Consider the following 72,089-nt stretch of genomic DNA (forward strand, 5'->3'; position numbering starts at 1 on the left):
AATCAGGGTTGGTTTAGCAGCTGGGGTGAAAGAGGAGTGATTACGATAGAGGAAACCAAGTCTAGATTAAACCTTAGCCTGCAGCTTGGATACGTGCTGAGAGAAGGACAGTGTACCATCTACCCATACTCCCAAGTACTTGTATGAGTCGACTACCTCAAGCTCTAAACCCTCAGAGGTAGTAATCACACGGGTGGAGCATTCTTCTTCTGAACCACATGATCTTGGAGGTGTTCAGAAAAAGGTTAAGGGCAGAGAAAGCTTGTTGGACACTAAGAAAACTTTGTTGTTGAGCATTTAACACAAAATCTGGGGAGGGGCCAGATGAGTATAAGATTATATAATCTGTATATAAATGGATGAGAGAGCTTCCTACTGCCTGAGCTATGTTGTTGATGTAAATTGAGAAGAGTGTGGGGCCTAGGAACAAGCTTTGGAGTACTCCCTTGGTGACAGGCAGTGGCTGAGACAGATTATCTGACTTTATACACTGCACTCTTTGAGAGAGGTAGTTAGCAAACCATCCCAAAGACCGCTCAGAGACACCAATACTCCTTAGCCGACCCACAAGAATGGAATGGTCTACTATATCAAAAGCTTTGACCAAGTCAATAAAAATAGCAGCACAACATTGCTTAGAATCAAGGGCAATGGTGACATAATTTAGGACATTTAAGGTTACAGTGACACATCCATAACCTGCGCGGAAACCAGATTGCATACCAGAGAGAACACTATAAACATCAAGGAAGCCAGTCATTTGATAATTGACAGGTTTTTCCAACACTTTTGATAAACAGGGCAAGAAATTGACATATAACAGTTAGGATCAGCTTGATTTCCCCCTTTAAATAAAGGAACCACCGTGGCTGCCTTCCAAGCAATTGAAGAGGCTGAAAGCACAGCTCTGGCGGCAGCAGTCCAGAGTGAAGAACAAACCGTCAGATGACTGACTCTGCAAGTGAAAGTACCAGAAAGATTTATTGAGAATTGTTAGAGACTCTAAGGACGCGTTAAAACAGTTGACAGTACATTTCTAATGTAGTATTTTCTAGTGGTCTTACTAAGCATATAGTTAATAACATTTTGCTGACACGGTTTAAATGCTGTTTTGTAATTTTGTTGTTACACTGAGTACACAAAAAAATTGTTTCTTTTGAAAAGTAACATAATTATATTTAAAGAAAGGGAGAATGTAATGATATAAGCAAATAGTGTTTGCTAGATTGATTACCATGCCTGGGCAGGATAACACAGAGAGATACTCTGTGGCAGTTGAACGTGACAGAGAGTTGTATGAATACGTGCCTTCTGACAAGCTGTAAAAACTATATTCTTTCAGTAAACATTCATTCTCTTTCATTACGGCGTATTCAATGAACCCTAACAACACAACAGTCCCTACCGCTGGCGTACTAGGCCGATTTTCTACAAGATGAGCAATCTCTTCGTCAAAGGCACAGCCAGCCAAGACCAATGGGATGAGTCCTGCATCGTTGCAGATCTCAACCTCCTAGCCTCCAAAGGCACCATTCCAAGGCTGTGGGCATGCCATGAGCCTTGGGGTGATGGGGGAGAGAGTCTTGTGGTTCAACTTGTCTATCCTCTCAGACAAGGAAAAGGCAGGTTTGCCACCATGCAACAGAAGTGTGAATTACGCAAGAGGGAAGGTGAAGCCTGTTGCAACCCGGTCTCACCCTCTATGAGCCAAGACTTTGTGACAGGGAGAAGGCAACTCGCTGGCACCAGGATTTTCCATAACGTAAAATCCCCAGCGAAGCAGCAGGCTGCGAACCCACAGTTGTGCTCTCCAAACAGGCCCACAGTGTTGGAAGTGGCCCACTTGATTCCCCGGGGGGGAAGAATGAGCGTCCGACCTAGGGGTACACCCCCAGAGGTAGAGAGGGTGCAGTACAGACCCCACTCACGCCCTTCAAAATCGGGGAGAGGCACATCTGTAGTCCTAAAACCCTAACGCTCATGCAACGACTCATCTCTATGCATCCACTCAACCCCCAAGTGCCCCCTGTGCCGCAGCTCTGGCACTCGCTCTCTGCGTCTACATAGACTGTCAAGATTATTCTGTAGAGCAGGGCACTCTGCTTTCATTACGCCTGACTCATGTCCCAGGCGTATTGAATGTGGGAGCGGATGTGTTGTCCAGCGGGAATCGCCTTTAATGGGATTGGAGACTCTGGGAGAGATACGGTCTAGCCACCATTCGTGCCTACAGTTTGCCCCGGGGTTATTAAAGGTAACATTGTTACCCAACTCCGCGTTTATGACTAAGGTCAACAGTGATTACATTTGTCTCGTGTTAAAGCTTATGGCATTCCACCCGCCACCGTTCACTTGTATAGAAGAAGAGCGCCTCCACCGTTAATATCCAGTTCGCGTTTTGCGCATCTACTTGGATAGAACGAGAGCATGGTGTAAGAGTGACCAACGCTTCGTGTCTCGAGCACCCCACTGCAAGGGTAGGCTCCTCTCTCGTCAACAGCGATCCAATTGGATAGTAGAGGCTATTATATTGGCTTAAAATAGCAAGTGTTTACAGCCCCCGGAGGGCCTGAGGGGTCATTCCACTTGGGCACTGTTCAAAGGCATCTCTTTACAAGAGATTTGCAAGTTGGCATGTTGGGCCACCGCTCATACTTTTATGAGATTTTACCGACTAGATGTCACTGCATCTTCATTGGCGCATACTGTCCTGAGTGTCAAAGCCTCTGTGGGGTGATGCTGTTGGAACTACCCTGGCATTTCTGTGTTACAGGAGGTGGCCATATCCCATAAGGTACACATCAGAATGAGTTGTAGAAATAGAACTTTGGCTTACTTGCATAACTCCGGTTCTATGAGAATACAAGTGAGATATATCACTGTTTTTCCCTGCTCGCAAGAGCACAAGGAAGAGAGGCATGCTCAAGAATGACCAGTTAGCGGGCGAGTGGCTCCCTTTAGGAGAGGGGCTCACCTCATTCGCCACTCGACCTGTCTGACACTGTGATTGGATACATCGAGCTTGTGACCCGCCCTCAGGCATATCCTATAAGTGACACATCTCGCTCGTATTCTCATAGAACCGGGGTTACGCAAATAATCCAAAGTTCTTCTCTTCCTCCTGGAGAATGACCGACTTTTAAGACTGTGATAGACCATCGGGAGGGACTCCACCTCCTCTCCTCTCCCTCCCTCCCTCCCTCCCTCCCTCCCTCCCTCCCTCCCTCCCTCCCAGTCTTTATTGTCATCACTCTTTCTCGCTAGGGACATGTGCTGCATGGTTGGCATCCTCAAAGACTCTCTTAACTCTGCCGGTCTGGTCGTGGTTTCACAACATTCTGTGATGATAGATGAGCAATATTTAAATTTCTTTCTGCATCATAGATGATGTGGGATTTGGTTTGGTTTTTAAATGTTGAAAGTCGTAATGCCTTGACTCCACTCAAAGCAGGTTATGTTGTAAAGTGAAGTGTCCTTCTGAGCCTCCTGATGTTTGACAGCTCTGTGTCATATAGAAAAGTTGACTTTTCCTTATTTCTGTATGCTCTGAAGTTGAAACAGCTGGGATTCTTCATCTTGTATAAAATCAATATCAAGATAATATCTTCATGTTTGTCTGAGGAGGAGGCTGTTCATGTTTGCCACAGCCAAACCACCCTGCTTCCCTCTGCTAGCTTTCGCCTGACGGTAAGCAGGGTGGGACCAGGTTTTTTTTCGGGATGGGAGACCAAATGATGCAGGAAGTAGTGTCAGAGAGCCATAGTAAATACTCCTTGCTCTGGGGTATTGGGGCACCCCAATCTCCAAGGACAGTGATTAGGGAACACTAGTCTTCAAAGGTTCTTGTTCTTTGGATGGTGAATTTTGTAAATTTGTTCTTAAGGCCAGGCACCACAGGCTTAAATTACATTTTTGCATCTACCTACAGTATTCATTTTGAGATTTGTTGGTATTTCAGTCCATTAACATTAGTATTTTCAAAAGGTAAACTTGATGAAAATGTATATTGCCTTTAGTTTATCATACTACCGTCATCAACATTGTAATGAATTTTAACCACTTTAAAATGGGCATACATCAATAATTTCAAAACTCACTACATTAAATTCCACATAATTGAAAAGCCCATTTCATAGTGAGTGTTACAAACTGGACTATATTTAGTAACTTACTTTGAAGAGAAGGTTTGAAGGTGATCAAGTCCAAATAGGCGTTTGGTGTTTGGTAGTCTAAATTCAGTGTACTTGTCTTTAACTGACATTTCCCGAAAGGCAGACACTTCCCACACGCCAACAAATTTTTCTCAGCCTCAGAAGCATCTGCATTCAGCAAATTGTGTGTGGTTTACTTAGATATATTCTCCAGACTTGCCCAGAGGGAATTGTTGATATGTTATAAATGTTTTATTCTAGAATTTTTTGTTGTTGAATAATATGTAAAAAATGCATTTTATGTTCATGTCTTTAGTATTTTACAGGTAGAAATATGAAAAAAGCCATTTATCCACAATCTTCTCTGGACAAGTCCGGTCCTGGAGTGTGAAAACAAAATATTTAGGCTGACTTCATCCAGTGTCCAGAAAAATGGATGCGTGATATGCAAATATAGATAGCACCTCATTTGCATATTTCTATAAAATGTTTCTGGAAATTTCTAATACAAAATAGACGTATATTTGTGTTTACATTCAACTGGTAAAAGTTGATTGTAATATGATTAAGGGGGAAAAAATACCAAATAAAATAATGTTTAATGACAGATAATCCTGTAATCTCAAACCTGGCATTTATACATTTGATGTCTGCTATTCTGGGAGTCCTGGGTTTCTCAGTAAAGGCCCAAGGCAACCGTTTTTATCTCAATATCAAATCATTTCTAGGTAACAATTAAGTACCTTTCTGTGATTGTTTTCACTTAAAATGGTCAAAAGGAAACAAAAATAGCTCCTTCGCAAAGAGGATTTTCTCAAGCAAGAATTGTATTAGTACCGTCTGTGAGTGGTCTGAGTGGGGAAGGGAAAACTGAGAACTTGCTGTTATTGGCAGAGAGGTTTTGTCACGTTGGTATGAAGAGATTCAGGAGACAGATGCAGGAATGCGTAATAGTTTTTTTTATTTCTCCCAAATTACGGCATGCCGTGTAAAGGCACGGGGACAAAGACCAAACAAACACTTTACAAAAACACAGGGTTGAACCCAGACAAAAGAGCGAGGAGTACCTCAAATAAATAACACACGCGCACAATGATTAACACAAGAGAAGCATAATCATCTGTGCAATCCACAATGGCACGAAAGCCAAAACACACAGCACAGGTACTCACACGCACCAATGGACATAGTAACAATAATGGACAGCCCAATGGAAACCAAAGGACACACTTATACAAGTACTAATCAGTGGGAATAGGGGACAGGTGTGCGTAATGAAAGTCCCGGAGGGATCCGTGACAGGTTTGGCCTTCTCTTTCTTATTGGCCTATTAACTAATTTACCGCCTGATGTCACCAGGCAGGCCAAAACTCCCTCCCACCAAAACACAGCTGACATTTCAGGCGGTCTTTTCAAACAGCTCTTACACTAAAAGGGCATTATCATCATTTTCACAATTTCACAGTATTATTCCAACCTGTGGAAATATATATAAAACACAGTAAAATCACATTTTTGACTGCACTGGGCCTTTAAGGCTGTCAAATACTGCCTTGTGTTGTTATACTTGTGCAAATTGCCTGCAATGTAAATATCTGTAACAGAATACAATTAATATCAGCACACTGTCACACTGTATGTACAGTACTGTGGAAATAAGAACAGTGGGGATAGTGGGAAATTCCCATGCACGGCTCCATGATTGTCTGTCCCTGTGGAGGTCTGGAGGACAGGGACAGGGACAGGGACAGGGGTTCTCTTCTCAAGTGTTTTCATCAGCAGTAATGATGTGTTTATGAGGCTCATAATGTGGTCAGTGCTAATCTGCTATGACAGGCCCTCACATGACCTGCCCTATGTGTCAGGAGTGTCAGGCCCGGGGCCATCCCAGTCTCTGGTGTCACCTTGTATTAGCATCACACCACAGCACTGCATACACTACACACAATACATAGAGCCCCTGTCTTAGCAATAGGGACGTGTTGTGCTGTATGTCCGCACTGCTGTGTTTGTTTATACTGGCAAAGGTCCATCTCCACCAGAGGCAGAGAAACCTTTAGTATGTAGATCTGAACCCCAAACATATACATTACACCGGAATTGAGTGCTCGTTCAATAGTCATATCTCGACACCATTGTCAAAGTCAGAGTTTAACTGATTCATACCTTTTCATTATTTGATGCTTTGCGATCCATTTAATTCTATTTAGTTGTAATATTCATTGTTTTTTTGTTTCAGAATCTTCAAGTGCAATGAGCCATAACTCATAAATAATGCTGATAATGAGTATATTATGGCTGTTCCCTCTAAGGCCGCACCTCCTCCAGGACTGCTGCGCAGAACAAATGCCAGGCCATGCAGAGACAAGAGATTAAACTTCACCGAGTTCGCTCTATTAGTTTGCACTATATAGATCCACGTTTTTTTCCGTGATCGAATCAACATTATATCAGCCCCTTTTCAATGCAACAAACCAAAACAAATCCAACTTTGCAAGATTGAGTCTGTGATTTTGTTGTAGGCAGAGCCAGAGCGCAATGGAGTAGAATTCTATCAGTGGGGTAGCCCACCAGCGGTCTTTCAATCACCCATGAGTAAATGACTTTTCAGATCAGTTCAGATCAGAGCACATAGCCTGCGTGTCTGCACATTTATTGATATTCTTTGCTAGTTAGCGAGTTATTAGCCCAGTTATAGATAAGTATAGGTCAGTAATGGGAAGTTACTGCTTCCTACAAGAGCACAAAACATGTAGGCTACATTTCAAGCTGTCTTTGAAAAGCCAGTCAGGTAAAAAGCTGATGTCTAAATTAAATGGGAGTGTTGTATTTTGAAACAGGCTTGAATATGCAAATAAGCCAATAGCCAGAGGGGTAGCCTACATTGTCTAATTCACTATATGGTAATAATAACACATTTTATTTTGTAAAGTAGTTTCTTGCATCATACAACACAATACAATGCAATTTACAGTCACCTTTTTTACCTATGGTGTTACAGACCAAGTAAAAAATCCTAAATTAATGTCAAGCCCTTTTTAAAAGTCTCATGCAATGTAGGCCTGCATTGAACACCACATATAGGCTACTGTAGGCTATATCATAGAAATCAAAAGCTATTTCCAAGTTAAAATGTTATGGGATTTTCTCCATTGGTTTTGTTGGTAGACCTACATTATGCTCAAATAGCCACAATAGCCTATTGGCTACTGTCTAAAACTGTAAGGGTACCGGAAGTTGCAAAAAATTCTCACAATGTTCAAGTTTCCACTCACAAGACCTAAAATTTGCTCAGTGCCCCTAAATATTTGAGGGAACATTGATGGTAACTAGAACCTAATGGGGCTCTCGAGAGGGACACTGATTGTTCTAGAGACTAGAAGGAGCTCAAGTGGTAATAGTTTGTAGAGGCTAGGTGCAGGTTTGAATGGATATTGCCATGAGCAGATGTCTTTGTGGGGAACCAAGGACAGGAATCTGAATTGATGAGCTGTGACCTTGCGAGGTAAAGGGCTATTTGCATGATAGTGAATGTCCTGGCAGAAAAAAGGACGCGTGTAATGAAGGTTACATATTTTCTGAAAGAGTGGATCTCTCTCTTACGTCAAACACTCTCTCTTACGTGGGACTTTCAAACAAAAGTATTGTAAAGCTTTATGACACCAAGGGAAAAGCATTAAAAACACAATGAATGTTGTGTAGGTGTGATGGATAGTATGTGGACTGAGTGGGAAGATCCTGAAGATGACAATTTTGAGGAAAGTGTATTTGTATTTGTTATATGCGCCGAATACAACAGGTGTAGACCTTACCGTGAAATGCTTACTTACAAGCCCTTAATTAACCAACAATGCCGTTTTGAGAATAATTTGAGTTAAGAAAAATATTTACTAAATAAACTAAAGTAAAAAATAAAAGAGCAACAATAAAATTACAATAACGAGGCTATATACATGGAGTATTGGTACTGAGTCAATGTGTGGCGGTACAGGTTAGTCGAGGTATTATGTACATGTAAGTAGGGGTAAAGTGACTATGCATAGATAATAAACAGCGAGTAGCAGCAGCGTAAACTAAGGGTGGGCTCAATGCAAATAGTCCGGGTAGCCATTTGATTAGCTGTTCAGCAGTCTTATGGCTTGGGGATAGAAGCTTTTAAGAAGCCTTTTGGACCTAGACTTGGCGCTGTGGTACTACTTGCCGTGCGGCAGCAGATAGAAGAGCCTATGACTAGGGTGGCTGGAGTCTTTGGCAATTTTTAGGGCCTTCCTCTGACACCGCCTGGTATAGAGGTCCTGGATGGCTGGAAGCTTGGCCACAGTGATGTACTGGGCCGTACGCACTACCCTCTGTAGCACCTTACGGGTGGAGGCCGTGCAGTTGCCATACCAGGCGGTGATGTAAGCAGTCAAGATGCTCTCGATGGTGCAGCTGTAGAACTTTTTGAGGATCTGAGGCCCCATGCAAAACTTTTCAGCCTCCTGAGGGGGGATAGGCGTTGTCGTGCCCTCTTCACACCAAGGAACTTGAAGCGCTCAACCTGTTCCACTATAGCCCCGTCAATGAGAATGGAGGCGTGCTCGGCCCTCCTTTTCCTGTCATACACGATCAGCTCTTTTGTCTTGAACATGTTGAGGGAGAGGTTGTTGTCCTGGAACCACACTGCCAGGTCTCTGACCTTTTCCCTATAGGCCGTCTCATCATTGTCGGTGATCAGACCTACCATCGTTGTGTCATTGGCAAACTTAATGATGGTGTTGGAGTCATGCTTGGCCATTCTTGGCCATGCAGTCATGCGTGAACACGGAGTACAAGAGGGGACTAAGCATGCACCCGTATTGAGGATCAGCATGGCAGATGTGTTGTTGCCTACCCTTAGTCCAGGAAGTCCAGGATCCAGTTGCAGACGGAGGTGTTTAGTCCCAGGGTCCTTAGCTTAGTGATGAGCTTTGAGGGTACTATGGTGTTGAACGCTGAGCTGTAGTCAGTGAACAGCATTCTCAAGTAGGTGTTCCTTTTGTCCAGGTGTGGGAAAGGGCAGAATTGAGTGCAATAGAGATTGCGTCATCTGTGAATCTGTTGGGGCGGTATGCAAATTGGAGTGGGTCTAGGGTTTCTGGGATTATGTTGTAGATGTGAGCCATGACCAGCCTTTCATTATATAGTACCCGCAAAACACCAGTCTCAACGTCAACAGTGAAGAGGTGACTCCGGAATGCTGGCCTTCTAGGCAGAGTTGCAAAGAAAAAGCCATGTCTCAGACTGGCCAATAAAAATAAAAGATTAAGATGGGCAAAAGAACACAGACACTGGACAGAGGAGCTCTGCCTGGAAGGCCAGCATCCCAGAGTCACCTCTTCACTGTTGACGTTGAGACTGGTGTTTTGCGGGTACTATTTAATGAAGCTGCCAGTTGAGGACTTGTGAGGCGTCTGTTTCTCAAGCTAGACACTCTAATGTACTTGTCCTCTTGCTCAGTTGTGCACCGGGGCCTCACACCTCTCTTTCTATTCTGGTTTGCGCTGTTCTGTGAAGGGAGTGGTACACAGCGTTGTACATGATCTTCAGTTTCTTGGTAATTTCTCACATGGAATAGCCTTCATTTCTCAGAACAAGAATAGCATGATGAGTTTCAGAAGAAAGGTCTTTCTTTTTGGCCATTTTGAGCCTGTAATCGAACCCACAAATGCTGATGCTCCAGATACTCAACTAGTCTAAAGAAGGCCAGTTTTTTTGCTTCGTTAATCTGAACAACAGTTTTCAGCTGTGCTAACATAATTGCAAAAGGGTTTTCTAATGAAGCCTTTTAAAATGATAAACTTGGATTAGCTAACACAATGTGCCATTTGAACAGAGGAGTGATGGTTGCTGATAATGGGCCTCTGTACGCCTATGTAGGTATTCCATAAAGAATCTGCCATTTCCAGCTACAATAGTCATTTACAACATTAACAATGTCTACACTGTATTGCTGATGAATTTTATGTTATTTTATTGGACAGCATTTTCTATTTTCTTTCAAAAACAAGGACATTTTTAACTGACCCCTAACTTTTGAACGGTAGTGTACTGTAGGTATTACAGACTCGGCTAGGGACAGGTTGAAAAATGTCAATGAAGACACTTGGCAGTTGGTCAGCGCATGCTTGAAGTAGACGTCCTGGAAATCCGTCTGGCCCTGCGTCCTTGTGAATGTTGACCTGTTTTAAGGTCTTACTCATATCAGCTGATGCTCTCATGCATGCTTCAGTGTTGCTTGCCTCGAAGCACGCATAGAAGTCGTTTAGCTCATCTGGTAGGCTTGTGTCACTGGGCAGCTCTCGGCTGTGGTTCCCTTTGTAGTCCATAATAGTTTGCAAGTCCTGCCACATCCGACGAGCGTCGGAGCTGGTGTAGTAGGATTCAGTCTTAGTCCTGTATTTACTATTTGCCTGTTTGATGGTTCATCTGAGGGCATTGCGGGATTTCTTATAAGCATCCGGGTTAGAGTCTCGCTTCTTGAAAGCGGCAGCTCTACCCTTTAGCTCAGTGCAAATGTTGCCTCTAATCCACGGTTTCTGGTTGGGGTATGTACGTGCTGTCCCCGTGTGGACAACATCATCGATGCACTTATTGATGAAGCCTGTGACTGATGTGGTATATTCCACTATGCCATCGGATAAGACCCGGAACATATTCCAGTCTGTGCTAGCAAAACAGTCCTGTAGTTTAGTATCCGCGTCATCTGACCACTTCCGTATTGACTGAGTCACTGGTACTTCCTGCTTTGGTTTTTGCTTGTAAGCGGGAATCAGGAGGATATAATTATGGGCAGATTTGCCAAATGGAGAGCGAGAGAGAGCTTTGTATGTGTCTCTGTGTGTGGAGTAAAGGTGGTCTAGAGTTTTCCTCTGGTTGCACATGTAACATACTGGTAGAAAGTAGGTAAAACAGATTTAAATTTCCCTGCATTAAAGTCCCCGGCCACTAGGGGTGCCACCTCTGGATGAGCATTGTCTTGTTTGCTTATGGCTTTTTACAGCTCGTTGAGTGTGAATTGAACTGAACACATCCAAGGCTAAAGTTCTGGTTCTCCCTGTATAGCATACCTATACACTGAGTGTACAAAACATTAAGAACCCCTTCCAAATATTGAGTTGCACCCCCCCCTTTGCCCTCAGAACAGCCTAAATTTGTTGGGGCATGGACTCTACAAGGTGTCGTCAGTGTTCCACAGGGATGCTGGCCCATGTTGCCTCCAATGCTTCCCACAGTTGTGTCAAGTTGTCTGGATGTCCTTTGGGTGGTGGACCATTCTTGATACACACGGGAAACTGTTGAGCGTGAAAAAAACAGCGGTGTCGCAGTTCTTGACACAAACCGGTGCACCTACTACCATACCCGTTCAAAGGCACTTAAATATTTTGTCTTGCCCATTCACCCTCTGAATGGTACTCATCTCAACTGTCTCAAGACTTAAACATCCTTTTTTAATCTGTCTCCTCCCCTTCCTCTGTACTGATTGAAGTGGATTTAACAAGTGACATAAATAACGGATCATAGCTTTCACCTGGATTCACCAGCTTTCACCTGGAGGTTTTCTTAATGTTTTGTAGACTCAGTGTAATGTTTTTTTATTTTTTTTGGGGGGGGGGGGTTGAATGCACTCTAGGGGGTCAGGGGGGGTTGAATGCAGTGAACTTTACCAGGGCAAATTCTGCCATAGTTCAAAACCAATTTAAAAAAATGATGTGCAGCTGTTGCTGCGACCTTCAAGTTAGTACATTCTATCCTTGCTGTAGCTATGACATAGACAACCAAGGCAACTCTGCATATTTTGGGTCTTTGGGATACAATACAATTACTAATATGAATAGAGGGGAAGGTACTATTCACAGTACTATTGACGAAAACTATTGCTATTAAATTTCTACATTTCTTACATGTTTTATTGTTATCAAATAAATAAAAACATATTGAAGATCAGAATGTTTGGTACAGTTTGAGAGAAATTGGAATTACACCCTGTTTTAGAGAAAAGGGATTTATACCCTATAATAATGAATGTGGATTTTTTTGGTCATAGCCTTGTCTCGTTCTTGTGCAGGGTTCTCTTTCCACGTATCATTGGATGGGGACAAATATACACACGCCACACCACCACAGGTGTTATAACACTATGGGATTAGGCATGGCCAGCAATTAAAAGGCAACTCATTTTGCTGGCTCCCCATGAGATTTCACCCCTGATCTGAACTCCCTCTTGGGTCTCCCACTCTCCTTTCACCCTCAGGCATCCCTAATCCCTTCAGATGGATCATCCCAGCCGGTGGGATCACGGCAACACCAGGATTAACTCCAATCTCGCACAAGGGGGGCCATGTCATTGAGATAAAAAGCATCAGATGAAGAGGGGAAGAGATTAGTTGAAATCCTGCAGTGCCTTATGAGGGAGGGAAGATGCCCAGTGGGGATGCCAGGGGATTTGAACAGCAGCAACATGATGTTACCCTGGGCTTTGATCTAGTTAGGAGATGTCCAGAGCCAAAAGAGCCTGATGTTCACAATAACCCGCAATCTCATGGCATGTGCTCCTTACACAATTTAGCAACCTGGTTTCAGAGCATTTCGTATTATTCTGTGCGTAAATCCGAGACACTCCATTTAAGATGATATGTCACGTTTGGTATGGTTACATAAGACAGATGGTTACTTAAGGCAAAAACGAAAGTAGTGTGGTTGTTCAGGGTGGATGGGTGGGCGTATAACGAGTCTAGCAACCCAAAAATTGGAAGTTCAAATCTCACAACAGACAACTTTAACATTTTATTATACAAAATGGGTGGACATCCACAAGTTATTAACTACCATACCAAACGTAACATATCATTCCAAATGGAGTGTCTCGGATATACATACAGAATAATACAAAATGCCCTGAGACCAAGTTGAATTTACGCATGCAGAGAAAATGAGATTGGGGATTGCCTTGGAGGGACAGACTCAGAATAGATTTATGTGGATGAGCCAGCAACCCCATCCCCTCCCTCACCAGGAATAACAGAAGTCAAAGATGTCTTAATTCATGTATAGCAGGGATCATTAACTAGCTTCAGCCGAGGGCCTATTTTTTCTTGAGCGGATGGTCGGGCGACCGGAACATAATTAGAAATCATTTGTAGACTGCAAATTGACCACAAGCAGATATAATATTTGACTAAAACATAATAATTTCAAACCTTGTTTATAGATATCATGTCTCTCTATTATACGTGGGAATAGTTGGCAACACATTTCCAAAATTAAAAATCATTTGGAGCTGATTTTCTAGTGTTTCTACAGTCTTTTATGTCCAACAATAAAAAAATAACCTAAAAGTTGGGGAACCCTGATTTATATTTATTTTTTATTTCACCTTTATTTAACCAGGTAGGCTAGTTGAGAACAAGTTCTCATTTACAACTGCGACCTGGCCAGGATAAAGCAAAGCAGTGCAACACAAACAACAACACAGAGTTACACATGGAATAAACAAACATACAGTCAATATAGTAGAAAAAGTATATATACAGTGTGTGCAAATGAGGTAGGATAACGGAGGTAAGGCAATAAATAGGCCATAGTGGCGAAATAATTACAATATGGCAATTTAACACTGAAGTGATAGATGTGCAGAATATGAGTGTACAAGTAAAGATACTGGGATGCAAAGGAGCAAAAATAAATAAAATAGACAACAGTATGGGGATGAGGTAGTTGGATGGGCTATTTACAGATAGGCTATGTACAGGTGCAGTGATCTGTGAGCTGCTCTGACAGCTGGTGCTTAAAGCTAGTGAGGGAGATATGAGTCTCCAGCTTCAGTGATTTTTGCAGTTAGTTCCAGTTATTAGCAGCAGAGAACTAGAAGGAAAGGCAGCCGAAGGAGGAATTGGCTTTGGGGGTGACCAGGGAAATATACATGCTGGAGCGCGTGCTATGGGTGGCTGCTGCTATGGTGACCAGTGAGCTGAGACAAGGCGGGGCTTTACCAAGCAAATACATATAGATGACCTGGAGCCAGTGGGTTTGGCGACAAATATGAAGCAAGGGCCAGCCAACGAGAGCATACAGGTCGCAGTGGTGGGTAGTATATGGGGCTTTGGTGACAAAACGGATGGAAATGTGGTTGACTGCATTCAATTTGTTGAGTAGAGTGTTGGAGGCTATTTTGTAAATGACATCGCTGAAGTCAAGGATTGGTAGGATCGTCAGTTTTACAAGGGTATGTTTGGCAGCATGAGTGAAGGATGCTTTGTTGCGAAATAGGAAGCTGATTCTAGATTTAATTTAGGATTGGAGATGTTTGATGTGAGTCTGGAAGGAGAGCTTACAGTCTAACCAGACACCTAGGTATTTGTAGTTGTCCACATATTCTAAGTCAGAACCGTCCAGAGTAGTGATGCTGGGCGGGCGGGCGGGCAGGTGTGGGCAGCGATCGGTTGAAGAGCATGCATTTAGTTTTACTTGCATTTAAGAGCAGTTGGAGGCCACGGAAGGAGAGTTGTATGGCATTGAAGCTCGTCTGGAGGTTAGGTAACACAGTGTCCAAAGAAGGGCCAGAAGTATACAGAATGGTGTCGTCTGCGTAGAGGTGGATCAGAGAATCACCAGCAGCAATAGCGACATCATTGATGTATACATGATGAATGGTAAGTCAATTGTTTATTCTAAACCTTGCACAGCCAGCAGCCAAAGAGGGGCCTTTATCATTCATGTAAAGTAAACCATGACTTGGCTCTAGGTCTACATCATATCAGAGACATTAGTGTCCTACTCCATGAGCCAAGCTTTTTCCTGACAGCCAGTAATTGCTCCTGACACACAGAGGAGCTTTGAACTTTCTGACTGTCAGCTTGCCAAATGCCCCCATACCAGTCCTCCCCCAAGCTCCAGGCCAAGGAACAAGAACAGGAAGAAAGACGCAAGCCTCCTATAAAATAACCCCTCGTCTGTAAGCTACCTTTACTGTGTCGGTGAACCTGCTGCAATGCTTTCTAAAGAGCCTCTGTGCCACTACCTCTGTGTTCGTCAGAATGAACCGAACGCACTGCACTCCTCTGAGTGTAACAATGTGTGGCACACCTCAGCCTGGTTTCTCACTGGGCTGCCTGTCTCTAAAATCTCAGCCAACACTAGCAAGCAGGCACAATATAAGATGGGGCTTTCTGTAATGCACTGTGGTTACTAAATCATAAGGCAACAGCAGGTTCTGCATGGAATAGAGGAACAATTGGGCTCAGAGAGTGCTTGATAAATACAATGTGTGTGGTTGTCTGGCTGTTATGTAGTATGGGTGTTAGACCAGTGATGACACATCAAATGATCAGTCCTCATTGGCAACCCTTTTCCAATTCTCAAGTGAAAATCCTTAGCTAGGACTATAGCTGTTATAGCTGTAAACTATGCAAAAAAGTATAATAAAGAGTCATTCAGTTTCACAGGCAACACTGCAAATGTTCCATTAAATGAGTATGTTACCCATCATTTTAAGTAATGGAAACCAATCATATTTGAAAGACAGTTCACTCCATACCAGGGCGTTTTGTTGTATTTGTCCTCCTAGCCTCTTTACTTCTTCCTTGTGTTTTATGTCTCCTTGTTAATCTCCTTGGATTGGTATTGCTTTGACATTTACATTTTAGTCATTTAGCAGACACTCTTATCCAGAGTGACTTACAGTAGTGAATGCATACATATCATACTTTTTTTTTTTCCCCGTACTGGTCCCCTGTGGGAATCGAACCCACTACCCTGGCGTTGCAAACACCATGCTCTACCAACTGAGCCACACGGGACTTTGAGACTTGGTCAAGAGCTCCAGACTGGTTCCTGTCACAGGCAGAAAATAAGGTGAAGTGCTTTGAAACACAAAATGATCCACTTGCAGTAATAAGGTGAAATATTTCAGGAAATATTGAACTGCACACTGAAAATACAGTGTTGCAATGTAGAAATGAACCCATTTTCACTTAAATTATACTGTAAATGGTTTCTGCATTGTGCTTAAGTGTTCTCTACTTTGGTGCTTTGAAGTGGATTGAGACACCCTCACCCTGAGACTTAAGGAAATAAAATCCATATCTCTGACATATTCTCTTTCTATGAACGTTTCTGTCCAGGTGATGCATTTATGCGAACTCATCTTCTTCTGCATTGCTTCCTTGCCAATACCTTGATATGTGCAATGATGAAGGAGTAATGATACATCAGGGAAGAGCAGCACACTGGAGGGATGCATGCCAAGTCATTTCAGCCGACCTGGCACTCAGTCAGTGTTAGAAATAAAAATACAGGTCTACCCTGCAGCTTAAACTGCTGGCTGCTCTCTCTTTCTGTGTGTGTGTGTGTCTCTCTCACCATCTCAACCCTCCCTCCTTCTTTCTCACCAGCTATTACAGGATCAGAGGGTCAGATCGCAAATGTACATGTCAGCCAATTACATATTCACCTTGGTTGGTACTCCCCACTGAAGGAGAGAATAAAATGAGTTGAACAATATAGATGATCTTGAGTGATATTCATATTCATATTCTGCTGTATTCAGAGTCACACTGCTTCAAGAGAAGTGTGTCATTTAGTCCAGGGCTATCCCACTCTCCACCTTTGGTCATCATTCTCGAGGCTGGGGCCTTAATCTTGGCTTCCTGTGAGACTCGATTAGTGGTGTGACTGGGACTCAAGTCCTTACCAACTGATGAGGGACAGTTCAACTGCAGCCGACTGGACATATCAGCTGGTTCTACTTGATGTCACTATTCTACAACACACGCAAACTAGACAATGGAACTTCTTGGATTCAAGCAGGAGGGTAATCAGCCACTATGCAACAAATGTTTGTATTATCAGCCTTTTACATTGAAATCACTTGTTGCCCAAAGTTTAAATTCCATCTCACTCCATTCTGGCATCACTACAATATGAAAAGAAAAAATGTTTTTCTGCCATTTTACTCATCTTGAACATCTGGGCTCAAACACCAAGGACTTCTGTGACTCTAGCTGCTGAAAATATAACAATGTTAAAATTGGCATGCCAATTTTCAAAAAATTATAAGGGGAAAAATATTTGATAAAATCACAAGTGCTACCGCCTTTCATATTGGAGAGGAGACCTTGAGTTTCTGTCATGACAACCCTTCCAATAGCAGATTAAATACCACAAATATCCACATATGGCCTTAAATCACGTGAGCCTAGGACGATGTACTCAATTCATTCAGTTGACATAGACATTTTTATTGGAGTGGCATTCTTTTGGCGATCCTACAGTGATTGAGTGACCATGTAATTGTATTTAAATGTATTGCATCAGAGCTAAGGAATGTGTGGCTTTTATTTTCTTACCATAATATTTTATATACACTATATATACAAAAGTATGTGGACACCCCTTCACATTAGAGGATTCGGCTATTTCAGCCATACCGTTGCTGACAGTTGTATAAAATCGAACACAGCCATGCAATCTCCATAGACAAGTATTGGCAGTAGAATGGCCTTCCTGAAGAGCTCAGTGACTTTCAACGTGGCATAGGATGCTACCTTTCCAAAAAGTCCAGTTAGTCAAATTTCTGCACTGCTAGAGCTGCCCCGGTCAACTGTAAGTGTTGTGAAGTGGAAACGTCTAGGAGCAACAACGGCTCAGCCGCGAAGTAGGCTGAGTAGGCCACAGAACGGGACCTAACCAACTGTGGTTCCTAACCAACTGTTCTATTTTGTTAGTTTTTTCGCATTGTTTGTAACTTATTTTCTTTTACTTATTTTGAACATAATGTTGTTGCTACCATCTCTTATGACCGAAAATAACTTCTTGACATCAGAACAGCGATTACTCACCTCGAAACGGGACAAAGATTTTTTCTTTAATGAGTCCGACGTGAAGGATATACTGCTTTCTTGGGAATGGGCCCAAATCCCCATCCTTTGCGTGAAGAAAAGACAGAGAAAAAGGGGGCAGAGGACGGGCTGCCTTTTGAGAATTCGTAGGCGAGTGAGTAAACTTTCACTACCATCCGTTCTATTGGCCAACGTGTAATCATTGGAAAACAAAATGGATGACATGATCAAGACTATCCTACCAACGGGACATTAAAAACTGTAATATCTTATGTTTCACCGAGTCGTGGCTGAACGACGACACAGATAATAGAGACCTGGCTGGATTTTCCATGCATCGACAGGACAGAGAAGCTACGTCTGGTAAGACGAGGGGCATTGCGCGATGTCTAATATTAAAGAAGTCTCAAGGTATTGCTCGCCTGAGGTAGAGTACCTTATGATAAGCTGTAGACCACACTATCTACCAAGAGAGTTTTCATCTATATTATTCAAAGCCATCTATTTACCACCACAAACCGATGCTGCCACTAAGACCCGACTCAACCAGCTGTATAAGGCCATAAGCAAACAAGAAAATGCTCATCCAGAAGTGGTGCTCCTAGTGGCCGGGGACTTCAAAGCAGGCAAACTTAAATCCATTTGACCTACTTTCTACCAGCATGTCACATGTGCAAACAGAGGAAAATAAACTCTAGACCACCTTTACTCCACACATAGAGACACATACAAAGCTCTCCCTCACCCTCCATTTGGCAAATCTGACCATAATTATATCCTCCTGATTCCTGCTTACAAGCAAAAACTAAAGCAGGAAGTACCAGAGACTCGCTCAATAAGGAAGTGGTCAGATGACGCGGATGCTATGCTACAGGACTGTTTTGTTAGCACAGACTGGAATATGTTCCGGGATTCACCCAATGGCATTGATGAGTATACCACTTCAGTCATCGGCTCAATCAATAAGTGCATCGACGACATCGTCCCCACAGTGACCGTACGTACAAATATCAACCAGAAGCCATGGATTAGAGGCAACATCCACATCGAGCTAAAGGCTAGAGCTGCCGCTTTCAAGGAGCGGGACACTAATCCGGACACTTATAAGAAATCCCGCTGGCAAAGCGTCAATACAGGATTAAGATTGAATCCTACTATACCGGCTCTGACACTCGTCGGATGTGGCAGTGTCTTCACTGATGTTTTCAACCTGTCCCTGACCGAGTCTGTAATACCTACATGTTTCAAGCAGACCACCATAGTCCCTGTGCCCAAGGAAGTGAAGGAAACCTGCATAAATGACTACCGCCCTGTAGCACTCACGTCAGAAGGCATGAAGTGCTTTGAAAGGCTGGTCAGGGCTCACATCAACAGAATCATCCAAGATACCCTAGACCCACTCCAATTCGCATACCGCCCCAACAGATCCACAGATGACGCAATCTCAATCGCACTCCACACTGTCCTTTCCCACCTGGACAAAAGGAACACCAATGTGAAAATGCCTTTCATTAACTACAGCTCAGCGTTCAACACCATAGTGCCCACGAAGCTCATCACTAAGCTGAGGACCCTGGAACTAAACACCTCCCTCTGCAACTGGATCCTGGACTTCCTGACGGGCCACCCCCAGGTGGCAAGGGTAGGCAACAACACGTCTGCCATGCTGATCCTCAACAATGGGGCCCCTCAGGGGTATTGTGCTTAGTTCCCTCCTGTACTCCGTGTTCACCCACAACTGCGTGGCCAAACACGACTCCAACACCATCATTAAGTTTGCTGACAACACAACAGTGGTAGACCTGATTACCAACCATGTTGAGACAGCCTATAGGGAGGAGGTCAGAGATCTGGCAATGTGGTGCCAGGACAACAACCTCTCCCTCAATGTGAAAAGAAATTGTCAAAGACTCCAGTCACCCAAGTCATAGACTGTTTTCTCTGCTACCGCAGGGCAAGCGGTACGGGAGCACCAAGTCTAGGACCAAAAGCTCCTTAACAGCTTCTACCCCTAATCCAAAAGACTGCTGAACAATTAATCAAATGGCCACCCGGACTTTTTACATTGACACAACCCCCCAGCCCATTTGTTTTTACATTGCTGCTACTAGCTGTTTATGATCTGTGCATAGTCACTACCCCTACCTATATTTACAAATTACCTCGACTAACTTGTACCCCCGCACATTGACTTGGTACTGGTACCCTCTGTATATCCTCGTTATTGTTATTTTTTACTTTAGTTTATTTGGTAAATATTTTCTTAACTCTTTCTTGAACAGCAGTGTTGGTTAAGGGCTTGAAAGTAAGCATTTCATGGTAAGGTCTACACCTGTTGTTTTCGGCGCATGTGACAAATAAAGTTTGATTTGATTTGAGTGCTGAAGTGCGTAGCATGTAGAAATTGTCTGTCCTCCGTTGCAACACTTACTACTGAGTTCCAAACTGCCTCTGGAAGCAACATCAGTAAAATAACTGTTCATCAGGAGCTTCATGAAATGGGTTTCCATGGTCAAGCAGCCACACACAAGCCTAAGATCACCATGCTCAATGCCAAGCGTCGGCTGGAGTGGTGTAAAGCTTGCCGCCATTGGACCCTGGAGCGGTGGAAAAGCGTTCTCTGTAATGATGAATCCCGCTTCACCATCTGGCAGTCCGACGGACAAATCTGGGTTTGGCGGATGGCAGGAGAATGCTACCTGCCCGAATGCATAGTACCAACTGTAAAGTTTGGTGGAGGAGTAATAATGGTCTAGGGCTGTTTTTCATGGTTCGAGCTAGGACTTTGGGCCCCTTCGTTCCAGTGAAGGCAAATCTTAACGCTACAGCATACAATGACATTCTATTTGATTCTGTGCTTCTAACTTGGTGGAAACAATTTGGGGAAGGCCCTTTCTTATTTCAGCATGACAATGCCCCCGTGCACAAAGCGAGGTCCATTCAGAAATGGTTTGTCAAGATCGGTGTGGAACTTGACTGACCTGCACATAGCCTTGACCTCAACTCCATCGAACACCTTTGGGATGAATTGGAACGCAGACTGCGAGTCAGGCCTAATCGCCCAACATCAGTGCTCAACTTCACTAATGCTCGTGGCTGAATGGAAGCAAATCCCCGCAGCAATGTTCCAACATCTAGTGGAAAGCCTTCCCAGAAGAGTTGAGGCTGTTATAGCAGTAAAGGGGGGACCAACTCATGATTTTGGAATGAGATCTTCGACAAGCAGTAGTAGTGTATATTTGATTGCTTATGACTTGTAAAGTGGAAATGTATATTTAATAGAAATATATATGAATGCTGAATCTTCTGCTCAAGGATGACAACACAACTAACTACAGGCTTGAGATCACTCAAAGGGTATGATAATGGTGGAAAGGAACAGGAAGAACTGGCATCAACATAAAGAATGCCAGAAGGATATTGTCGTGTTGAGCTTTACCTTGGGCTTCTCTTTTTTTCTTTGGAGGCGATGCTGGTGACTCATTTAAATGGAATGGCTGGCTGGGTTTATAAACCTGTCTCTGTCCTCAACACTAGACTTTGGAGGCCACCTCTCTTTTCAAGTCCATCTAACGCACACATACACACTTAGAAACGCACAGCAGACCATCTCTTTCACCCTGGAGAACACAGGAGCTGGAGAACTTTTCTGCTTCACAATGCGGTCCAGCTGCTCCCTGCTATTCTGCCTACTGCTTGTGTCCCATGGGTCCTCAGCAGTCATCACAGGGGTAAGTGGAAGCGAACAGGTTCTTGAAGCCAACTAGTTATGAATGAATGATACTATATAAACGTCATGTTTTGTTACAGTAAGCTTGATTTGGTTGAATATGAAATAATGATCATAATTCATCCAAAACGAAATGATAACAGGGGGTAAATTATTATTATTGGGTATGAAATATAATAGGTGAAAAACGAAAAAGTGCCAGAACTGTGCAGGCATATAGGATGCTAATATGAATTGAGATAAGTACAAGCAGACATGAAACAGAAACAGATTTTCCTCCCAGATTGTTACATTAAATCATCCCCTCCTTCCCTCATCTCGTTCCTTCATTTCATTCAAAGTGAGAGCAGTCACTCAAGTTGTTCATATCCCTCTGAGCAATTTCAGGATCCTTTTTTTTATAAAAAGCTTGCGATAACCTCCATATTATATAGCAGTGCCAAACATTCCCGAAATAAATCAATATCTGTACAAAGGGTTTGGCTTAGACTGAGCAGTATTTGGAATATACAAAGTCACTTTTAATGCTTCTCAGTTTTCTCTAAAGCTTTTTATTTTCATCTTTCAACTCTATACAATTGTGTGTGATCTCTCCAGGCCTGTGTGAAGGACATGCAGTGTGGAGAGGGGATGTGCTGTGCGGTCAGTCTGTGGATCAGGAGCCTGAGGATGTGTGCCCCTATAGGACAGAAAGGAGACGAGTGTCACCCCATGAGTCACAAGGTGGGCCACGTTTTGTACATCATCTCTTCTCTGTATTACCTCACAGCATATCTCACTAATCAATATCTCAGTCTCCACTTAATTTGTATTGGAACAGCAGAAAGAGTCCTGATTTCCTTACAAAATATGTACTGACTTTTGTCTCTAAGTTTTAAAACATTTTGTTGACAGTATGAATTTCTGTCTTTGTTTCCAGGTTCCCTTCATTGGCACAAGACTACATCACACATGTCCATGTGTGCCAAATTTGGCATGCATCACCACATCAGAGGGCAAATCAAAATGTCTTTCACCGTACAACTACTCAGACTATTACCTCTGAGGACAACCTCGGGAAATGCTGATAGTCATTTTCTAGGTCTGACTTAGTTTTTAAAGTACTGTTTCCATTATATTTATTAAATATAACTTATAGACATTTTCAGGTTGACTTAAATTTGAAAAGAACAATTTGCTCTTCCTTCTTATAGCGCCAATTCTTAACTGAAACATTAACAAAGTTGACTCCCTGCCACAGCTTCAGTAAAAAGCTGAGGGATGGGGCTGGAGAATTGCAACCACTCTCAAATCCATAGACTACACTATGGATGCAAGGACTGACAATCCATGATATCAAAATTGTAGTTTTACATTTACATTGTTTACAAACATTGGAGTAAAACAAACTTATATTTGGGGTTTTGATGGGTCCTACAGTTGAACTAAGCTCATGGGGCATTTATACGTATATTCTTCACGAATCAATGGGTACATATCATTCATTTATAAGTCCAAAAATGGCTGTAGCAACTAAGGATTGCCCCTTTAAGATTCTGGACTTCACAATAAACAAAATGTACCCACTGTAAATGTTGATGGTATCTAGTGCCATTCTAAATCAAACAACAACAACAACAACTGGATCTGTACATAGGTCCACGAAATATACAGGTTCACTTGCACAGCTTTGCGACTTTACAAACGTGAACGATAATTATCTGCATAATTATGTTTAAACCGATATGGAATAAAATAATTTCAGCAAACTCGTGTCAAAAAGAGCTACTCTGTTTACTCTTGTGAATGGCCACTCTAACAGTGTGTGACGTCCAAAGGACATTTTATCGCTACTGTATTGTTGTATTGTACTGTATGTGACTGGACCTTATGTGCAGTATGTTGTTGTTATTGGTGGTGGTAGGATCTGCCATTCAATCACTGGACTTGTTTTAAGGAATAAATGCAATTCAAATAAATAGGAAAAGTGTCTGATCATGTACCTCTATCAAGTGTATTTGAATGTTTCGTAATACAGATGCGTGGTCAGACTTTCTCAATGTCATGATGAATACTCTACGTTAATGTAGAGTTATTATACTTTGATATTATGCTAAATATAATCTCTAGGGAGACAGGGAGGAAATGCAATCAAGGAGTCATTTCATTGAAGGAGGATGTTCCTTTCTGTTATCTGCAACTAGGGCACGCACATCACCCTATTCCATGTTTCTGTGGCCCACAATTTTTAATCGTCAGGCTGTGTGAGCAGGAAAAACTCTGGGCCCAAACCATATTCGAAATAACTGACCCGTACTTCACTAATATTGTAGTTGAATTTAAAGAGTTTGGGCATTTAAAGGTTAAAACAGAAAGTTCTATTCCCCTCTGACATCAGCAAAGAAAGAGTTTTCTCTGTAATAATAGGGAGCAGGTCTCCAGAAGTCTGACAGCTCTGAAAATCTGTCATTGTCAGGCTACATTTTACAGTGCATTTATTCAAAGCGCAAAGCTATAATTAGATTTGTCCAATGGTTAAGGGGACCAATGTTCGTTGACTCATATTAATCTAATTATTTATTAATGGGAAACTGTGTTATTCAGCTCTAGTTACATTTCAAACTAGTTTCTCAGTATTGATATAGATTAGCTTCTTAATGGGGCAATCTCCCAATGTCCCAAATATTGGAGCTCATCCACAGTCCAGTGTGCAAAATGACGTCTTTAGACATCCATGGATGTCGGCGTCAGATGGTGCTCACTGGGAGTACACTGGCACATACAATGTGGTCACTGAGCCTTGCCATTTCAATGTAGGTATATTCAGACAAGGGCACCATAAACTCTATGCAATAACACAGATTTCATCCTAACTTACTCTAGGGATGAAAAGTAAATAACAGCAGCAGATGTGGGGTCAACAATATGGCCGTGTACAGGCTCTGCAACATTTTTCTTGAGCACAGCAAAGAGGCAGAGAGAGTACTGCTGGGGCAGAACTGTTGCATAAAAAAATGCTTGACCTGAAATGGTATTTCATGAGAGAATTCAACGGTGAGTAAGTTTCAGTATCTCAGAAGCCACAGAGATTCTGCTGATAGCCTCGTATGTACATGCTGGGAGTGGAGCGGAGCAGATGTCAGTATGAGGCAGGCATGTTGTGATGGTAATGGTTATGAATGCAGTGAGGCCAGACCAGGGAGGGAGTTTGTACTGTAGGTATACTGGGATGGCTCTGCACAGAAACAAGAGCTAAGCAGCTCCCACTCTATCCCATTTCCCCCTAGGGAGGTGAACCGGGCTACAAAGATTAAGGACTCCAATTAGCTGACAGACTTTCATTTACTTGGCTGTAACAGAGACGAGCAGTGATCAAAATAATGACTATTATACACGGTTGGCTTTTTTACATACTGCGAGGTGCATGTTCTCTCTCTAACTTTAAACATCAGCTGTCAGAGCAGCTTACCGATCACTGTACCTGTACATAGCCAATCTGTAAATAGCACACCCGACTACCTCATCCCCATATTGTTATTTATCTTTTTGCTCTTTTGCACCTTAGTATCTCTACTTGCACATCCTCATCTGCACATCTATCACTCCAGTGTTAATGCTAAATTGTAATTATTTCGCCTTTATGGCCTATTTACTGCCTTACCTCCCTAATCTTCTACATTTGCACACACTGTACATAGATTTTTTATACTGTGTTATTAACTGTACGTTTGTTTACGTGTAATTGTGTTGTTGTTCTTGGCCAGTTGTAAATGAGAACTTGTTCTCAACTGGCTTACCTGGTTAAATAATGGTGAAAAAAAAAAAAATGTTGGCTAGTTAAAGTCTTATCAGAAGAATGGAGTGTGCAATCAGAGGAAAACTGGACTCTTGCTGCACTTCCTTTTCAGAACCACAAACTTCCTACGGCCAGTTAAATACTATGGTATAGGAATAATGGTCATATTTCACATTACAGCATGGAATAAAGTAGTAATACTAAAATAACATGATTTGAGTATAATCATATTCTTGTTTCAGGGTAATACACCACATAATGTGTGCTACAGTACAGAAGGGCTACAATACACAAACAATATGGTACGCTGGAAGTAATTGGGTTTGTGGATGACGATTGGAAATGGATGTTCCCATATGGTCTTTGTATTGTAACCGAACAGATACTGTCCAATAACCATTCGCTTATTACAGAATCAAAGCAATACTAATCATTCATTTGTTGTTTATTTACTCAGAAGTCCAAACAATGCAAACACCTCTCTGCAGCACTGACACTTTTCTTCTTTTAGAGTCCCATGGTCATTGTCCATAGAAAAAAAATGTTTTTGTCTATTTTACAGGGAATGTACAAGGGATGCATTTGTATCACCAGATTATTTCAACATTCCAGGAAGAACATGTATTTGCAAATTACTGTAAAAGTGAGTTAACACTTTCTCCACACAAATAATTCTACGATTTTCTGAAAGGTACAAAGTAATTTTTTTTGTTTGTTCATAATAAAGAAACAAAATAGCTTTACAGAATATATACACATGTCATATGTCTTTCTCACAGAATTGACATAGGCCTAGGCTACACTCAAAGAATATACTAATGAGATTCATAAAATAGGCTAAATTATTAGTATTTCAAATCAAGATTGGCAACTTCATACACGTTCTGTATGTGCAAATCACAAAATGTGGCCTTCAACTTATGTGGAAAAATTAGACAAGCAGAGCAACTGAGAAATATCACCTATAGGCTTTAATAGCAACATGACAGTTCTGTTCGTTTTCCCTTGTCTAAAACAACAGTTGAACCTATCAGATGACACAGTAAGGCTCCATAGACATAGGCGTCTGTGTGCTGAGACAACACGGGAAACAAGCTCTGAGACGGATCCTCAGCTCCTTGTTGAATATGAAACAAATAATGGGATTCGCCCCCGCCTGAATGAACGTCATCCACACCGCCGCAGTCAGGTAGACCTGTGGAATGGTGCCTCCTTTGACAAAAACTCGAAGGTAACAAGCAACAATGTACGGAGCCCAGAAGAGAAGAAACGCCAGAGTTATCATGTAATACATTTTCCCTATGCGTTTCTCCATTTTAAATTCATCCAAGACAAGCAGCCGTCTGTTTCCATTATGCGAGGCTTGCCTGATGCCCACTAATGTTGGTGGGGTGGGACCACGTCCAAATCCTGCAATCCAATTGGCAGCTGCCTGCCCAGTTGCACCTGGCCCGTGGAAGGTCCAGTTTTGGCTTATAGCTGGGACCAGCTGAGCAGGTTTCATCTTGCGGTGGTCATAAACGAAACACAGCATCTTTATGTAAACAACGTGTGTTGTTCCCACGATGACAGCCAGCATCAACATGAAGCCCAGGGTATCGTTTGCTTTCACGTATCGGTGCTCGAAAATGCATTGTTCCTCCTCATGGATGAATTTGTAGGTGCCAACGTCGAATACAGGGGGGAAAGCCATAGCGACAGAGAGGGTCCAGACCATGCAAATCACAGCCACACATGTCCATAATGTCATTCGTTTGGAATAAAACCTGTGGTGTGCTATCGCCATGTATCTGGTGACACTGACGCAGAAGAGCAGAAACGCTACATGGAAACAAAAAAGAACTGACATGAAGGCAATAATCTTACAACTTATAATGCTGTACGTCCAGGTGGAACCGTTATTGATTGATATCATCACAAAGGGAAAACACACGGTGGACCGTATTATATCTGCCAAGCACAGATCAAGTAGAAAATAATACGGAGCCTTTTGAAGGGAGCTGTCTTTCAGCACCAGCAGGGACAGCGCCACATTCCCTACAAGGCTGATGCAAATGATCAGACCGAGCGAGGCTAGTTTCACCGCAGAGGCGGTGATAGCGTAATTCTGTGGTGAAGGATTGCTTTCCCCAAACTCGCTTGTGTTTGCCATCTATGCAACCAGGCTATTGTCAAAGACGCGTTGATTCTATATTCGCACATCAAGTTGTCCTGCTTCCTCACGTCGAAGTATCAATGATTGATCAAAATTGCCCTGCAAAAAAAATAACATGATGCACGTTTAAGTCAAAATACCTCAGGGTGAACAGCATCTGCGTTTTAACCTATTCAGAATATAATTCATTATTCTCCTGGGTTTAAAGCATAGCCTGATTACAAAAGCAATTGATATCCATCGAAAAATGAAGTCACCGTTTTACATTGCTTTTCTTGTAATCCTTCATCTCACAAGTGTCCGTTTCGAATATGAAATACACACATGTTCGTAGTTCCATTTTCTGCTGATAGCAGTCTTCGCACACACCATTTTAAAAGGATCCGTTTAATAGGCACACATTTCTAAAACATATCTCCATTTCCACTGATGGCGGAGGTTCTCGTTCGCCTTGCGGAAGAAATAAACATAAAACGGGGGAAAGGCCGTCATCATCACTTCAGCACGCAGTTAATAGGGCATGGTAGGCTATAGCCAAACCACAGTTCAGTCCGCTCAATCGAAGGCATGGTTTATGAATAGATCCAGAATTTAAAAAACAGTTGTCTATAAACTATACGCGTTGTTTTGTATTTGTGGAAAAGAAGTCTACTATTTACGTTGCCAAACGAGGTTGAATCGGATGAGGTGGAGAGCGACAACACTGAACAACCCCGGCTAATCTCGAGATAGATGAGATGTAATCCACGTCGTCAGATCAGAAACGGAAACGTTTGTCCTCCTGTGCGTGTACACTATTCTGCGATACATGGAATCATTCAATAATTGGATCCTGTCTCATGCATTCCTCAGGCATGGTTTTTCATGTAGCCTATAGAAAGCCTTGTCAAATGCAATCGTTTCGGTCGGGGGGCTCGGTTCCTTTTACACTGAGTCAGCTTTAAAGGCACAGTCTTATACAACCAACCTAACCTAAAATGCAATGATCATCATCTAATTTAAAAATATACTGTAAGTCATTGAGTGAATTCATAGTCGTACAGTCACACAGGACAGGTGCATTATGAAAATACTACCAAGGGTTACAGAGATATAGATCTATTGACCCATGTGTTTGAGTTACTATCTCATCCAAGTGTATGACTCCTTTGATTGCATTTACTATTTAGTAAGTTACTACAGATGATCCATGACTCTTATCCTCTGAACAGACATCAACCACTGGGCACACACTGGTTGAATCAACGTTGTTTCCACGTTGTTTCAATGAAATTACATTGAACCACAACGTGGAATAGATTATGAATCTGTGCCCAGTGGAGCAAACAGTAGGCTATTGTAGCCTACATAGAACGTTTCTATTCCTGTTTCTACTTTTTTAGTCACATATATTTCCAAATGTAGTCCAATTGTGACCTGTCAATATGCAGGGTAGGCTTACACAACTTTGGTAACATGATTAGTTGGCACTACCAAGTAGGCTAGGCCTATTAGACTACCCACAATTTTTGTAGCCTAAACATTTGAATAGCTATAAGACAGAAGCCCACACATTACTATCACCAATTGTATGCACATAATATGACACAATATGATATGTGGCAACGGTATACATTATGTCAATGGAGTTGATAACACAAATCTAACAGCTGTGATTCACCAGTGACCTCTGCAGGCAAGGCATCTTAGTGCAGGAGTCACAGAAATGCAGTACTGTATTTTAATTTTTTTCACCTTTATTTAACCAGGTAGGCCAGTTGAGAACAAGTTCGCATTTACTACTGCAACCTGGCCAAGATAAAGCAAAGCAGTGTGACAAAAACAACAACACAGAGTTACACATGGGATAAACAAACGTACGCAATAGAAAAGTCTGTGTACAGTGTGTCATGACGTTGTCCTCTTTGGGTACAGCGAGCACTATTCCCCCTCCCTCTGCACCATCCCCCTCTCTCTGTCTCTCCTACACTCAGGTTGGTGCGACCTCAGGTCGTAAATTCCTGGAGGAGAATCCTGCCTCATGGCCAGACAGTATAGAGAGAGTGAGTTTTAATAGAGAGAACAAAGGAATTTCTTCCACCTCACAGAACTGGAGGTCTGAACAATATTTATGTTCTGGAGAATGTATAAAAGATTGGTGAAGAATCCAGCTACGAACTGGTCCGTTTGGTACAATTTTGTGAAACTCATGAGAGACAATAAGGCCACATTACCATAACGCTGTTTATACAGTTATGAGGCTTACATCTAATTGTTGTATAAAATGAATGAGTAAAGATGATACTATTTGTGAAATGACGTGATGCTATGTAATGATGTTAATGTGAGAGAATTGTATTTCTGTTTAAAGTTTCTCTAAGTCATTGGCACGCCCCCAGGGGCACAGACAGGACCTGGCGTCATGAGACAGCCTTTTTCTATGTTCTGAATAAAACCCCCACCTGGGGTTTCTATCAGCAGACCGAGCTTACCTCAATTATGAGAGGGCTAAGGGTTGAGACGAGACCAGTACCTCTATCATAGAGGGAAATAAGGTTTAAGTAGATTGCTGAATCTTTTAACCATACCACGTGGTTAACCTCTCTAGGCTAGGCGGGACGAATTCGTCCCACCTACGTAACAGCCACTGCTAGCCTGTGGCGCGATTTTCAAAACCTTAAAAATCCTATTACTTCAATTTCTCAAACATATGACTATTTTACAGCCATTTAAAGACAAGACTCTCGTTAATCTAACCACACTGTCCGATTTCAAAAAGGCTTTACAACGAAAGCAAAACATTAGATTATGTCAGCAGAGTACCAAGCCAGAAATAATCAGACACCCATTTTTCAAGCCAGCATATAATGTCACCAAAACCCAGAAGACAGCTAAATGCAGCACTCACCTTTGATGATCTTCATCAGATGACAACCCTAGGACATTATGTTATACAATACATGCATGTTTTGTTCAATCAAGTTCATATTCATATCAAAAACCAGCTTTTTACATTAGCATGTGACGTTCAGAACTAGCATACCCCCCGCAAACTTCCGGGGAATTCGCTAACATTTTACTAAATTACTCACGATAAACGTTCACAAAAAGCATAACAATTATTTTAAGAATTATAGATACAGACCTCCTCTATGCACTCGATATGTCCGATTTTAAAATAGCTTTTTGGTGAAAGCACATTTTGCAATATTCTAAGTACATAGCCCAGGCATCACGGGCTCGCTATTTAGACACCCGGCAAGTTTAGCACTCACCATAATCATATTTACTATTATAAAAGTTTGATTACCTTTTGTTGTCTTCGTCAGAATACACACCCAGGACTGCTACTTCAATAACAAATGTTGGTTTGGTCCAAAATAATCCATCGTTATATCCGAATAGCGGCGTTTTGTTCGTGCGTTCCAGACACTATCCGAAATAGTAAAGAAGTGTCGCGCGCATGGCGCAATTCGTGACAATAAAATTCTAAGTATTCCATTACCGTACTTCGAAGCATGTCAACCGCTGTTTAAAATCAATTTTTACGACATTTTTCTCGTAGAAAAGCGATAATATTCCGACAGGGAATCTCCTTTTCGGCAAACAGAGGAAAAAATCCCAAAGGCGGGGGCGGTCGGGGTCACGTGCATAAGCCAGTGTCCCTTGATCGGCCACTTGAGAAAGGCGATAATGTGTTTCAGCCTGGGGCTGGAATGACGACATTCTGTTTTTTCCCGGGCTCTGAGCGCCTATGGACGACGTGGGAAGTGTCACATTAGAGCAGAGATCCTTAGTAAATGATAGAGATGGAAAAGAAGTTCAAGAAATGGTCAGACAGGCCACTTCCTGTAAAGGAATCTCTCAGGTTTTGACCTGCCATTTGAGTTCTGTTATACTCACAGACACCATTCAAACAGTTTTGGAAAATTTAGGGTGTTTTCTATCCATATGTAATAAGTATATGCATATTCTAGTTACTGGGTAGGAGTGGTAACCAGATTAAATCGGGTATGTTTTTTATCCAGCCGTGTCAATACTGCCCCCTATCCTAAACAGGTTAAACTCTTAGACTATCGATACCGACAGAATAAGAACAAGTCTTTGATATTAATTACTAGTCTGCAGCTAGGAATTCGGTATCATTGAACGCGAAGACCGACAACCGCCGAAACATCTATTCTATAACGACATGAATGAATGTCAGTCTGAACTATCCATTCTAACCACGACAGAGAGACAGAGAGAGAGAGAGAGAGAGAGAGAGAGAGAGAGAGAGAGGGCGGGAAAACTCTCCAACAGAAACTAACTTTTCAACAGAGATCCCGACGACAGACTGAGCATAAATATATATATTGATTGCAATTATTCCCGAATGAGTGAGCATTCATGTGCAAAGGATTAGCATTTCAATTGTTATAATTATCAACTTTGTAGTGTCTCTTAACTTTCACGCCCTTACCTGTCCCTCTGTCTAACAAGCCCCCATGCCGGTTTAGCCCACTAGGGCACATTCCTCTATCATTTCTTTGTAACCATATCTACTTTGTTTGTTTGTGTTATGCATTTCTGTGAGTACTTAGTTAGTAAATAAATGATTTGAAGACAATTGATGTATGGATGACTCATAGTGAAGACTGTGTTCATGCAGATAACCAACAATTTACGACGTTTGGAATGAGACTAACGTGAGGTAAAGAATAATTCATTAATCAGAAGACTAAGTGATCAGATATTAAAATATCTGAAAGCTATATTAGGAAAATGATAACTTTGTAATCAGAATATTTTCCTTGGTGCCCCGACTTCCTAGTTAATTACAGTTACATGATTAAGTAGTTTAATCACGTAATAATAATTACAGAGAATTTTTGATAAAGATTAATCTTCAGTTTAATGATGCCAAAGACAAGTATGTGCAAATGAAGTAAGGAGGTAAGGCAATAAATAGGCCATAGTGGCGAAGTAATTACAATTTAGCAATTAACACTGGAGTGATAGATGTGCAGATGAGGATGTGCAAGTACAAACACTGGTGTGCAAAAGAGAAGAAAAACAAAAACAAATATGGGATGAGGTAGGTAATTGGTTGGATGGGCTATTTACAGATGGGCTGTGTACAGCTGCAACAATCGGTAAGCTGCTCTGACAGCTGATGCTTAAAGTTAGTGAGGGAGATATAAGTCTCCAACTTCAGTGGTTTTTACAATTCCTTCCAGTCATTGGTAGCAGAGAACTGTAAGGAAAGCGGCCAAAGGAGGTTTTGGCTTGGGCTATCAGCCTACTCAGGGGAGTGAGGGAGGGAGAGAGAGAGAGAGGGGGGAGGTTCCATTGAGAGTCTATCTCCTTCGCAGGCTACTTGTTTATGTTAGGTTATGAGCTATGGGCCCTATTGTAGCAGGCGTAAAATAAACGCCTGAGCAGAGTCCCCTAATCCGGTTTTCAGGGGAATAGTGTATAGTGTAGTCTAGCCTCGATCACACCGATAGCGTCATTGCATTGTGGTACACCAGAAGTACATTCATTTCCAATGGAACGCTGAGTTTGCTTTGTAGCATTGCGTTGCAGAGGCAGTTGCATTGCGTTCAAAGGGGTGCATAGGTTGGATTTATCGAACGTACAGTATGCGTCAAACTGTATGCGTAGACGGCTTGACAGAAATTGACTTTTGTTGCACATTTATCACAATGATGCTGCGTACCATTTTTGCGCAATGACGCTGTAGGTATGATCGAGGCGTGATTATTATTGTGAAGTGGAAATGTCTAGGAGCAAATAAAAAAAAAACGAGTCAGCTGTGAAGTGGAAGGCCACTCAAGCTCACAGAACGGGACCGCCACGTGCTGATGCGAGTAAAAATCCTCTGTCCACGGTTGCAGCACTCACTACCGATTTCCAAACTGCCTCTGGAAGCAACATCAGCACAACAACTGTTCATCGGGAGCTTCATGAAATGGGTTTCCATGGCCGAGCAGCCGCACACAAGCCTAAAATTACCATGCACAATGCCAAGCGTCGGCTGGAGTGGTATAAAGCTCGCCGCCATTGTACTCTAGAGCAGGGCTCGCGTTCTCTGGAGTGATGAATCACGCTTCACCATCTGGCAGTCCAACAGACAAATCTGTGTTTGGCGGATGCCAAGAGAATGCCACCTGCCCCAATGCATAGTGCCAACTGTAAAGTTTGGTGGAGGAGGAATAATGGTCTTTGGCTGTTTTCATGGTTCGGGCTAGTCCTCTTAGTTCCAGTAAAGACAAATCTTAACACTACAGCATACAATGACATTCTATATGATTATGTGCTTCCAACTTTGTGGCAACAGTTTGGGGAAGGCCCTTTCCTGTTTCAGCATGACAATGCCCCCTTGCACAAAGCGAGGTCCATACAGATTTTTTTTTTTCGGGGCCTCACGAGTGGAGCAGCGGTCTAAGGCACTGGATTGCAGTGCTTGAGGCATCACTACAGACCTGGGTTTGATCCCATGACCAGGAGACCCATGAGGCGGCGCACAATTGGCCCAGCATCATCCCGGTTATGGGAAGGGTTTGGCCGGCCGGGATTTCCTTGTCCCATTGCGCTCTAGTGACCCCTTGTGGAGGGCCGGGCGCCTGCAAGCATACTTCAGTTGCCAGCTGGATGGTGTTTCCTCCAACACGTTGGTGCGGCTGGCTTCTGGGTTAAGCGAGCAGTGTGTCAAGAAGCACTGTGGCTTGGTAGGGTCGTGTTTCAGAGGACGCATGGCTCTCGACCTTCACCTCTCCCGAGTCTGTAGGGGAGTTGCAGCGATGGGACAAGACTATATCTACCAATCGGATATCACAAAAAGGGGTAAATTACATAAAGAAAATTTTTTTTTTAAAGTTTGTCGAGATCAGGGTGGAAGAACTTGACCGGCCTGCACAGAGCCCTGACCTCAACCCCATCGAACACCTTTGGGGTGAATTGGAACGCTGACTGTGAGCCAGGTCTGATCTCCCAAAATCAGTGTCCAACATCACTACTGCTTTTGTGGCTGAAAGGAAGAAAATCCCTGCAGCAATGTTCCAGCATCTAGTGGAAAGCCTTCCCTGAAGAATAGAGGATGTTATAGCAGCAAAGGGGATCATCTCCATCTTACATTTAAGTCATTTAGCAGACACTCTTATCCAGAGCGACTTACAGTAGTGAATGCAGACATTTCATTTCATGCATTTTAGTTTTTTTGTATTGGCCCTCCATGGGAATTGAACCCACAACCCTGGCATTGCACATACCATGCTGGTGTTGAAACACCATGCTCTACCAACTGAGCCACAGGGAAGCATCTTAATGCCCATGATTTTGTAATGAGATGTTCGATGAGCAGGTGTCCACATACTTTGGTCATGTAGTGTATTTTGTCCAGCTTATGTGTTGTAGTCTGTCTAATGATGATTTGTACTCTAGGGACACTCTCACATGTGGTTATACGTCACATGTATACAGGTAGACTCATTGACTGTATAGGCCCTATACAGTCATTGAGACTACCGGTATACTGTACATGTGACCAGTGACCTATAAACCCTATGTGACTGACCAGGAAGTGTAAGTAAAGGTTAGAGGAGAAAGCATGGCCCTTACCGTTTCACAGCTTATGGAATGCACCTCTCATCATGTTGTATAGTACTTCTTTTGTGCAAAGTTGCTATATGTTATTCATCTTTAGAGAACTTCACCAAACTAAACATCTACGGGACAGCTCTCAAACTGTGCCAGTGGCGTTTAGGGAATGCCATTATTAGGGAATGCCATTATTAGGGAATGCCATTATTTGCCTGCAGTTAGGATAGAGCAGATCCTTGGTAGGCAATAACAGCCAGTAGCCATATGATGTGACTTTTATTGACTGTTGTTTTTAAATATTTTTTCTTAATGTAGGCCTATGCTACAAAACAGTAGGGTGTTCTGTTACTTTATAGGCCCAATTAACACTGAATTAAGTAGGCCTATATGGCCTAAAGTGACAATAAAAATGATGCCTAAACCCCAGGTCAAATTAGGCATACATCTCTTGCAACATGCTGTAGTCTACTCATATAGACCTAATAGAAAATTAGATTTCCACTGCGAATGTATCAACAACATATTATTTTGTTGACAACAAGCATCAGGCATGTTTTTGATCATTTTAAATGGGCTGATGAAGCATTTTATTGTTTTGAAGTTGTATTGGAAAAGAAAACATTGCGTTCTGTTAAAGTCCCATATTATTTAGTAGGAGTACGTTTTTTTTAAGATGACCACCTGAATGAAGTACCAAATTTGAGGAAACATTTTGGTATCCAACCTGGTGGAAGAAGTGGTGGGTAAAGTCAAAGCTGCAAGGACCACGAGAAATGGCCTTTTAAAAATGTTTTGTTAGTCAGAGTAGCAGAAAGAGCACATGTTGAGTCTCATCCGATTCTAGAACCGATTCTATATGCCGTGCGTTGCTGTAGTGTAGGGCACCTGTAACAGGGGTAATAACTGCCATTACAGTTACATTTTAGTCATTTAGCAGACACTCTTATCCAGAGCGACTTACAGTAGTGAATGCATACATTTCAATTCATTTCATAATTATTTTTTTCCCCATACTGGCCCCCTGTGGGAATCGAACCCACAACGCTGGCATTGCAAACACCATGCTCTACCAACTGAGCCACAGGGAGGCATCTCGTGGGAAGTCGTTGTTGCACAAATGAAGAGTATCTCTGGAGTGGTTGATGCATGTCAGATGAATCGTGTGGCAAAAGGAGTGAAAGTAAAGAGTCTGTTTGTTCTTCTGTTTTTTTTGTACAGAGTCCCTCTCTACAAGGTGCATTTGGGTTATGTGAATCACCATGACAGATCATTCGTGCCATGCACCGATGCATTGTAATCACTGTATGGCTTTTGGACATGTGTCAAGTGTCTGTAGGAGAAGTCGATTTGTGGAAGTTGTGGAAAATAAGATAATTTTGATATGATAAACGTGTGAAGTGTTGCAATTGTGCCCCGACGAGGTTGAAAGAGAATTAGGTTGACAAAGTCAGGGCTGTCCAGAGCATGTCATATGTAGATGGTTGTCAAAAGGGTTGAGGGAATGAATGGTCCTCCTGAAGACTCCATGGTGTTATATATATGACCTCCCACCTTGCACGTGTAACAGAGTAAGAAAATATATCCTGTTTTAAGTTCGCCAAAATTTGTTTCATAAGCTTTGAATTCATGTTATTGAGTTCATGATTGAATATGTCTTATAGTTTCAATTATTCATATTGACAGATTTCGTTCAGAGGTACTTGACAGAAGTCGTGTGGTTGGATAACGGTATTGCACCCTAGCTGCTGTATTATTTTTGCACACCATTTTCCTCGACTGTTTCATGCTGATGGGATTAATGGTAGGTTGAAAATGCTTCTCCGCTCCTTTTCCCAGTTAATGTCACTTTCTTTTGATATAATTACGACCAAACTGTCACGAAATATGTATGAACTAATGTACAATGTATGACATGTAGTTTGCCATAATGTGAAGTGTATTTTGGTTGTTTTAACCAAGTTTTCATGCTAACTTGTTAACGTAAACTCACCGCATTCCATACAAATGTGCGCAACCGCGACATTCAAACGAGGCTGCGAAGAAAACTAATGGGACTGTAGCGACTGTGTTGACTTCAAAATCTGGGGTGTGATCTACGTTTCTATTCAAGCATTGATCGGCATGGTAATGGCTCTATAGTATTGGAGAAAAGTTGAAAAAACTGACCCTCCGTTACATCGTGAGGTGTCATGCCATAACGTACAGCACACATAAAGCAACTATTTCTGTCTTACAATCTCTCTCCACCAGGTGTAGCACTTCTCTCATCGTTTAAAAACAAGAAATGGAAGTGACGGGGGTAAGGGGGGATACCTAGTCATTTTTTGCGTCATCACTGCAAGCGATCATGACTCTCAAAAGCCGCTGTTTACTTCTGAAGATCTGAAGCGTAGAAGTTCCACATTTTTGTAGCGTTTTTTATCCTTTTTTATACAACAGGTGGGTTTAATCCTGAATGCTGATTGGTTAAAACCGCATTCCACAAGTTACCACTGGCTAAATCTATGATTTTAACATTCCTATTTACTCTGTTCCATCTGACTGCGCATTGTCTCTTCAGCCCAGCCAAGCAATTTATAAATTTGATCTCCACTATAAAAAGCATCTAATCATTATCTCACATTTATTTTAGACTAACATTTAGTTTTCAACAGTGGAGATCTGCTTGCTGTCTGTCTCTCTGACATTATACAATTGTTTCTATATTGAAATTCAATCTCCGGCTGTCCCATAGCAATGAATGTGTCGGGAGTCGAAACGAGACACAGGCAGGCAGCGTTTCTCAGCCAGTCGAAATCAGGAATCAGCTGGCATCATTTTTATGGATATATACATAGAAATGTACATTTTAAAAAAGGTAAAATGAAACGAAGTGCAGCTAGTTTGCAATGTTTACAGCTTCAGGTTGAAGTGATTGTGTTAGTTGTGTTGTTGGCTAGCTCCTCTGAATAATAGTGACCTAACGAGTGAGCATATTTTCTGTGCCAGGTGAAATCCAACTTCATTAACAAATGCAAATGCAGCTACTTTGATGTTATTCTGGCAGTGCTTTTTGACGTGACTGTAATTTAACTGTAGTTGGCTAGCTAGCAAGCAAGCCAGTATGGTAATGGAACATTTAGAACAAACGTCTGGGTCGATAATAAACAAAAAGACTGAACGACTGGGTCGCGTCTCTAGCAACCGAACCGATAGAACGAACGACCAGCCGGCTTGGGTAGCAGCCCTAGATTTGTGTTGGGACTATATCTTGTGGAAGGATGAAATAGTATAAGTGTCACGTCCTGACCCCAGTAAGATGTCATTTTCTATAGTAGAGTAGGGCAGGGCGTGACAGGGGGTGTTTTGGGTTGTTCTATGTTTTCTATTTATATGTTTAAGTTCTAGTTTTCCTATTTCTATGTTGGGATTGATCTCTAATTGGAGGCAGCTGATCCTCATTGCCTGTGATTAGCTATCATATTTAAGTAGGGGTTTTTCTCTTCCTGTTTGTGGGTTATTATCTTTTGAGTAGTGTGTTTTCCTCTCTGCGTCACTGTTTGTTGTTTTTGTGTTTTCAAGTATTTAAGTGTATTGCATTCAGTTTCACGTTTAATAAATATGTGGAACTACGAACACGCTGCATTTTGGTCCGATCCTTCAAACAGCCGTGACAGAATGACCCACCAACAAAGGACCAAGCAGCGTGGAATGGAGCAGCGGGAGTCGTGGACATGGGAGGACATACTGGAGGGAAAAGGATCCTGGACGTGGGAGGAAATCCAGGTCCTGGATGGCAGGAAACTTGGCCGCAGTGATGTACTGGGCCGTATGCACTACCCTCTGTAGCACCTTACGGTCAGATGACGAACAGTTGCCATACCAGGCGGCGATCCAACAGGTCAGGATGCTCTCGATGGTGCAACTGTAGAACCTTTTGAGATCTGGGGACCCTTGCCAAATCTTTTCAGTCTCCTGAGGGTGAAAAGGTTTTGTCGTTCCCTCTTCACGACTGTCTTGGTGTGTTTGGACCATGATAGATTGTTGGTGATGTGGACACCAAGGAACTTGAAACTCTCAACCCACTGCACTACAGCCCTGTTGAAGTTAATGTGGGCCTGTTCGGCCCGCCTTTTCCTGTAGTCCACGATGAGCTTCTTTGTCTTGTTCACATTGAGGGAGAGGTTGTTGTCCTGGCACCACACTGCCAGTTCTCTGACCTTCTCCCTGTAGGCTGTCTCATCGTTGTCGGTGAGACACTGTTGTGTCGTCAGCAAACTTAATGATGGTGTTGGAGTCATGTTTGGCCACGCAGTCGTGGGTGAACAGGGAGTACATTTAGGGACTAAGTACACACCCCTGAGCGGCTGCAGTGTTGAAGATCAGCGTGGCAGACGTGTTGTTGCCTACCCTTACTACTTGGGGGCGGCCCGTCAGGAAGTCCAGGATCCAGTTGCAGAGGGAGGTGTTTAGTCCCAGGGTCCTTAGCTCAGTGATGAGCTTTGTGGGCACTATGGTGTTGAACGCTGAGCTGTAGTTAAAACCTGTTAGGGCTAGGGGGCAGTATTGACACGGCTGGATAAAAAACGTACCCGATTTAATCTGGTTACTACTCCTGCCCAGTAACTAGAATATGCATATAATTATTGGCTTTGGATAGAAAACACCCTAAAGTTTCTAAAACTGTTTGAATGGTGTCTGTGAGTATAACAGAACTCATATGGCAGGCCAAAACCTGAGAAGATTTCAAGCAGGAAGTGGCCTGTCTGAGAAGTAGTGTTTTATCTTGGCTCTTTTTATTGAAGACTCAGGATCTGTGCAATAACGTGACACTTCCTACGGCTTCCATAGGGTCTCAGAGCCCGGGAAAAAGCTGAACGATATCGAGGCAGGCTCTGGCTGAAACACTTTATCGTTTTTGGCAAGTGGCCACTCAGAGTACTATGGGCTTAGGCGCGTGCCCGCTTCGACCGAATGCTTTCATTTCCTTTGTCTGTTTACCTAAAAGCAGATTCCCGGTCGGAATATTATCGCTTTTTTATGAGAAAAATGGCATAAAAATTGATTTTAAACAGCGGTTGACATGCTTCGATAATGGAATATTACGGTAATGGAATATTTAGAATTTTTTTGTCACGAATTGCGCCATGCTCGCCACCCTTATTTACCCTTTAGGATAGTGTCTAGAACACACGAACAAAACGCCGCTATTTGGATATAACGATGGATTATTTTGGACCAAACCAACATTTGTTATTGAAGTAGAAGTCCTGGGAGTGCATTCTGACGAAGACAACAAAGGTAATAACATTTTTCTTATAGTAAATCTGACTTTGATGAGTGCTAAACTTGCTGGGTGTCTAAATAGCTAGCCCTGTGATGCCGGGCTATCTACTGAGAATATTGCAAAATGTGCTTTCACCGAAAAGCTATTTTAAAATCGGACATATCGAGTGCATAGAGGAGTTCTGTATCTATAATTCTTAAAATAATTGTTATGCTTTTTGTGAACGTTTATCGTGAGTAATTTAGTAAATTCACCGGCAGTGTTCGGTGGGAATGCTAGTCACATGCTAGTCACATGCCAATGTAAAAAGCTGGTTTTTGATATAAATATGAACTTGATTGAACAAAACATGCATGTATTGTATAACATAATGTCCTAGGGTTGTCATCTGATGAAGATCATCAAAGGTTAGTGCTACATTTAGCTGTGGTTTGGGTTTATGTGACATTATATGCTAGCTTGAAAAATGGGTGTCTGATTATTTCTGGCTGGGTACTCTGCTGACATAATCTAATGTTTTGCTTTCGTTGTAAAGCCTTTTTGAAATCGGACAGTTTGGTTAGATTAACGAGAGTCTTATCTTTAAAATGGTGTAAAATAGTCATATTTTTGAAAAATTGAAGTAATAGCATATCTAAGGTATTTGAATAACGCGCCACAGGATTCAACTGGCTGTTGAGTAGGTGGGACGCAAGCGTCCCACCTAGCCCATAGAGGTTAATGAAAGGCATTTTCACATTGGTGTTCCTTTTGTCCAGGTGGGAAAGGGCAGTGTGGAGTGCGATTGAGATTGAGTCATCTGTAGATCCGTTGGGGTGGTATGCGAATTGGAGTGGGTCTAGGGTATCCGGGAGGATACTGTTGATGTGAGCCATGACTAGCCTTTCAAAGCACTTCATGGCTACCGACGTGAGTGCTACAGGGCGGTTATCATTTAGGCAGATTACCTTTGCGTCCTTGGGCACGGGGACTATGGTGGTCTGCTTGAAACATGTAGGTATTACAGACTTAGTCAGGGAGAGGTTGAAAATGTCAGTGAAGACACTTGCCAGTTGGTCGGCACATGCTTTGAGTACACGTCCTAGTAATCTTGAATGTTAATGAATAATGAATGTTGACCTGTTTAAAAGTCTTGCTCACATCGGCTACCGAGAGCATTATCACACAGTCATCCAGAACAGCTCGTGCTCTCATGCATGCTTCAGTTTTGCTTGCCTCGAAGCGAGCATAACTGTTATTTCGCTCGTCTGGTAGGCTCGCGTCACTGGGCACCTCGCGTTTGAGTTTCCCTTTGAAGTCCGTAATAGTTTTCAAGCCCTGCCACATCCGACAAGCGTCAGAGCCGGTGACGTAGGAGTCAATCTTAATCCTGTATTGACGCTTTGCTTGTTTGATGGTTCGTCTGAGGGCATTGCGGGATTTATTATAGACATCCGGATTAGAGTCCCGCTCCTTGAAAGCGGCAGCTCTAGCCTTTAGTTCGATGCGGATGTTGCCTGTAATCCATGGCTTCTGGTTGGGCCATGTACGTATGGTCACTGTGGGGACGACGTCTTCGATTATGCACTTATTGATGAAGCCGATGACTGAAGTGGTATACTCCTCAATGCCATTGGATGAATCCCGGAACATATTCCAGTCTGTGCTAGAAAAACAGTCCTGTAGCGTAGCATCCGCGTCATCTGACAATTTCCATATTGAGCGAGTCACCTTCTCCCCCAATTGCTCAGTTTAGCCGGGCAGGCTAGCATTAGGAAAAGTCTTGGTGGTTCCAAACTTCTTCCATTTAAGAATAATGGAGGCCACTGTGTTCTTGGGGACCTTCAATTCTGCAGAATTTTTTTGCTACCCTTTCCCAGATCTGTGCCTCGACACAATCCTGTCTTGGAGCGCTACGGACAATTCCTTTCATCTCATGGCTTGGTTTTTGCTCTGACATGCACTGTCAACATTGGGACCTTATATTGACAGGTGTGTGCCTTTCCAAATCATGTCCAGTTAATTGAATTTACCACAGGTGGACTCCAATCAAGTTGTAGAAACATCAAGGATTATCAATGGAAACAGGATGCACCTGAGCTCAATTTTGAGTCGCATAGAGAAGGGTCTGAATATTTATGTAAATAAGGTATCAGTTTTCTTTGTTTTTATACATTTGCAAGAATTTCTAGAAATCTGTTTTTCGCTTTGTCATTATGATGTATTGTGTGTAGATTGATGAAGAAATGTTTTTATTTAATACATTTTAGAATAAGGCTGTAGCATAACAAAATATGGAAAAAGTGAAGGGGTCTGAATACTTTCCGAATGCACCGTACATTCAGCGAATTGTAGGAAAATTATGGAACACAGAGAGACTATTGGTAAATTATTTAATGTTTTTTCTTATCTTTCTTTGTACATTTTTGAGGAAAGCCTGACTCACTGCTCCAATGTTGCAGACAGAAATACCTCATATAGAGCCGACATGATTTCTAATTCGACATATTAGAGATGCATGTTTGTTCTACATAGCATATTTGTATCTGTGAAAAGATCTGATGTGATGGGTCAATACCGAGAGGACGAGGTGAAGCAAGATGGTTTACTCCGTCCAAAATCTGTCCACGAAAATTAGACCACGAAGTAAGGAATTTTTGTATGGAGGTCTATAAGAGTGTCGAATTTGGTCAACAAAAAATGTGATAGCTAATTTGCTACGTGAGGCTTATTTGATCGAATAAAAGTTTCGTAATGGTTATGAATGCACTGATATAAGTGGATGCACGTGGCATTTCCGCAACTTTGAAAAAAATGACTTTATATCGGAGTTGTGGCTATTGTTCAAACTCATATCTGCCCTCTCAATGGCTAGAATGGTTCCACCTGTTCTCGCCTCATCCCACATGCCTTCCATCTTTGAGGACATGTATTTCCATTGTTAGAAAGATCACTGGACTATCTTGTCAGTATAATAGATAATCTTTGGTCAAAACTAGCCTGGCTGACACGGCACATGTGACTGACAGCGCAGGGAGAGCTGTGACACACTGGCCTGGACAGGAGGTCGTTGTAAATACAGTATTTACGCAGAAATTGTGTGAGCGTTATGATTGGTTCTCTTAAAAATCCTTCGGGGTTGAGGCCTGTCATTGTTTGGATTTGAAAGGGGGGCGGTGTGTGGCTGTCCATTTTGGTGTTTGAGTGAAATCAGGAGGACTGAGTTAGGTGTCAGCCAAACTAGGTCAAAAGACCAATGTGTGTGTAAAGACAACCTTAACAACATCATGTGACTTCTGGACTCGTTTATTGGAAAAGTCAGCTGTCCAAGGTACTGTACATTTTAATCGAAGTTCAGCAGATAGCCTTGTTTACCATAACATTTGCATAATTGCTGTCAAAATGCTGTGAGAAAGTTTTTTCATGCTTCAAGTTCATAGTGTGGGATCTACATCATCCTCTAATCATAAATATTGACCTACCCACTATTTTCCATGTTGAATTCCTTATCACATCCTTGAATGTGTCATTTCTAGATATGGCTAACAGTGCCATGTCAAGTATCAATGCAGCTCCAATGTGCCCAAGGAACATCTTACTTTGATACAGGCTTTGGTAAACATATGTGTTTGGGAATGGGCTTGATTTCCAGAAGCTGCTTGTTCTCTTTTAGGTCATTTCAAGGGAGTGTGAATCCAATCTGAGAAAGATCTACGCAGTACAAACAGTTCATGTGAGGGACTTCATTTTAGCTCTTCGAGCCAGTAAGTAGTTGTTAATTATGCATTGGTTTTCTCTGAGTAGAGTTTGAGTGCATACAACAACATCCCTCCTGTGACTGCCCTGCCTGTCTATCACTTAATGCATGGAGATAGAAGGCCTCTATGGTAGGTCCACTTCCTTGGTTGAAAATATAAATCACTTATTTAATTTAGATTGTGGTTTCAATGGAAGGTTTCTTGGAAACATTGTTACATAACCTTTCATGACTTAAGTGGCACAAATCAAAATCCTGTTTGCAAATTATGATAATTTACAAGTTTTCACTGTCTGAGACAAGAGTTTTTGGTAGAAACCTAAAACATGTTGCGACAACAGGACAGAGGATGTGGATAGAATCTTGTTTCATTTGATTATTAGTAAAATGAACAAATGTATAAAATACTGATTACTATGTATAGCTTTGAGACTGTAAATGACCATCCACCCAGCTTTGTAACAAATGAACCAAATTATTGTTACACTACCGACTGACCCTCTGGCACTAACGCTAGAATTTGAAGCGACTGACTGAGGTAGCTGAAACATGTACCATTTATAAAGTATCGTTTTTTTGTCCTTTGTTTATATTTTTTCCTTTACAGAGGAAGAGGTTGATGGGGTCAGCTTTAGTATCTGAGATCGAGATGACGTTTTTCAAGTCTGGATTGTAAACGCATCTCTAGCTAGTGAAGCGAATATCTTAGGGAAAGTCTATGAACTCCTTCTGCGCATACATTTATAAAACACTGCTTTAAAAGTTAAGTATGGTCTTTTGTTTATGTAATTTTCTGACGACCTGATATTTTTGTATGTAGCAGTTACATTTGTACAATAGTGGTGGTAGGATTACATATCTGTTGTGGGCTGAACTCAGGCGTGCATACGATTTCCTTTAAAATGCATTGTATTGAATGATAATTATCCAGCTGAAGCCGGGCGGGCGGTGAACGCTTTGGTCGGTTTGATGATCTGTTAAATTAGAACATGTCTATATTTTTGGCCTTTGACTCTGGCGTTGTAGTCATACAAAGCATATATTTTTTTCCCGTATGCCGTTCTTTTCCAAGCTTATTTGAATGAAAAGACGTACAAAAGGGTTGAGGCTTTACCCTGTCTGCTAATCTATTCCAATGCCCAACAGTGCATTTACTTCCCCAAGTTGCTACCAAACTTTGCATTCTACTGATGGTATTGGCTAGGTAAATACTGAACATAACTGATGGGGGTTCATTCATTTTTGGTAGCAGTAACGCGTAAAATCTTGCTAGCTATTGAGCTAGGATCCGCTAGGATTTTCACACGCTTTTAGTTGGTTTCACCCGTCTGCCTGGCCGTCTCCACCTGCATGCCCCTGGTGTGTTTTGCCCATATTTTATCCAAGATAAAATATTAGCGTAGCATATATAGTCAAGGGTGTACATTTGGATATGACTTTCTTTCAGCTCACAGGGAACATCATGCTTTTGAAAGAGGACGTTCAGGACATTAGCCTCTGATGCACAAATACATTAAAGAGGATACACTTTTTAAACAACCGTAGCCCCAGTACCTCACACAGGAGCAACAGAGCAAAGGACACCCTGCCCAGACCAGCGAGACACCCTCCCAGACTTGCAAGACCCCCTCCTGAAGGACCTGCACCGAGAGAACCCACACCAAGAGGACTTACACCCAGAACACAGTATCACCAGCCACACCCCAACCAGCTAAGACCACCCCCAAGAAAACCCTGGCCACACTATATAGCCCCCCCATATTAGGCCTATGCCCCTTCTACCCACCCCCCCCGCCCCTGAAGGCAAGGACCTCAACACAACAGCAGGACATATGCCCAGGCTGTGAGCAGAGCAACAGGCCCAACCCCCATCCTGCGACCTAAGAGGTATGTATCAGATGCTCTGCTCAAACCTACTGTGATGGTCCGGGCTTAAACCATACAAAAATAACACTAGACACTACGGAATAAAAAGCTTTTACTATCTCATCCTGGAATATTCAAGGTCTGAGGTCATCTGCCTTTGGCCTAAAGAGCGGAAACCCACACTGTTAAGCAGAGTGACACCGGGGAACCCAAGAGCATACTCAGATGAGGAAACAAGGATAAATGAACCAAAATATTTGTTACACAGCGAGATATGGAGTGCAGATCCGGGGGAAGCTCGGTTGAGTTGCAGAAAAAAACAGTTGTGGAGACAGAGGTTGGAGTTGGCTGAGCAGAACAGGGTAAACAGATCCTGAGGGGAATCCAAGGTAGTGGTGGTGAGTAAAATCCAGAGCAAGGTAGTTGGGTGGTGAGATGTGGAACAGGAGCCAGAGACAGAGCGGTAACTGCAATGAGATGATAAACGGTGTCAGCCAGGGAAACAGGCACAACAGCGTAACAGGCTCTTGCGTAATCATAAATGGCTAGAATAATAACTGACTGAGCAGAGATTACAATCTGGCAGAGTGGAAGAGGCAGGACTGAGTATTTGTAGAGGTCTTGATTATGGAACGAGTTGCAGCTGGAAGGGATTTGCTCTGACTCCAGCACACCTGTCTCCAACCACACAATCACACAGAGGGAGAGAGAGAGAGTGTACTGGGGATGTAACTGCAGGTTAAGAAGACACCGGATGAACACCAGAGGGCGTAGCAGGAGCAGATGTGACATAGACTTCATCAAAGAAAATGGAAATACAGACATTGTCATCCTACAATAAACATGGTATAAAGAAGATGGACCCACTGGTTGCCCTCTAGGTTACAGAAAGCTGATAGTCCTATCCACCAAACTACCAGGTGTGAAACAGGGAAGAGACTCAGGGGGTATGCTAATTTGGTATAGAGCAGACCTAACACACTCTATTAAATTAGTCAAAACAGGAACATTTTACATCTGGCTAGAAAAATTAATACAGAAATTATCTCAACAGAGAAAAATGTCCTCATGTGTGCTACCTATATCCCCCCAGTAGATTCCCCATACTTTAATGAAGACAGCTTCTCCATCTTAGAGGGGGAGATCACTTTTTCCAGGCCCAGGGACATGTACTAGTCTGTGGCGACCTAAATGCCAGAACTGGACAAGAACCTGACACCCTCAGCACACAGGGGGACAAACACCTACCTGGAGGTGACAGCATTCCCTCCTCCATATGCCCCCCTAGACACAACTACGACAACATAACCAACAAAAATGGGTCACAACTACTGCAGCTCTGTCAGATGCTGGGTATCTACATAGTCAATGGTAGGCTTCGAGGGGACTCCTATGGTAGGTACACTTAGAGCTCATCTCTTGGCAGTAGTACTGTAGACTACTTTATCACTGACCTCAACCTCTCTTAGTGTTCACAGTCCTATCAGATCACGGCAAAATCACAATACTTCAACAGAGCTTTGCTCAATCACGAGGCATCAAAGCCAAAGGAACTGAATAATATTAAGAAATGCTATAGATGGAAGGAAAGTAGTGTGGAAATCTACCAAAAAACAATCAGGCAACAACAAATTCTATTCCTTCTAGACAATTTCCTGGACAAAATGGTTCACTGTAATAGTGAAGGTGTAAACTTGCCAGTAGAAAACCTAAACAGGATATTTGACCTCTCAGCTTCCCTATCAAATCTAAAAATGTCAAGCAGACAACGTAAGACAATTAATAACAATGGCAAATGGTTTGATGAAGAATGCAAAAACTTAAGAAAGATATTGAGAAACCTATCCAACCAAAAACATAGAGACCCAGAAAACCTGAGCCTTCACTATACATTTACATTTACATTTAAGTCATTTAGCAGACGCTCTTATCCAGAGCGACTTACAAATTGGTGCATTCACCTTATGATATCCAGTGGAACAACCACTTTACAATAGTGCATCTAAATCTTTTAAGGGGGGGGGGGGGTTAGAAGGATTACTTTATCCTATCTTAGGTATTCCTTAAAGAGGTGGGGTTTCAGGTGTCTCCGGAAGGTGGTGATTGACTCCGCTGTCCTGGCGTCGTGAGGGAGCTTGTTCCACCATTGGGGTGCCAGAGCAGCGAACAGTTTTGACTGGGCTGAGCGGGAACTGTGCTTCCTCAGAGGTAGGGGGGCCAGCAGGCCAGAGGTGGATGAACGCAGTGCCCTTGTTTGGGTGTAGGGCCTGATCAGAGCCTGAAGGTATGGAGGTGCCGTTCCCTTCACAGCTCCGTAGGCAATCACCATGGTCTTGTAGCGGATGCGAGCATCAACTGGAAGCCAGTGGAGAGAGCGGAGGAGCGGGGTGACGTGAGAGAACTTGGGAAGGTTGAACACCAGACGGGCTGCGGCGTTCTGGATGAGTTGTAGGGGTTTAATGGCACAGGCAGGGAGCCCAGCCAACAGCGAGTTGCAGTAATCCAGACGGGAGATGACAAGTGCCTGGATTAGGACCTGCGCCGCTTCCTGTGTGAGGCAGGGTCGTACTCTGCGAATGTTGTAGAGCATGAACCTACAGGATCGGGTCACCGCCTTGATGTTAGTGGAGAACGACAGGGTGTTGTCCAGGATCACGGCAAGGTTCTTAGCACTCTGGGAGGAGGACACAAGGGAGTTGTCAACCATGATGGCGAGATCATGGAACGGGCAGTCCTTCCCCGGGAGGAAGAGCAGCTCCGTCTTGCCGAGGTTCAGCTTGAGGTGGTGATCCGTCATCCACACTGATATGTCTGACAGACATGCAGAGATGCGATTCATCGCCTGGTTATCAGAAGGGGGAAAGGAGAAGATTAATTGTGTGTCGTCTGCATAGCAATGATAGGAGAGACCATGTGAGGATATGACAGAGCCAAGTGACTTGGTGTATAGCGAGAATAGGAGAGGGCCTAGAACAGAGCCCTGGGGGACACCAGTGGTGAGAGCGCATGGTGCGGAGACAGATTCTCGCCACACCACCTGGTAGGAGCGACCTGTCAGGTAGGACGCAATCCAAGCGTGGGCCGCGCCGGAGATGCCCAACTCGGAGAGGGTGGAGAGGAGGATCTGATGGTTCACAGTATCAAAGGCAGCAGATAGGTCTAGAAGGATGAGAGCAGAGGAGAGAGAGTTAGCTTTAGCAGTGCGGAGAGCCTCCGTGACACAGAGAAGAGCAGTCTCAGTTGAATGCCCAGTCTTGAAACCTGACTGATTAGGATCAAGAAGGTCATTCTGAGAGAGATAGCAGGAGAGCTGGCCAAGGACGGCACGTTCAAGAGTTTTGGAGAGAAAAGAAAGAAGGGATACTGGTCTGTAGTTGTTGACATCGGAGGGATCGAGTGTAGGTTTTTTCAGAAGGGGTGCAACTCTCGCTCTCTTGAAGACGGAAGGGACGTAGCCAGCGGTCAAGGATGAGTTGATGAGCGAGGTGAGGTAGGGGAGAAGGTCTCCGGAAATGGTCTGGAGAAGAGAGGAGGGGATAGGGTCAAGTGGGCAGGTTGTTGGGCGGCCGGCCGTCACAAGACGCGAGATTTCATCTGGAGAGAGAGGGGAGAAAGAGGTCAAAGCACAGGGTAGGGCAGTGTGAGCAGGACCAGCGGTGTCGTTTGACTTAGCAAACGAGGATCGGATATCGTCAACCTTCTTTTCAAAATGGTTGACGAAGTCATCCGCAGAGAGGGAGGAGGGGGGGGGGAGGGGGAGGAGGATTCAGGAGGGAGGAGAAGGTAGCAAAGAGCTTCCTAGGGTTAGAGGCAGATGCTTGGAATTTAGAGTGGTAGAAAGTGGCTTTAGCAGCAGAGACAGAAGAGGAGAATGTAGAGAGGAGGGAGTGAAAGGATGCCAGGTCCGCAGGGAGGCGAGTTTTCCTCCATTTCCGCTCGGCTGCCCGGAGCCCTGTTCTGTGAGCTCGTAGTGAGTCGTCGAGCCACGGAGCAGGAGGGGAGGACCGAGCCGGCCTGGAGGATAGGGGACAGAGAAAATCAAAGGATGCAGAAAGGGAGGAGAGGAGGGTTGAGGAGGCAGAATCAGGAGATAGGTTGGAGAAGGTTTGAGCAGAGGGAAGAGATGATAGGATGGAAGAGGAGAGAGTAGCGGGAGAGAGAGAGCGAAGGTTGGGACGGCGCAATACCATCCGAGTAGGGGCAGAGTGAGAAGTGTTGGATGAGAGCAAGAGGGAAAAGGATACAAGGTAGTGGTCGGAGATTTGGAGGGGAGTTGCAATAAGATTAGTGGAAGAACAGCATCTAGTAAAGATGAGGTCAAGCGTATTGCCTGCCTTGTGAGTAGGGGGGGAAGGTGAGAGGGTGAGGTCAAAAGAGGAGAGGAGTGGAAAGAAGGAGGCAGAGAGGAATGAGTCAAAGGTAGACGTGGGGAGGTTAAAGTCACCCAGAACTGTGAGAGGTGAGCCATCTTCAGGAAACGAACTTATCAAGGCGTCAAGCTCATTGATGAACTCTCCAAGGGAACCTGGAGGGCGATAAATGATAAGGATGTTAAGCTTGAAAGGGCTGGTAACTGTGACAGCATGGAATTCAAATGAGGAGATAGACAGATGGGTCAGGGGAGAAAGAGAGAATGTCCACTTGGGAGAGATGAGGATTCCAGTGCCACCACCCCGCTGGCTCGATGCTCTAGGGGTATGCGAGAACACGTGGGCAGACGAAGAGAGAGCAGTAGGAGTAGCAGTGTTATCTGTGGTAATCCATGTTTCCGTCAGCGCCAGGAAGTCTAGGGACTGGAGGGTAGCATAGGCTGAGATGAACTCAGCCTTGTTGGCTGCAGACCGGCAGTTCCAGAGGCTGCCGGAGACCTGGAACTCCACGTGGGTCGTGCGCGCTGGGACCACCAGGTTAGAGTGGCAGCGGCCACGCGGTGTGAAGCGTTTGTATGGCCTGTGCAGAGGGGAGAGAACAGGGATAGACAGACACATAGTTGACAAGCTACAGAAGTGTTGTTTCTTGTATTATTGTCTCTTGTGTCTTTAGAGAACTGTTTCACTTTGATATCCTTTTCCTTCTGTCCTGATTTTCTCTTTCTTTTCTTCTGTTAAAAAGATATTCTTTGTTGTTCTTCGTTAGCTAGCTAGCTTCTTCCAAAAGAGTCCCTAGCAACTGCTTAGCAACTGGTAAACAATTCAGCTAGCTAAGATAACTACAATTTTATGAAAAAGAGTTATTTTTCAAAAGCCTATCTTCTTTGTTTTATTGCTTGTTTTTTCTCCTCTTCAGTCTTGCAGTTTTCTTTTGCTTTTTTCCGATGTACTTCACTCTAAAAACCATGTAAATTTCAATATTTGTAGGAGCTCATTTTTCAGCTGCTGCTGCTCAAATTGGAGTTCCGGAACACTATGGTGAATCACTAAAACAATACAGAAATACACTACGGAAAACGAAGGAACAGCACGTCAGAAATCAGCTCAATGTACAGTTGAAGTTGGAAGTTTACATACACTTAGGTTGGAGTCATTAAAACTCGTTTTTCAACCACACCACAAATTTCTTGTTAACAAACTATAGTTTTGGCAAGTCGGTTAGGACATCTACTTTGTGCATGACACAAGTAATTTTTCCAACAATTGTTTACAGATAGATTATTTCACTATAATTCACTGTATCACAATTCCAGTGGGTCAGAATTGTACATACACTAAGTTTACTGTGCCTTTAACTAGCTTGGAAAATTCCAGAAAATGATGTCATGGCTTTAGAAGCTTCTGATAGGCTAATTGACATAATTTGAGTCAATTGGAGGTGTACCTGTGGATGTATATCAAGGCCTACCTTCAAACTCAGTGCCTCTTTGCTTGACATCATGGGAAAATCAAAAGAAATCATCCAAGACCTCAGAAAAAGAAAAAGTTTACCTCCACAAGTCTGGTTCAACCTTGGGAGCAATTTTCAAATGCCTGAAGGTACCACGTTCATTAGTACAAACAATAGTATGCAAGTATAAACACCATGGGACCACACAGCCGTCATACTGTTCAGGAAGGAGACACATTCTGTCTCCTAGAGACAAACCTACTTTGGTGCGAAAAGTGCAAATCAATCCCAGAACAACAGCAAAGAACCTTGTGAAGATGCTGGAGGAAACAGGTACAAACATATCTATATCCACAGTAAAACGAGTCCTATATCGACATAACCTGAAAGGCTGCTCAGCAAGGAAGAAGCCACTGCACCAAAACTGCCATATAAAAAGCCAGACTACGGTTTGCAACTGCACATGGGGCAAAGAACGTACTTTTAGGAGAAATGTCCTCTGGTCTGATGAAACAAAAATAGAACTGTTTGGCCATAATGACCATCATTATGTTTGGAGGAAAAAGGGGGAGGCTTGCAAGCCGAAGAACAGCATCCCAACCGTGAAGCACGGGGGTGGCAGCATCATGTTGTGGGGGTGCTTTGCTACAGAAGGGACTGGTGCACTTCACAAAATAGATGACATCATGAGGAAGGAAAATTATGTGGATATATTGAAGCAACATCTCAAGACAACAGTCAGGAAGTTAAAGCTTGGTCGCAAATGGGTCTTCCAAATGGACATTTACCCCAAGCATACTTCCAAAGTTGTGGCAAAATGGCTTAAGGACAAAAAGGCAAGGTATTGGAGTGGCCATCACAAAGCCCTGACCTCAATCCTATAGAAAATTTGTGGGCAGAACTGAAAAAGCGTGTGCGAGCAAGGAGGCCTACAAACCTGACTCAGTTACACCAGCTCTGTCAGGAGGAATGGGCCAAAATTCACCCAACTTATTTTGGGAAGCTTGCGGAAGGCTACCCGAAACGATTGACCCAAGTTAAACAATTTAAAGGCAATGCTACCATATACTAATTGAGTGTATGTAAACTTCTGACCCACTGGGAATGTGATGAAAGAAATAAAAGCTGAAATAAATCACTCTCTCCACTATTATTCGGACATTTCACATTCTTAAAATAAAATGGTGATCCTAACTGATCTAAGACGGGGAATTTTTATTAGGATTAAATGTCAGGAACTGTGAAAAACTGATTTTAAATGTATTTGGCTAAGGTGTATGTAAACTTCCGACTTCAACTGTACCTGGTGGAGCGCGTGCTACGGGTGGGTGTTGCTATGGTGACCAGTGAGCTGAGATAAGGCGGGGGTTTACCTAGAAAAGACTTATAGATGACCTTGAGCCAGTGGGTTTGGTGACGGATATGCAGTGAGGGCCAGCCAACGAGAGCATACAGGTCGCAGTGGTGGGTAGTATATGGGGCTTTGGTGATAAAACGGATGGCACTGTGATAGACTACATCCAGTTTGCCGAGTAGAGTGTTGGGGGCTATTTTGTAAATGACATCGCCGAAGTCAAGGATCGGTAGGATAGTCAGTTGTACGAGGGTATATTTGGCAGCATGAGTGAAGGAGGCTTTATTGCGAAATAGGTAGCCAATTCTAGATTTTATTTTGGATTGGAGATGCTTAATGTGAGTCTGGAAGGAGAGTTTACAGTCTAACGAGACACCTAGGTATTTGTAGTTGTCCACATATTCTAGGTCAGAACCGTCCAGAGTGGTGATGCAAGTCGGGCCTAGGGTGTGGGCAGCAATCGGTTGAAGAGCGTGCACTTAGTTTTACTAGCATTTAAAAGCAGTTGGAGGCCAAGGAAGGAGTGTTGTATGGCGTTGAAGCTTATTTGGAGGTTTGTTAGCACAGTGTCCATAGAAGGGCCAGATGTATACAGAATGGTGTCGTCTGCGTAGAGGTGGATCAGAGAATCACCAGCAGCAAGAGCAACATCATTGATATATTCAGAGAAAAGAGTCGGCCCGAGAATTGAACCCTGTGGCACCCCCATAGACTGCCAGAGGTCCAGACAACAGGCACTCCGATTTGACACACTGAACTCTATCTGAGAAGTAGTTGGTGAACCAGACGAGGCGGTCATTTGAGAAGCCAAGGCTATTGAGTCTGCCGATAAGAATGCGTTGATTGACAGAGTCGAAAGCCTTGGCCAGGTCGATGAAGACGGCTGCACAGTACTGTCTTTTATCGATGGCGGTTATGATATCGTTTAGGACCTTGAGCGTGGCTGAGGTTTACCCATGACCAGCTCGGAAACCAGATTCCATAGTGGAGAAGTTACAGTGAGATTCTAAATGATCGGTGATCTGTTTATTAACTTGGCTTTTGAAGATTTTAGAAAGGCAGGGCAGTATGGATATAGGTCTATAACAGTTTGGGTCTAGAGTGTCTCCCCCTTTGAAGAAGGGGATGACCGCAGCAGCTTTCCAATCTTTGGGGATCTCAGACGATACAAAAGAGAGGTTGAATAGGCTAGTAATAGGGGTTGCAACAATTTTGGCGGATGATTTTAGAAAGAGAGGGTCCAGATTGTCTAGCCCAGCTGATTTGTTGGGATCCAGATATTGCAGTTCTTTCAGAACATCAGCTGTCTGGATTTGGGTGAAGGAGAAGGGGGTGGGGGGCAAGTTGCTGTAGGGGGTGCTGAGATGTTGGCCGGGGTAGGGGTAGCCAGGTGGAAAGCATGGCCAGCCGTGGAAAAATGCTTATTGAAATAATCGATTATCGTAGATTTATCGGTGGTGACAGAGTTTCCTGTCCTCAGTGCAGTGGGCAGCTGGGAGGAGGTGCTCTTATTCTCCATGGACTTTACATTGTCCCAAAACCTTTTGGAATTAGTGCTACAGGAAGCACATTCATGTTTGAAAAAGCTAGCCTTAGCTTTCCTAACTGACTGAGTATATTGGTTCCTGACTTCCCTGAAAATGTGCATATTGTTGTGGCTATTTGATGCTAATGTAGTACGCCACAGGATGTTTTTGTGCTGGTCAAGGGCAGTCAAGTCGCTGATCGCTGAGATCCTGGTTGAAGACAGCAGAGGTGTATTTAGAGGGCAGGTTGGTCAGGATGATATCTAAGAGGGTGCCCATGGTTACAGATTTAGGGTTGTACCTGGTAGGTTCCTTAACCTGTTTGGGATAGGGGGCAGTATTTTCACAGCCGGATAAAAAACATACCCGATTTAATCTGGTTACTACTCCTGCCCAGAAACGAGAATTTGCATATAATTAGTAGATTTGGATAGAAAACACTCTAAAGTTTCTGAAACTGTTTGAATGGTGTCTGTGAGTATAACAGAACTCATATGGCAGGCCAAAACCTGAGAAGATTCTATACAGGAAGTGCCCTGTCTGACAATTTGTTCTCCTTCTAGGGCATCTCTATCAAAAATACAGCATCTCTGCTGTAACGTGACATTTTCTAAGGCTTTCATTGGGTCTCAGAAGGCGCCAGAAAGTGGAATGAGAGCTCTCCAGTCTCTGGGTGAAAAACAGCAGGAGTTTTTGTGAGTGGTCCTTCTGAGAACAATGACACTGGAGCGCGCGTGCACGAGACGACGATAGCATAAAAATGTATTTTAAACAGCGTTTGACATGCTTCGAAGTACGGTAATGGAATATTTTGACATTTTTTATCACGAAAAGCGCCGGCGCGTCACCCTTCGGATAGTGACTTGAACGCACGAACAAAACGGAGCTATTTGGATATAACTATGGATTATTTCGAACCAAAACAACATTTGTTGTTGAAGTAGAAGTCCTGGGAGTGCATTCTGACGAAGAACAGCAAAGGTAATCCAATTTTTCTTATAGTAAATCTGAGTTTGGTGAGGGCCAAACTTGGTGGGTGTCAAATTAGCTAGCCGTGATGGCCGGGCTATCTACTCAGAATATTGCAAAATGTGCTTTCACCAAAAAGCTATTTTAAAATCTGACAACGCGATTGCATAAAGGAGTTCTGTATCTATAATTCTTAAAATAATTGTTCTGCTTTTTGTCAACGTTTATCGTGAGTAATTTAGTACATTCACCGGAAGTTTGCGGTGGGTATGCTAGTTCTGAACATCACATGCTAATGTAAAAATCTGGTTTTGATATAAATATGAACTTGATTGAACAAAACATGCATGTATTGTATAACATAATGTCCTAGGAGTGTCATCTGATGAAGATCATCAAAGGTTAGTGCTGCATTTAGCTGTGGTTTTGGTTTTTGTGACATATATGCTTGCTTTGAAAATGGCTGTGTGATTATTTTTGGGAGGGTACTCTCCTGACATAATCTAATGTTTTGCTTTCGTTGTAAAGCCTGTTTGAAATCGGACAATGTGGTTAGATAAAGGAGAGTCTTGTCTTTAAAATGGTGTAAAATAGTCATATGTTTGAAAAATTGAAGTTTTTGCATTTTTGAGGTATTTGTAATTCGCGCCACGCTATACCATTGGATATTGGTGAGGCGCTAGCTAGCGCTAGCGTTCCACCCGCGGGACACACTATTCAACAGCCAGTGAAATAGCAGGGCGGCAAATTCAAAACAACAAAAATCTCATAATTCATATTTCTCAAACATACAACTATTATATCCCATTTTAAAGATACACTTCTCGTTAATCCAACCACATTGTCCGATTTCAAAAAGGCTTTACGGCGAAAGCATAACATTAGATTATGTTAGGACAGCGCCGAGACAAGAAAAAACACAGCCATTTTCCAAGCAAGGAGAGGCGTCACAAAAACCAGAAATACAGCTAAAATGAATCCCTATCCTTTGATGATTTTCATCAGATTGCACTGATAGGACTTCATGTTACACAATACATGTATGTTTTGCTCAATAAAGTTCATATTTATATCCAAAAACCACATTTTACTTTGGCGTGTAATGTTCAGAAATGTTTTGCCTCCCAAAACTTCCGGTGAAGGAGCACATCAATTTACAGAAATACTCATCATAAACGTTGATAAAATATTCAACAGTTATTCAAAGAATTATAGATACACTTCTCCTTAATGCAACCGCTGTGTCAGATTTCAAAAAAGCTTTACGGCGAAAGCAAATTTCGCAATAATCTGAGTACAGCGCTCAGATATCAAAACAAGGCATACAGATACCTGCCATTTTGGAGTCAACAGAAATGACAAAAATTACATTATAAATATTCACTTACCTTTGATGATCTTCATCAGAATGCACTCCCAGGAATCCCAGTTCCACAATAAATGTTTGTTTTGTTTGATAAAGTCCATCATTTATGTCCAAATACCTCCTTTTTGTTCGCGCGTTTAGTCCACTACTCCAAATGCAGGAAGCGCGCGCAAAATGTCATGACGAAAAGTAAAAAAAAGTTATATTTACATTCGTAGAAACATGTAAAACGATGTATAGCATCAATCTTTAGGATGTTTTTATCATAAATCTTCAGTAATATTCCAACCGGACAATTCCAATGTCTTCAAAAAAGAAAAGGAACACAGCTAACTCTCACGTGAGTGCGCGCCACTGAGCTCATGTCATTTTCTCACTCATCTACTTCCAGGAGCTCTTATTCTCTCCCTATTCACAGTAGAAGCCTGAAACAACATTCTAAAGACCGTTGACATCAAGTAGAAGCCTTAGGAAGTGCAAAATGAATCCTAAGTCACTGTATACTGTATAGGCAATCACTTGAAAAACTACAAACCTCAGATTTCCACACTTCCTGGTTGGATTTTTCTCAGGTTTTGCCTGCCATATGAGTTCTGTTATACTCACAGACATTCAAACAGTTTTAGAAACTTCGGAGTGTTTTCTATCCAAATCTACTAATAATATGCATATCCTACCTTCTCAGCCTGAGTAGCAGGCAGTTTACTACGGGCATGCCTTTCATCCGGACGTCAAAATACTGCCCCCTACCCTAGAGAAGATAACAAAGCCATCACCTACAGAGAAATTAACCTGGAGAAGAGCCCCCTAAGCAAGATGGTCCTGGGGCTCTGTTCACAAACAGACCCGACAGAGCCCCAGGACAGCAACACAATTAGACCCAACCAAATCATTATAAAACAAAAAGGTAATTACTTGACACATTGAAAAGAATTTACAAAAAAAATGAGCAAACTAGAATGCTATTTGGCCCTAAACAGAGAGTACACAGTGGCGGAATACCTGACCACTGTGACTGACTCAAAATTAAGGAAATCTTTGACTATGTACAGACTCAATGGGCATAGCCTTGCTGTTGAGAAGGGTCGCCGAAGGCAGAGCTGGCTCTCAAGAGAAGACTGGCTATGTGCACACTGCTCACAAAATGAAGTGAAAACTGAGCTGCACTTCCTAACCTCCTGCCAAATGTATGCTGGAAATATGTATCTCTAAAATGTCTGCAGCATTGAAGGTTCCCAAGAACACAGTGGCCTCCATCATTCTAATATAGAAGAAGTTTTGAACAACCAAGACAACCATCCAGCCAAACTGAGCAATTGGGGGAGAAGGGCCTTGGTCAAGGAGGTGACGAGAACCTGATGGTCACTCTGACAGAGCTCTAGTGCCTCTGTGGAGATGGGATAACCTTCCAGAAGAACAACCATCTCTGCAGCACTCCACCAATCAGGCTTTTATGGTAGAGTGGCCAGACGGAAGCAACTCCTCAGTAATAGGCACACGACAGCCTGCTTGGAGTTTGCCAAAAGACACCTAAAGGACTCTCAGACTATGAGGAACAAGATTCTCTGGTCTGATGAAACCAAGATTGAACTCTTTGGCCTGAATGCCAAATGTCATGTCTGGAGGAAACCTGGCACCATCCCTACTGTGAAGCATGGTGGTGGCAGCATCATGCTGTGGGGGTGTTTTTCAGTGGCAGGGACTGGGAGACTAGTCAGGATCGAGGCAAAGATGAAAGGAGCTTTCTAAAGGCACTGTAAATATGTTAGTATTTGTAGCTGTTGCTAGTGTTTTCTTTTTGGCACACACTCAATAAAGTCTCACCAATGTTAACATCAGAGTTGAATTTGAAGACATTGCTCCTGTAACATTTACCAAGAGTTTTCATATATGTTTTCTCCACCACAAACTGATGCTGGCACTAAAGCCGCACTCAACGAGCTGTATAAGGCCATAAGCAAACAAGAAAATGCTCATCCAGAGGTGTCGCTCCTAGTGGCTGGGGACTTTAATGCAGGGAAACTGGCCCAACGCTCTTAACCGTTAGGCTACCTGCCACCTCCCCCACCATTGAACAAAATATTTTGGAGGCTATAGAAATGCATTTATTATTCAATCTAAGTCAATCCAGGTAAAAAATACCCATCAAAACCAGATGGTAAGGGTAGGCAACAACACATCTGCCACGCTGATCCTCAACACGGGGGCCCCTCAGGGTACATGCTTAGTCCCCTCCTGCACTCCCTGTTCACTCATGACTGCATGGCCAAGCACGACTCCAACACCATCATTAAGTTTGCCGACGACACAACGGTGGTAGGCCTGATCACCAACAACGATGAGACAGCCTATAGGGAGGATGTCAGAGAGCTGACAGTGTGGTGCCAGGACAACAACGTGATCAAGACAAAGGAGATGAGTGTGGACTATAGGAAAAGGAAGGCCGGGCAGGTTGAGAGCGTCAAGTTCCTTGGTGTCCATATCACCAACAAACGATCATGGTCCAAACAAACCAAGACAGTCGTGAAGAGACAACGCCCATTCCCTCAGGAGACTGGAAAGATTTTGCATGGGCCCTCAGATCCTCAAAGTTCTACACCTGCACCATCGACAGGATCCTGACAGGTTGCATCACCGCCTGGTATGGAAACTGCTCGACCTCCGACAGCAAGGCGCTACAGAGTGTAGTGCGTACGGACCAGTACATCACTGGGGCCAAGTGTCCTGCCATCCAATACCTCTATACCAGACGGTGTAAGAGGAACGCCCTAAAAATTGTCAAAGACTCCAGCCACCCTAGTCATAGACTGTTTTCTCTACTACCGGATGGCAAGCGGTACCGGAGCGCAAAGTTTCGATCCAAAAGGCTTCTTAACAGCTTCTACTCCGAAGCCATAAGACAGCCGAACAGCTAATCAGCTTCCCGGACTATTTGCATTGACCACCCCACTTTACCCCTACCTACATGTACATATTACCTCAACTAACCTGTACCCCCACACATTGACTCTGTACTGGTATATAGCCTGTTATTTTGTTGTTACTCTTTAAAACATGTACTTCAAGTAAATATTTTAACTCTTATTTTTCTTAACTGCATTGTTGGTTAAGGGCTTGTAAGTAAGAATTTCACGGTAAAGTCTATACCTGTTGTATTCAGCGCATGTGACAAATAAAATGTAATTTGATTTGAGTCAATGTTCCCGATATTCATATACCAATTTTTTTGTTCTGTTAGTATAATTGTATTCTTTATTGTATTCTGCATTGTTGGGAAGGCCCCGTAAGAATTTCACTGTTAGTCTACACCTGTTGTTTACCAAGAATGTGACAATTTAAAATTAGATTTACAATTGATTATGGTTACACTTTGGATTGTAAAGCTGTTAATATGCATGAGGTATTTTCTTTTGTATCATACACATTTTTTTACATTTAAAGTAGTGCATAAATATCGTATAGCACATTTAATTGAAACATTTCTGAAAGTGTTGCAAATGCATTCTTTAGAAATTATGTTTTGGGTGAATATGATAATAAAATGAAAGTAAATACTGTATGTACCGTACTAAAACTTTAATACAATTCGTTTCTCATTCAAAAAATAAAATGCTGATATCATGTTGCTCTCACCAGAACACACACACATATATTATTAATATACTAAAGAATTAGTCCCCACTTCAACTAGGGCTGTGACGGCTATGACATTTTGGATGAAGGTAATTTGCCAGCCACATCATTGTGGTCACTGTAATAACCGTTCAAATATAAAAAAAATTTAAGACCCATTTTCTCCTCTCCTCAGCATGCATGTGCTGCCATAGAAATAGAATGGGCATTCAAATTCAAGTCAATGATGGCATAATGGATGGACCAATCATTTATATATACACTAGATAACTGACAGGGGGGCGCTGTTTTGAAGCCACCACACCTCAATCCTGGCATTCATTTACATTTTAGTAATTCAGCAGACTCTTATCCAGAGCGACTTACAGGAGCAATTTAGGGTTAAGTGCCTTACTCGAGCACATCGACAGATTGACTGGCCCAACACTCTTAACCGCTAGGCTACCTGCAGCCTCCCCCACTATTGAACTATTTGTTTTGGAGCTATAGGAAGGTATTTTTTATTAACATAATTCAATCTAACATTTAAAAAATCCCCATCAAAATGTGTCAGTTTAAGCTAGAGATATCCGTTTTGTTGCATGGGCTAAGTGTCAATCTGCGGTGGAAAGTGGTAGAGCTGCAGGGCTTTTTGTCAGACCAGGAGACATTCCAAAAAAATAGTTTTCTCACGAAAATGTCTGTAGCGGCCGAATGGTTTGGCCTACTAACTACCAGCTTTCACAGTTTCATCTCAGAATTAGACGTTCTTTCCTTTTTCTCAAACGTCACATTTCAAAGTTGTTCCAAAGTGTTTAAGGTTAAGGCATTAACTCTGAATGGTTAATGTAATGGTTAAGGTTTGGGATAGGCTTAAAACAAAAATATTTAAAATAACTTTCTATAGCTGAATTTGAACTTGCAACCTTTGGATTCAGAGGCAGATGCTTATGCTCATCTGCAATGCCATAGTAAAACTGAATACCTATTTGAAGGTAACAGCGCTCACTGTTGCCCTTAGTGGCATATTTCCACATCATCTCCCTACGTCCTCAGACATGGATGGATGTCAAATGCTGACTTGTATTAAGGGTGATCTGGCTGCTAATATGACCACTCTATGGAAAGATGAGACTCTCACAAACTTGATGGTGTCACGGAACTCATCTGAAGGTAACCCATACAAATGTATGGAGCTAGTTTTGTGCCAACAAAAAAAGGGGTTAAATATGTGTCCAAAAAACTAAAATATTTTCTGAGCTTTCTTATATCTCCTAAATATAGGACAGACACTTTAAAACCGTATTCCTTAAAATATATATTTTTTTACTGTCTTTGTTGCCATTTATGAATGTTACTCAATGTGTTTCTATGGGATATAGTAGTAAAGGCCAAATTCAATATTTTATCAGATACTTGTTTTTATATATTGTTTACATATATATTCATATATATACATACCGTTCCATATGTTACACTTAGACTTTTAGAGGTTAGTGTCTACATTAGTTTTTGCCACATTTATTCTAAACTCAGCAAAAAAAGAAACATCCTCTCACTGTAAACTGCGTTTATTTTCAGCAAACTTAACTGAGACATAAACTGAACAAGTTCCACAGACGTGACTAACAGAAATGTAATAATGTCCCTGAACAAAGGGGGGTTCAAAATCAAAAGTAACAGTCAGTATCTGGTGTGGACACCAACTGCATTAAGTACTGCAGTGCATCTCCTCATGGACTGCACCAGATTTGCCAGTTCTTGCTGTGAGATGTTACCCCACTCTTCCACCAAGGCACCTGCAAGTTCCCGGATATTCCATTGAGGAATGGCCCTAGCCCTCACCATCCGATCCAACTGGTCCCAGACATGCTCAATGGGATTGAGATTCGGGCTCGTTGCTGGCCATGGCAGAACACTGACATTCATGTCTTGCAGGAAATCACGCACAGAACGTGCAGTATGGCCGGTGGCATTCTCATGCTGGAGGGTCATGTCAGGATGAGCCTGCAGGAAGGGTACCACATGAGGGAGGAGGATGTCTTCCCTGTAACGTAATGACAACAAGCTCAGTCCGATGATGCTGTGACACACCGCCCCAGACCATGATGGACCCTCCACCTCCAAATCGATCCCGCTCCAGAGTACAAGCCTTAGTGTATCGCTCATTCTTTCGACAATAAACGCAAATCCGACCATCAACCCTGGTGAGACAAAACCGCGACTCGTCAGTGAAGAGCACTTTTTGCCAGTCCTGTCTGATCCAGTAACAGTGGGTTTGTGCCCATACGTTGTTGCCGGTGATGTCTGGTGAGGACCTGCCTTAAAACAGGCCTAGACAGAGTACTGATGGAGGGATTGTGCGTTCCTGTTGTAGCTCTGGCAGTTGTTGTTGCCATCCTGTACCTGTCCCGCAGGTGTGATGTTCGGATGTACCGATCCTGTGCAGGTGTTGTTACACATGGTCTGCCACTGTGAGGACGATCAGCTGTCCGTCCTTTCTCCCTGTAGCGCTGTCTTAGGCGTCTCACAGTACGGACATTGCAATTTATTTCCCTGGCCACATCTGCAGTCCTCATGCCTCCTTGCAGCCTGCCTAGGCACCTTCACGCACCTTCTTTTGGTGTTTTTCAGAGTCAGTAGAAAGGCCTCTTTAGTGTCCCGAGTTTTCATAACTGTGACCTTAATTGCCTACCGTCTGTAAGCTGTTAGTGTCTTAACGACCGTTCCACAGGTGCATGTTCATTAATTGTTTATGGTTCATTGAACAAGAATGGGAAACAGTGTTTAAACCCTTTACAATGAAGATCTGTGAAGTTATTTGGATTTTTACGAATTATCTTTGAAAGACAGGGTCCTGAAAAGGGATGTTTCTTTTTTTGCTGAGTTTATTACAGACACCTTATTGCCCACTTTTAAATTATATCAGGTGAGCTAAACATACAAATGAAAAAGTCTATTTAAAGGAAAATCATTTAAAGCATAATTTTAAGAAAGTACTAATGTTATTGTCCCCACTACAACAGAAACATACAATATTTTTGGTTATGGAAAATATATTTCACAGCGGTTTAGATGGTACAATGATTCTCTGCACTATACTTGCTTATTTTGTTACATAAACTGAAATTAGGCAAACTATTAGAATTTTAGCAACCAGGAATGGCAGAGCGATTTCTGCGTAGTGCATCTTTAACATAATTTGTGTTAACATTCTACATTTAGGAAAGGAGCAACAAAGTTGTATCATGTTGTTAAGAGTTCATGTTACCGCAGAAACAGACTCAACTGCACAAATGTCCTGCTATCCCGTCTTCAGTTAGCTGTTCATTCCACAATATTATTGTTATTTAAACGGTTATGGCGGTTATTTTATATTCATGACGGTCTTCATCCATAACTGGCGGTTAAACGGTAATTGTGCCAGTGCTAACTTCAACTCTAACCCCCACCTCCTCATCCTCACACCTTCACACAAGGGCCCTACCTGTTCAATCTAAACCAGTAACTGTTTCCAGCAAATTACAAAAACTACCAAAGAAATATATGTTTTTGATTGATATGGACTTGGGTATCTTCATTTCACAGCTAAAACATATTTTTGGATCGTACTATGATTTAAAGGTACAATATTTAGAAATCGCTCTGCCATTTCCTGATTGCAAAAATTGTTATCGTTCACCTATCTAAGTTTATGTGACAGAATAAGGAAGTATAGTGTAGAGAATCATTGTACCATCTAAACCGCTTTGAAATATCTTTTCAATAAACACAAATAGTGTATTTTCAGCTGGTGTACAAAACCAAAACATGCAAAAACTAAAACTTAAGAGCAGGAAACATGTTTAATATGAGGTTTCAGCTTGAAAATGTAATGAATGCCATTGTTGATTTTGATGCTTTTTTCATGAATTCATCTACTTTCTGTTGAACCATATGGTCTATCCACTAGAACAGGTATTCCCAAACCAGGGGTACGCGCAATGCCGTCTGCATTTTTTCTTCACAACTTCAAACAGTCCATTTATATTTTCCAATGGGGCTATATGTCACGTCCTGACCAGTAGAAGGGGTTATTTGTTATTGTAGTTTGGTCAGGACATGGCAGGGGGTATTTGTTTTATGTGGTTCGGGCTGGTTGTGTTTATAGGAGGGTGTTTGATTTATTATTCAGGGGTTTTTGGGCACTGTTCTATGTTTATGTATTTCTATGTTTAGTCTAGTCATTTGTATTTCTATGTTTAGTTTATTGGGGGTTGGACTCTCAATTGGAGGCAGGTGTTTTCTAGTTGCCTCTGATTGAGGGTCCTATAAATAGGTATGTGTTTGTATTAGTATTTTGTGGGAGATTGTGCTGGGTATAGCATTGTTGCCTTAACGGCCTGTTAGTCGTCGGTGTGTTTTTTGTGTACGTTTTGGTTTACCTTCTTGTCCATTTAATAAAAAGAAGATGAGTGCACATATTCCTGCTGCGTTTTGGTCCACTCTACCCCACGACAACCGTGACACTATACAATTGGGTGAGGTTCTTTTCTCGCCTGAATAGCCTCATTCCACTGCCAAAAATAAAATTAAGCCATCTAGTGTTCAGCAAAATAACAACACAATGTCAAATACAGGTAGCCTAGTCAAATAAGGAACATTCAATCACATTAACTGTTACGCTCTTGCAGGAATTCCACTAGCGGTCCGTATGTAGCCAAACGTAGCTGCTGCTCATTCCATTTGCTTGAAAATTGATAAATGGTTAAAAAAAAGTAAGGCCTGCGTCCATAGAGACACAAGCCAGCTCTACTGGTAGTACTGCTACTACCAGCAGTACTACACCTGCACCTGTTGACAACACAAGTTGTTCTGCATCCACAAGCACATCCAATGCTAGCATCAGTAATTCTACATTTGTTGTTAGCCCAGCTAGCATGGACACTGACAGTTGTGAATATGATGCAGCCGAAGAGCTACTGCCCCCTTACCCGGGAAAGCACCGAACAACAGACATGGACGTTGGACCATCAAAAGAGGTGCAAATATGATGAGAACTGCATTGATTTGGGGTTAACTTATATTGGAAGTAGTGCCTTCCTCAGCCACAGTGTGTTACATGTGCAAAAGTACTACCTCACAACTCGATGAAACCTTCACTCTTGCGCAGACATTTAGGAACAAAACATGCCAATTTGAAAAATAAGCCACGGGAGTATTTTGACTGAGAATTAAGATGACTTTCGAGTAGTAAGACATGTATAAAAGCAACAGATACAATTAATGAGAAGAGCCTAGAAGCGTCTTATATGGTGAGCTACTGAGTGGCTAGGACAGGCAAGCCCCGTACTATTGTGGAGGACTTAATTCTTCCTGCTGCCGCAGATATGGCCGGGACAGTGCTGGGCGAAAAGGCCAAAAAAACTATACAGACAATGACTCCATCAAACAACACTGTTTCACGATGCATCAGTGACATGGCAGGAGATGTTTTGAAACAATTAATGCTTCGCATACAAGCCAGTGAATTCTATGCGTTACAGCTGGATGAGTCAACAGACGTGGCGGGCCTGGCACAGCTCCTGGTATATGTCCGTTACGTTTATGGGGGGTCAATTAAGGAACACATTGTCTTCTGCAAACCATTGGAAACCAGGACAACAGGAGAGGATATTTTTTAAGTACTGGACAGCTTTGTGACATGGCGCAAAAGCCATGACAGGGAGACATAGTGGAGGGGTAACGCGCATGCAAGCAGTTGCTCACGACACCATTTGGGTACACTGCAGTATCCACCTAGAGGCTCTTGCTGCCAAAGGAATGCCGGACAGCTTGAAAGACGTTTTGGACTCTACAGTGAAAATGGTTAACTTTGTTAAAGCAAGGCCCCTGAACTCTTCTGTATTTTCTGCACTATGCAATGATATGGGCAGCGACCATGTAACGCTTTTACAATATACAGAAGTCCGCTGGTTATCAAGGGGCAAAGTATCGACACGTTTTTTTTAATTGAGAGACGAGCTTAAAGTTTTTACTGACCATAATTTTCACTTGTCTGACCGCTTGCATGATGACGAGTTTCTCACACGACTGGCCTTTCCGGGTGATATTTTTTTCTCACCTGAATGATCTGAATCTAAGATTACAGGGATTCTCCACAACTATATTCAATGTACGGGACAAAATTGAGGCTATGATTAAGAAGTTGGAGCTCTTCTCTGTCTGCATTATCAAGGACAACTGTCACAGGGGTCGTGAAATGGAGACCAAGACGCAGTGTGGATAGTGCTCATTTTCAATACTTTAATGAAGACACTTGACAAAATAACAAAACGACCAACACAGTCCCGTCAGGTACACTTAGACTTAATGGAAAACAACCACCCACCAAAACCCCATGAAAAACAAAGTGCCTAAGTATGGCTTCCAATCAGAGACAACGAAAAACACCTGCTTCTGATTGGAAACCATACCCGGCACCAACATAGAAAATACAACATAGAACGACAATCTAGACAACCCACATAGAAAACCCAAAATACATAGACAAAAACACTCCCCTGTCACGCCCTGACCAAACCACTAAGGAAAAATGACCTCATACTAAGGTCAGAACGTGACAACAACACACAGGTCTTTCCATCATTGTATGATTTTTTGGTGTGCAAATGAACTCAAGCTTACCAATGTCAAATGTGATATAGCGAAGCACCTGAGTGAGTTGGGTGCGCAATTACGCATGTACTTTCCCATAACGGATGACACAAACAACTGGATTCGTTATCCCTTTCATGCCCTGCCTCCAGTCCACTTACCGATATCTGAACAAGAGAGCCTCATCGAAATTGCAACAAGTGGTTCTGTGAAAATTGAATTTAATCAGAAGCCACTGACAGATTTCTGGATTGGGCTACGCAAAGAGTATCCTGCCTTGGCAAATCGCACTGTTAAGACACTGATGCCCGTTGCAACCACGTACCTACAGTATGTGAGAGTGAATTCTCGGCCCTCACTAGCATGAAAACTAAGTACAGGCACTGACTGTGTGGAAAATGATTTAAGACAGACTCTCTCCAATACAACCCAACAGTGCAGAGTTATGTGCATCCTTTCAAGCACATCCTTCTCATTAACCTGTGTTTAGTTATTCACAGTTTTCGATGAACAAATAAAGTTTTATATGTAAGATGGCTAAATAAAGAGCAAAATGATTTGTGCCCTGGTCCTATAAGAGCTCTTTGTCACTTCCCACGAGCCGGGTTGTAATGACAACTCACACTCATTCTCATGTTTAGTGTGTGTGTGTGGCAGGCTTACAATGATGGCAAAAAACAACATTTGAGAGTGCACTAACCCTGGTGCTAGAGGGGGGTACGCAGCTAGAGGTTGAATGTTTGAAGGGGTACGGAACTATAAAACGTTTGGGAACGATTGCACTAGAAGAAACTCATGGACAATATGGACACAGATATAAAAAAGGAATACTATACATGAATATATTTTTAAGTTATTATAAGTAAGTTATTCATGTATCAAATTACCAAAGTTACCATAGATTTCCATAAATGATCTGTTAATTATCAAAACTACAGAATGTTCTTGACTTTGACCGGTATCTTTGAAACCCTAATTCTGATGCTTTGGTCTTGGTCCCATTATCTCCACCTACTGGTAACTTTTTGTCATGACTTCTCTGGCATTTTTGCTGTAAGTCACTATTAGTTCTACTGATACTCCACACGGTATTATCACTTCTGAGATAAACAAAAAAGCTCACTACAACAACAGAGCTTATTATTTGCAAAATAATGTAATTTTCCTTTGTCTACCCACATCAATCAATTGTTTGATCAGCCTTAGCAGTAAAGAACAAGTAAAACATGAATATTATCCCCATAGGATGCTTGTTGTGAAATGTAGATGCATGTCTATTTCCAGGCTTTGTGTCCCTTGCTGACAAATACAGTAGACACAGATGGGTGAAATGTCCTCAGAAGTCATTATCTGTGAACCCTGTCCAGAAGTGGCTTCCTTTCATTACATGTAGAATGGTAGTCATCTAGTGTTCCTCTGTTGCTCTTAATGCCCTCAGCAGCAGGGGAGAACATATGAAAGCCAACCCTTTGGAAATCGAGAGTAGATTCTTTTCATTTGCTTAATTACCTAATTAACAGAAAGCTAATTACTTTGTTGTGTGCATGAGTGCATTTGGAGAGGGTGTTACATAACTGATAGTAATCCTCAATTAATTTGTTTTAAAGCAGCACTCTATCAAGTCAAGGCCTAATCCACAGCACATTGGCAACATCAAACCAACAATATGTCAAAACAATTCAGACAAAACACTTGTGTGTTAGACAACGTTGAGCTTAATTTGCCCAATATACAGATACGTTTAGCCAACTATTGGCTGGCTGACTTTGTAATTGTGTGTTGTATTGTCTTATTATGGATAAACATTTTGATTTAATTTTCACCAATTAGAAGTTTGCCTAGAGAGTTGTATTTTTTTGAGTGCATTGTGTGATTACTACTTTGATGTTGCAAAGTGTCACGCCCTGACCTTAGAGAGACGTTTTATTTCTCTTTTTGGTTAGGTCAGGGTGTGATGTGGGCATTCTATGCTATCTATTTCTTTGTTTTGGCCAAGTATGGTTCCCAATCAGAGGCAGCTGTCTGTCGTTGTCTCTGATTGGGAATCATACTTAGGCAGCCTTTTCCCACCTGTGTTTGTGGGTAGTTGTTTTCTGTTTTGTATTCTGTACCTGACAGAACTGTTCGTATTTCGTTTGTTGTTACTTTTTTTTCGAGTGTTTCATTGAATAATAAAAATCATGAACACTTACCACGCTGCGCTTTGGTCCACTCCTTCAACTTCCGACGACAACCGTTACAGAACTACCTACCACAACTGGACCAAGCAGCATGCCCGGGAGGAGATGGCATCCTGGTCTCTGGAGGAGGTTGAGGAGAGAATAGACTGGACATGGGAGCAAGTATTGGAGAGATACAAAAGCCTGCCGGGGAAGCAGGTGGAGGCAGCGAGACAGGAACGGCGACAAGATCGGGAGTCACGGCAACGACGGAAGCACAAGAGGCAGTCCCCCCCCCAAAAAAAAATTGGGGGGGGGCACACAGGGAGATTGGCAGAGTCAGGGTTGAGACCTGAGCCAACTCCCCGTGCTTACCGTGGTGAGCGTGTGACTGGCCAGGCACCGTGTTATGCGGTGATGCGCGATGTATCTCCAGTGCGCATTCACAGCCCGGTGCGCTCGTTGCCGGCTCCCCGCATTTGCCGGGCTAGAGTGAGCATTCAGCCAGAAAGGGTGGTGCCAGCTCAGCGCTCCTGGTCTCCAGTACGCCTCCTCGGTCCAGGATATCCTGCGCTGGCTCCGCGTACTGTGTCGCCAGTGCGCATTCACAGCCCAGTGCGCCCTGTGCCAGCGCCCCGCATTTGCCGGGCGAAAGTAAGCATCCAGCCAGGACGGGTTGTGCCAGCTCTATGCTCGAGACCACCAGTGCACCTCCACGGCCCAGTATATCCTGTGCCTTCCCCATGCACCCGGCCTCCAGTGAGTCTCTCCAGCCTGGTACGCCCTGTCCCTGCTCCACGCACCCGGCCTCCAGTGCGTCTCTCCAGCCTGGTACGCCCTGTGCCTGCTCCATGCACCCAGTCTCCAGTGCGTCTCTCCAGCCTGGTACGCCCTGTGCCTGCTCCACACACCCGGACTCCAGTGCGTCTCTCCAGCCTGGTACGCCCTGTGGCAGCTCCACGCACCAGGCTGTCAGTACGCCTCCTCAGTCCGGTGAGATCCATTCCGGCTCCACGTACGAAGCCTCCAGTGATGATCCATGGCACGAAGCCTCTAGTGATGATCCATGGCCCAGAGCCTGTAGTGATGATCCATGGCACAAAGCCTGTAGTGATGATCCATGGCACGAAGCCTGTAGTGATGATCCATGGCACGAAGCCTGTAGTGATGATCCATGGCACGAAGCCTCCAGAGTTAATCCATGGCCCGGAGCCTCCAGTGATAATCCATGGCACGAAGCCTCCAGTGATGATCCATGGCCCGGAGCCTCCAGTGATGATCCACGGCAAGAAGCCTTCAGTGATGATCCATGGCACGGAGCCTGCAGCTACGTACCCTGGTCCGAAGCCTCCAGCGACGTCCCCAGGTCCGGAGCCTCCAGCGACTTCCCCAGGTCCGGAGCCTCCAGCGACGTCCCCAGGTCCGGAGACTCCAGCGACGTCCCCCGGTCCGGAGCCTCCAGCGACGTCCCCCGGTCCGGAGCCTCCAGCGACGTCCCCCGGTCCGGAGCCTCCAGCGACGTCCCCCGGTCCGGAGCCTCCTGAGACGGCCCCCGGTCCTGAGCCTCCTGAGACGGCCCCCGGTCCGGAGCCTCCTGAGACGGCCCCCGGTCCGGAGCCTCCTGAGACGGCCCGCTGTCCGGAGCCTCCTGAGACGGCCCGCAGTCCGGAGCCTCCTGAGACGGCCCGCAGTCCGGAACCTCCAGCGACGGCCCGCAGTCCGGAACCTCCAGCGGTGGCCTGCAGTCCGGAGTCTCCAGCGGCGGGAGTTCGCACCTTTGGGGGGGGTACTGTCACGCCCTGACCTTAGAGAGCCGTTTTATTTCTCTTTTTGGTTAGGTCAGGGTGTGACGTGGGGTGGGCATTCTATGCTATCTATTTATTTGTTTTGGCTGAGTATGGTTCCCAATCGGAGGCAGCTGTCTATCGTTGTCTCTGATTGGGAATCATACTTAGGCAGCCTTTTCCCACCTGTGTTTGTAGGTAGTTGTTTTCTGTTTTGTATTCTGTACCTGACAGAACTGTTCGTTTTTAGTTTGTTGTTTACTTTTTGTTTGAGTGTTTCATTGAATAATAAAAATCATGAACACTTACCACGCTGCGCTTTGGTCCACTCCTTCAACTTCCGACGACAACCATCACACAAAGAGAGAGGGGTGCCATTGTTACTATAAATGTATGCATTACAGTCCTATAATGTACATCAAACTGTGGACATGCTCAAAGTGTGGAAAACTATGCAAAACATTTTTTGAATATATACATAATTCCTGTTCCAGGAGAGTGCATCTTATAATCAATTTAAAAATTTGATTCATTTCACTGCAAACATTGTCTGATTGATCAGGCAAGCTTTGTTTTCAGGAACAATGCATGTTTATTTCCAGTGCAAAAGACACTGCTCAAAAAAATAAAGGGAACACTAAAATAACACATCCTAGATCTGAATGAATGAAATAATCTCATTAAATACTTTTTTCTTTACATAGTTGAATGTGCTAACAACAAAATCACACAAAAATAATCAATGGAAGTCCAATTTATCAACCC

General features: G+C 43.0%; 2 protein-coding genes across 2 annotated transcripts; one reads left to right on the plus strand and one right to left on the minus strand.

The window, feature by feature from the left end:
• Positions 1–21,666: 21,666 nt before the first annotated feature.
• On the plus strand, positions 21,667–22,787 carry prok2 (prokineticin 2). Its single transcript, XM_014166210.1, has 3 exons — positions 21,667–21,738; positions 22,335–22,460; positions 22,657–22,787. Exons 1-3 carry the CDS (start codon positions 21,667–21,669, stop codon positions 22,780–22,782), a joined length of 324 nt encoding a protein of 107 aa, XP_014021685.1. The 3' UTR covers positions 22,783–22,787.
• Positions 22,788–25,939: 3,152 nt separating this feature from the next.
• On the minus strand, positions 25,940–28,579 carry LOC106582853 (putative G-protein coupled receptor 173). The gene has a single exon (XM_082967397.1). The coding sequence runs from the start codon at positions 27,662–27,664 to the stop codon at positions 26,543–26,545; it is 1,122 nt and encodes a 373-aa protein (XP_082823523.1). The 5' UTR covers positions 27,665–28,579; the 3' UTR covers positions 25,940–26,542.
• Between the last annotated feature and the right edge of the window lie 43,510 nt (positions 28,580–72,089).

Source organism: Salmo salar, chromosome 22 (assembly GCF_965601325.2).
Source record: "Salmo salar chromosome 22, fSalSal1, whole genome shotgun sequence".
NCBI classification, from domain to species: Eukaryota; Metazoa; Chordata; class Actinopteri; order Salmoniformes; family Salmonidae; genus Salmo; species Salmo salar.

Bases quoted from the DNA above. Each gene is read 5' to 3' on its own strand.
- prok2 (XM_014166210.1), top strand. From the start codon at position 21,667: ATGCGGTCCAGCTGCTCCCTGCTATTCTGCCTACTGCTTGTGTCCCAT. The intron at 21,739-22,334 runs GTAAGTGGAAGC...TGATCTCTCCAG, and splicing joins CCTCAGCAGTCATCACAGGG to GCCTGTGTGAAGGACATGCA. The intron at 22,461-22,656 runs GTGGGCCACGTT...CTTTGTTTCCAG, and splicing joins GTCACCCCATGAGTCACAAG to GTTCCCTTCATTGGCACAAG.
- LOC106582853 (XM_082967397.1), bottom strand. From the start codon at position 27,664: ATGGCAAACACAAGCGAGTTTGGGGAAAGCAATCCTTCACCACAGAAT.